The sequence below is a fragment of the Eurosta solidaginis genome, chromosome X (genome assembly GCF_040869045.1).
Source record: "Eurosta solidaginis isolate ZX-2024a chromosome X, ASM4086904v1, whole genome shotgun sequence".
Lineage (NCBI taxonomy): Eukaryota > Metazoa > Arthropoda > Insecta > Diptera > Tephritidae > Eurosta > Eurosta solidaginis.
In genome coordinates, this window is record NC_090324.1 from 118278968 (window position 1) to 118351056 (window position 72089).

Genomic DNA, 72089 nt, shown 5'->3' on the forward strand with positions numbered 1-72089 from the left:
TTGCAACCCAATTGTTTATAAACACTTCTGCTACTGTTTCCGCTTCTTGATTAGGGATTGGATATACCTCTGGAAATTTGCTGAAATAATCCATAACCACCAGTACATATTTGTTTCCGCAGTTGTTAGTAGGAAATTGACCTGCGACATCCATAGCGATCCTTTCAAATGGCGCACTTGACTTATATTGCTTCATCTGGCCATGACTTCGGGGCCCTTTAGCTCTGCTGCAAACCTCGCAGTTCGCAATCCACTCAGTGACCGACTGACGGCAACCAACCCAATAGAATCTCTGTTTAATCTTCTCGAGCGTATTTGTGATTCCAAGACGACCTCCGCTTGAACTCTCAGTTTCTTCTTACATTGACCATCCTCACTCTCCCATACTCGATGCAAGCAACCGGATATCAATTCTAAACTGTTCCACTGTGCCCAATATGACTTCGCAATGGGACTCTCTCGCAATTCTTAGTTATTTCTTGTCCCATTCATCCGTACATGTTATAGTCATTAGCCGGACATGTATAATGTCTTCTTTAGCCTCGGCCTTTGAACAGTGCTTGCATTCCAAACTACATGGTCTTCGTGACATTGCATCAGCATTTCCATGGGTACTACGTTTTCGATGCTCAATGGAAAAGTCATAGCTTTGCAGTCGCTCGATCCACCATGCCAATTGTCCTTCTGGGTTACGGACCTGCAGAAGCCACGCTGCTTGATCTGTCCTGACGCGGAATCGCTGGCATTAGAGGTATTTTTGAAAATGTTTAATGCACTCTACCAATGCCAACAGCTGTCTCCATGTAACGCAGTAGTTCCTCTCTGGTTTTCCAATTGAACGGCTGTAATATGCAACTACCTTCTCCTTCGACCAGTTGTGATAAAACGCCTCCGATAGCATATCCACTCGCATCTGTATCTAGAATAAATGCTGCTCCTGAAATCGGATATGCCAATATTGGGGTAGTTCACAAACGCTCCTTCAATGTTTGGAAAAGTTTGGTACAAATCGGCGGTAATATGTGCACAGCCCAAGAAAATTTCTCAATTCATGCAGGTTCTGTGGTCTTGGCCAATCCTTTACTGTCTCTATATTTTCATTCGCAGTACAGATGCCCTCTGTCGCTACCTTATGACCCAAATAATTTATTTCCTTTTTAAACAGCGCACACTTTTTGGGACTTAGTTTCAGACCATCGCCAACTATTCTCTGGAATACTTCCTCCAAATTCTTAAGATGTTCATCAAAGTTCTTGCCCAATACGATAATGTCGCCCAGGTACACCAAGCATATTTTCCAATGTAGTCCTTTCAGTACCTGGTCCATGAGTCTCTCAAAAGTAGCTGGTGTATTACAAAGCCCAAAGGGCATCACTGTAAATTGCCAAAGACCATCACCGACACTGAAGGCTGTTTTCTCTTTATCTTCCTCCTTCATTTCAACTTGCCAGTAGCCGCTTTTTAAGTCCAGTGTGGAAACCCATTTCGTACCAGATAGCGAGTCCAGAGTATCGTCAATTCTTGGCAATGGGTAGCTATCCTTTTTCGTGACGTCGTTCAACTTGCGGTAGTCCACGCAAAACCTCATTTTCCCATCCTTCTTCTTCACAAGTACCACCGGTGAGCTCCATGGACTAGCTGATGGTTCGATGACACCACTATCGCTCATTTCTTGTACGATTTGACTCACAACTTCCCGCTTCGCCAGTGGGACACTACGAGGAGCTTGACGTATCGGCCTCGCGTCTCCAGTATCAATTTGATGTTTCACAACATTGGTGCGGCCTGGTTTGGAACCATCTTGGTCAAATATGTTGGCGTACTTTAGGAGCAGTTGTTTTACCTTACTCTGATAGTCTTCCTCTAGTCTCTCCGTCCATGCCATGATGTCATCTGAAAGAACAATATTGCTAGTTGAAAACTCTTCCTGGAGCTGTTCACAATTGTATATTACTTCAGCCTCTTGTCATGTTCCAAAAATAGCTCCTCTGGCCAGTTTGAGTGATGACTTGAACTCACTGAGTTCTCTTATCGGGATACGTCCATCTAGTTTTTCCTACAAGTACGATCGGTGTTGATTTGTTTGCTGCTTCGACAACCCCAATTTGTTTGTCCCACAATCTCCATCAACCTTTGCCCAGATGACTGCTTCTGATTTTGGTGGTATTTGCTGACTCTCTTCCACCAGCACTCGTTTACTGCTGTAGTCTCGCTCGTAGCCGAAATAAATGGGCACATCCATGTTCTTATATCGCATCGTCTTGCTTTGCATATCGATCTTGATGCCTTGGTCGATTAAGAAGTCCACTCCAATTACGATTTCGTCAACAATCTCTGCCACTAAAAAATTGTGTAGTACCGTAACGTTCCCAATTGCTACTTCATATGCTACTTCTCCAATTACCTGGGTGTTCTCTCCCGTGGCTGTACGTAATCTTGCTCCAAGCATTGGTCTTATCTTCTTGTTGACTAAATCTGATCGAATGATGGAATGAAATGCACCCATATCTACTGTCAGTAAACGTTCCTTTCCATACACATGTTCTCCGACAGTCAATTGATGGAGCTAGCTGTCACCCCTTGCGACTGACTCGCTTTAGTTTAACGATTGAGTGGACTTGGAGATTTGCTCATCTCTTTCAGCGTTGCGTTTACGGCCACCCACATTGTTGGAGCTACTGGGATTGGTACTGCAATAACGTGCAATGTGCCCTGGCTTTCCACACTTAAAGCATTTGACGGCACCATCGTTTTTCTGCTGCGTTCCTTTTAATGCTTCTAAAATTGTGTCTACTCAGTCTGGCCTTTCCACTTCCACGCAATGAGCTTTTATGCGGGCTTACTGAAAAGTGAGGCAGTTTCCTGAGTTTGTGCATGGATACTGTTTCTGCAAATGTTGGCTTTGGGTTTGCGTATGTGGCTCGCTTTGTTTCGACGTCCCGTATGCCATTTATAAAGCTCTGTATCTTTACCCTTTCAGTGTATTCCACGGGTGCGTCCGCATTTGCCAAATGAGCCAACCTTTCAACATCCGAAGCAAACTCCTGCAATATCTTTTTGGTAACGGTTTTGCAACTCAATTTGGTATATCTGTTTTCTATGCTCGTTTCCATAACGTCTCTCGACAGCGGCCATCAACGCTTCATAACTGTTCCGTTCGCACTTTGGAATAGTCTGTAAGATTTTCTCTGCAGGCCCTTTCAATGCCACGAACAGTGCAGCAACTTTATCTTGCACATTCCAGTTGTTCACTGCTGACGTCTTCTCAAACCGAAGCTTGAATACCTGGAAAGGAACAGAACCGTCTAAGGATGTAGTTTTTACCTTCGGATTAGACGTTGAAGTGATTGGCCGGTTTAATTGTAACTCCTGGACTTATCTTTCAAAGCATCCATCTCTGCCTCTATTTTATCCTGTCGACCACTGAAGCCTTCATGAAACTGGGTTAGCTTTTCTTCCATATGGGCTTCCAGTTTAGATGAAATACGAACTTCCTGCTCTTCTGGTTGTGTGGAGATCTGAGATGATATCTGTGCTGTAATTTGTGCCGACATTTCGTAAATATACGTCTCCTGTGCTTCAATCTTAGATGTTATTCGTGTCTCTTGGGATTCCATCTGTGATGACATATACGTTTTCTGTTCTTCCAGTTGAGATGACATTTCTGCAATACGTGTCTCCTGTGTTTCCAATTGTGATGCCATATATGTCTTCTGTTCTGCCAGTTGAGTTGACACTGTCGATGTTTGAGCATATATTGCAGCCAAAATCGTGTTCAAGTCTGTGCTCGTACCTGTCTGCGATGTTTCGCTTTTCTCTTCAATTTTTGTTGTTGTCTCGTCGACATCAAGATGAAAGAAATACTCTTCCACGTTAATTCCTTCTGCTTCCATTGCCTCTCGTAGTCGTGCCTGAAGTCCAAGCTTAATGCCCGTTGTATTCAATCCACGGCTCTCCAACTCCTTCTTCAGTTGCTGGATCTTCAATTCACTTAACTTTGTCATGTCCTTGTTGTATTCAAAATCTTCGGAATTTATTCAACAATTCCTTTTCTGACACCAATTGTAACGAATTTTAGTGGTAATTCCTCTTATTTGCCCTCTTCTACTAACGTTCGAATCACTAAACTGTTGAATAAATAACTCTACTATTCAATAGTGCAAAATGGCCTTTATTAATAACACTTCTACTGCTCGACAGATAGCGTGCTTAAATCAAACTGAAACTGATTGTTCAGCTTGCGCCCTTTTATACTCTTCGATTTCCTCATTTGCATATTTCTAGGCAATTCAAGAATTTACTATTTGTTTACCAACTATAAAATTACCAGATATAACTATAGATGCGCGTGTATATGTGAGTGATACTTGCACAAATGATTGCCTACTTTTGGGAGTATCTCAGATATATGCATGTGTTTGTGCGTTTTCTCTCCGCTGCTTGTATGGACATATGGGTAGACATAATGATTGATTTGTTGATATAAGTCACTACTTAGTATCGGCTTAGTGTTGCTAATATTCGTCACAGTATTTTTTTATAATGGGTATGTTAAAACCTAGTTGTTCATTTACTTTTTTAATGGCTCGTTGCAACATGTTACCCATTAGAATTTCTACCAATATACAGCTTATGGGTGAGCCCATTGGACAACCATGCTTTTGGGAACAAAATTTCCCGTCGAATTGGAAGTACGCGGTCTTTGTACAGATGGATATCATTTCTATAAACTAGCTTTGTGACTTATTAGTACATGTTTGTATGTCACTCCAACGTTCGAGAAGTACCTTTAGAATGGAATCGATTGACGCATTGGTGAACAAGCTTTTTTAATCAAACGACACCTGTATTTGGCTGGTTGGTGTGTTTGTGCTGTGATGAAGGCCTTAAATTATATGAGTTGCGTAGGGGATACTGAGAGTTTCGTATATTTGCCAGAATTGTTACTGCATATTTTGATAATGTCGTTGTTGGTCCATCGCAATCAGCGAAGATTGGCATCAGTAACATTGGGGTTACATTTTTGTGATGCTTTGGTAAAAAGTACATTCTAGGTGGTGTTGCATTGTATGTTATGAGTTTTCTTTTGGTGAATACGTCTATCTTTCTTTTCACGAACAGCGCATTTGCAAAATTGTTGTTTTTCTTTTGTATTTTGTTTGTTGGATCGGGTATTACTTGATATGTATTAGCATCGTTGAGCATTTCATTAGCAACTTTTAAAAGTTCATTTTTTTCATAAAAACTGTTTTGTTGCCTTTGTCTGACCTGGTACAAATTATTTCGGGATTATTTTTGAAAAAATTTATGCAGCTTTTTTGCTTTTGTATTAGAAACTTTTCCAGACTAGATGATTTTGACGTCGTTTTTGAATGTGATATTGTTTGTGCTACTGTCTGTCTGATTTCATTTCTGTCTTGTGGTTCTATGCAGTTCTGCATGATATACTCTACTTCGGCTACGATTTCTTTGGATGGTAATTCTTTTAGCGTTATTGGTAAGCCAAACTTAGGTCCTAAGCCCATTAGAAGTACTACGTCGTTGGGTATATTTACGTATGTTGCGCTGTAGGTAAAGTTTGTTGTGTCGGATGTGATATAGGTTTGTATTTGGGTTGATTCTAAACGGGCGTATTTTGCGTTTAAGTTCTGGACGGTGGTTGCGTGTTGTTGTTGTTGTTGTAGCAGTGCTTCGCCCCATCCATTGGGTGCGACCAATCACAAATTGTCATCAATGTCCTCTAACGGGAGTCCAAGGAATCTTGCAGTTTCAACAGGGGTGGACCATAATGAGAGGGGTGTTAGAGGCGTTGGTTCCACATTACAGTTAAAGAGATGGTTGGTGTCATGTGGGGACACATTGCAAGTGGGGCATACATTTTGTACGTCGGGGTTCATTCTGGATATGTAATAGTTTATCCTGTTACAGTATCCAGATCGAAGTTGAGCTAGAGTGACTCGCGTTTCCCTGGGGAATATGTGTTCCACTTCCGCAAGTTTTGGGTACTGTTCTTTGAGTACTGTATTCACCGGGCAATTCCTGGCATAAAGGTCCGCCGCCTGTTTGTGGAGTTCGCTGAGGACCTGCTTGTGTTTTTTGGTTTCATACGGCTGAATTCTCAGGTGCCGTATTTCCCCATAATGCTTATGGAGATGACTCCTTAAGCCACTGGGCGGTGTTGGCTCATCAATCAGATGTCTGTTCGGATGCCCGGGTTTCTGGGTATTCAACAGGAACTGTTTGGTTAGCATCTCATTTCTCTCCCTGATGGGGAGTATTCTCGTCTCATTATGTAGATGGTGTTATGGGGACATAAGAAGACAACCCGTGGCGGTTCTGAGGGCTGTATTTTGGTAGGCCTGTAGCTTCTTCCAGTGAGTGGTCTTTGGGCTTGGCAACCATATGGGTGACGCGTAGCACGTAATCGGCTGGCTAATTGCTTTGTATGTAGTCATGAGCGTTCCTTTATCTTTTCCCCAGGTACTGCCAGCAAGGGATTTGAGGATTTTGTTACGGCTCTGAATTCTCGGAACAATTGCGGCTGCGTGCTCACCAAAATGTAGATCATGATCAAACGTCACACCCAAGATTTTGGGGTGTAGGACAGTCGGTAGCGTAGTGCCATTGACTTGGATGTTCAAAATGGTCGACATTTGGGACGTCCATGTTGTAAATAGGGTCGCGGAGGATTTAGTCGGTGATAATGCCAGGTTTTGCGAGGCAAAAAAACTGGAGAGATCAGGGAGGTAGTCGTTTATTCTGTTGCAAAGCTCATCTATCTGTGGGCCTGAGCCTGTGGCCATTATTGTGCAGTCATCGGCGTAGGAAACGATAGTAACTTCTTCTGGTGGCGAAGGTAGCTTTGATATGTAGAAGTTAAACAAAAGTGGGGATAGGACACCACCTGTGGCACCCCTTCTTCTTGGTTTAGATGATTCATTTCTAAATTGCACCGATGCCTGCCGACCACCCAGATAATTTGCGGCCCACCTTTTATGACATGGGGGAAAGGTAGACCCTTCCAGGTCTTGCAGTAACGTGCCATGGTTGACCGTATCAAAAGCTTTTGATAGGTCTATCGCATCGAGTACTGTTCTATGGTGGGGGTTTTGATTTGAACCGTAATTTATTAAGCTGCTAATGGAATTTAGCTCGGGGGTGGTGCTATGGAGTTTTCTAAAGCCATGCTGATGACAGGCTAGCTGCAAATTTGCTTTGATTTAGGGGAGCAAAATGGCTTCAAGTGTCTTGGCTACTGGCGATAGGAGAGATATCGGGCGATATGACTCTCCTATGTTAGCTGGTTTCCCAGGATTTAGTAGCGGGACCACATTGACCATTTTCCATTTTTCGGGATTGACAAAGAGGGAAAGAGACAGGTTGAAGACATGAGCTAAATATTTGAAACCCTCTTTCCCTAGGCTTTTAGGCATCGGCATGGCTATGCCGTCTGGGCCCACTGCTTTGGATGGTTTAGCATGATCGATGGCGTCCTCAACCTCTTTGGCGGTCACGGTAAATGGAGACGCGCTGAATTTATGTTTATGTGCGCGTCTGTTGGCCCTCCGTCTATCTTTGTCGACCGTAGAGTGCATTATATATTGTCGGCAGAAAGCGCTCGTGCATTTTTTCGCATCCGACAGCACTTTATTGCCAAAGGAAATTTTGTCATTGTGCTTAGACAGATTCGATAGGGAGTTTACGGTGGACCAAAGTTTACCTACAACGGCAGAGAGGTTACAACCGGTTAGGTGCTCCTCCCATTTCGCCCGCTTGTGTTCATCCACAAGCATTCTGATGCGTTTATTTATATCCCTTATTTGGGGGTCGCCGGGATCGAGCTGTCTTATAAGGTCACGTTCTCTCGCTAAGTTTGCGGCCTCCACCGGAAAATGTGGCCGATTTTCGGGAATTCTACCGGCAGAAATGAAACGAGCCGAGACAGATTCAATGACCTTGCGGAAAGCACGCTCCCATTGGCGAGCATCAGTCGGGATAGGGAGGGCCGCAAAGCGGTTGTCTGTAAAGGATTGGAATTCGTCCCACTTTCCTTTTTTGAAGTTTATGAAAGTGCGTTTTTCTGTGACGATGAAGTCGGCGGTACGCTCGAGCGAAATAGGTATAGGCAGGTGGTCTGATGTCAATATTACCATCGGCTGCCAGTTGACGCAGTTTACGAGTCCTGCGCTCACGATTGATATATCCGGCAAACTGTGACAGCTTCCTACCATACGTGTGGGGCGTCTCCGTTTATTGTGCAGAACGTCGTTTCTTCTATTTTATCCGCCAGCATCTCACCCCTACTGTCTGCCTGCAAGTTTGAATGCCATAGATCGTCATGGGCATTGAAATCGCCCGAAATAATGCGATAATTGCCAGTGAGTAAGGCGCTGATATTAGGGCGGTATCCACTGGGGCAACAGTTGGCAAGAGGGATGTAGATGTTCATGATTTCTAGGTTTGCATCGCCTGACCGGGATCAAATATATGATATTACACAGAGTGATGTATGATAAACGCGAGGCCGCCTCCATTTCCGCTCTCGCGATCTTTTCTGTGGACATTATACCCAGAACAGGTCTGCAGAGCAGATCTTACTGTGAGTTTACAGTTTAACTGCAGAATTCTGAAGTGCAACGGGGGAGACGTCGTCACTCTGGGAGTAAGTGACGGGTTGTGAAAGGCTAGGACGCAACTGTTGTTGTGGCCCTGGGACTGGCCGTCCTTGGGTAAGCATAGGGGTACCCGGTGTATTTGGGTATGCGGCCTGGCAACATGGCGCAATCAAACCCGTCGGGGGTTGCCGCCGCGGAGACCATAACATCTAGGAGAGTGGCAAGGCAGGAGCTGCATTGGGCGGATATCGCAAACATATATATTCAGTGCTGGCAAACGGTGCAAAAGGAGGTGGGGACTAAGGGTCTGTTTCCCTGACCTACACGATTGCTGCCGGAAAAGAGGGGGAACAGACGGGGGCAGGGGCTGCTGCTCGGCATTGCTTCCGACTCTACTACGGAGATTGTAGGTGTGAGTGGGAGCAGCCGTATGAGTTGTTGGCGCCGTGGGGCGCAAGCAGCAGCGGGTACTTGTTGTGGCTTGCTGAGCAGCGGGGCTGCTGGAGGGTAGTGGGGCGCACAAAGGCATAGACTACGGGACGCCTTTGGGCGTAAACAGCAAGGAGCCACAAAAGATTTATAGAAGTTACGTGGACGTCTGGTTTGCGGATCTTGCCCAGAACAACCTGTCCGATGCAACCATCCCTTACACGAGACCGTCCTAAAAAGATTCTTTTCCGGCAGGCGCAGCAAATCCATTTCTCAGGACCGGGGCTAGGAGACGGTCCCGGATTGTATTCGATACCTTCCCGGAGCAAGAGAATATGGAGCAGACCTGCTGCAAGGAGCTGCTGGGAGGATGACAATTTGTGGGAGGGACGCAACAAATTAAGTGGCGTTACACTGAAATGACAGTCCTTGGTCGGAAAAAATTCCGAGTCGCTCCGGTACATAGAACCGACTGCCTTGGGTTGCGTGCCTGTTGTGGAAGCTTGTTTCTTGAGTTTGGAAGATCTCGTTGGTGTTCGGCACACCACCGTATTGGATGTTTGATTTCAGCTTACTTATTTCTTCTTCGAGTTGGTTGGTTTTCCAGAAGGAGATTTTGATTTCAACGTTTAGTATTTTTCTTCGGAAGTCTGAGATCAATTTACCAATTTCTCTCTTGTATGGTGTGTTTTCTTCCAAACTTTGGAAAAGGCAGTTGGCATTGTTTAGAATGTGTTTTGGTATTATGTTATTTTTCAGACATTTCAATAGAAAGAATATCCGTGCTCGTAATTTTGCTAGATTAATGTTGTTAGTAGCGAAAGCTTTCAAAGCTGTTTTAATTTCTTCGCCATACTTTATACCTAGGTTGTGAAAAAATGCATTTCGCTGTGTTACCCGCGCATTATTCATGTTGATACTACCAACTGTTTTGTTTTTATGTAAAATTTTCTATAATCGGGTGTTGTGTAACCGCTGTTCGTGGGTGAGAAGTCATGCTCGGCTAAGCTCGTCGTCTTAGTCCGCAACCCGCGAAATACCTTTGATTGCAACTGTGCTCCGACAATTGAAGTAGCATTCCCTAGTACTGACAGTAGTCCGTCAGTCTTAGCATCAAGCCATGTCCGTCAGTCAGTCTATGGATCAAACACCTAGAAACCAACCATTATCCTGGAGAACAACACCCACTCCAAAATAAGGTGTATTTAGCCTTCCATTTCAAAGAACTACTAGCCCGCTAAATTTAATTTCACTCACATCAGTTTATTAACAAATTCTGTAACAAATAAAAAATCCTTGGATTTAATAATAAAAAGATTAAGAATAAAAAAGGAATATGCGTAAAAAAATTCAATGCGATACAATATTTGGGTTTTCTTTTCACTCTTTTTTTTCTTGTTGTAAATAAAAAAATTAAAACAAAAAAATAAATCAATGTAAAAAAATTTAAAGATGGAATAATATAAACCTCAATTCAATGAAGAAAAACGACAATAAATATATAAAGAAAATTTTCAATTCGATACAATATTTGGGTTTTCTTTTCCTCTTTTTTTTGTTGTAAAAAAAAGTTAAAACAAAAAATTAATCAATGTAAAAAAATTTAAATATATATAATAATATAAACCTCAATTCAATGAAAAAAAAAACGACAATAAATATATAAAGAAAAATTTCAATTCAATAAAATATTTGGGTTTCCCCCTTTTTTTCCTTTTTTTTTCTTTGTTGTAAATTAAAAATATAACAAAAATAAGTCAACGTAAAAAAAATAAAACATGGGATAATATAAATTTCAATTCAATTTAGAATAAATCTTAATACAAAATCATAAAAGGATTAAAAAAAAAGTATTTTACTAACTTTGATCTCAAAAAAAAAAAAATTATTTGATTCCGTAAGGTATTTAGCCAAAGCAGAAAAAAATCGCATGCTATAATAGAATTAAGACCGAACGCATGTACGTGTATACAAATATACGTGGATATGTTTATTAATTAACATTCACTCACCTGTGGGCTTCATCGGTGATGTTGGCTCCAGCATACAATTGGGAAACCTAGGGTGGGGTGGAGAAATAAGCCTAAAAATAATCTCATACATATTTGTGTGCCCGTCCGCCTTCCTTCTTGGCGATACCAAACGGAAACAACAAAAACCCTAACTAACATTCAAAATCTAATGTTCACGAAACTTACTTAAATCATTTACATATGTAGGCCGGTATGCATATACGTATGTACATATGTACATATATATATAGTATGCAATCATACAAGCATATGCACACAGCTTAGTGCAGTTTGTCAAAACAAAACAATAAGATCGCAAAAAAATGAGAAAGGAACGCGAAATAAACGCAAACGAAACGCAAAACAGTGCAAACTAAATAATTATGCAAAATGCGTAAGAAACAAAGCGACTTAGGCAAGTTGAGAAAACAATAAAAAAATATGTAGTAATAAGAGAAAAAAAAAATCTTAATCTTTATAGAGTAGTTAATGCTAGTTGGTGAACATATTGAACAAAAAGACACGATGTGATCGCCTGCGTTGTCTTTCTCAGCTGCTGCTCTCGGTCATATCCACTCTCGCACAGCAGCACTCTCTCTACGAATTTCTCTCCGTATTTGTTACTTGGTCAGCTCTGTCTAAGCGATCCAAATGTTCCGCCGTTCCTGCCTTATTATGTATTTTCTATTTCTTTGCTTCCTTTAATGCAATTTAGGTCACTGACCTCTTTCCGGTTCCACCACGGAAACAGCTGTTGACGGTAGCTTATATGGCCAGCTAATACCCTACGCCGGTAGACCGTTGGCCTACATAAAAAAATCTACAGTTTGGCTGTTGTTGCTGGATACAACACGGTTCTTTTGCATGTCTATTGGTTGTGGGCGCCGCACAGTGTTTCGTGTAGAACAAGCTAGCTGGACAAAATTATTTTATGAGATTTTCCGTTTCATATGCAGTCATTTATTACAACTACGTCATTTTTTTCAGCCATATATTCTTTTTTTTTATTTTTTCCAAAATTTTACTTCATATGCATACATTTGCTTATTTCATATACAGTAACTCATGTGAATAAGTGACATAGATCCAAAAAAATTTAAAGGAGTCAAGAATATTACTTTATTGTACTTAAATTGAATGGACTACAAATCTCAATACTCCAAAAAATTCTAAAAATTCGGAAAAAAATTAAAATTTTTTATGAAAATTCGTCGAATTCTTCAAACATTTTTTAAATATAATTTAGTTTTTGTTATAGATCGTGACAAATTTTCTTATGGAAAATAAGTTAAAATATGAAAATTCGTCGAATTTTTCAAACATTTTTTAAATATATTTTAGTTTTTGTTATAGATCGTGACAAAATTTCTTATGGGAAATTAGTTAAAATAAATTTGCGAAAGCGAAAATTTTAAGAATTGTCCAAAAAGGGGTGTCTACTTATTTATGTGAGTGACTGAACATATGTCCACACATGTTTTGTATTTATTTGAGTATTTATCCTGGCACTACAATTTTTACAAAATAATTTTAAAGTACCAGTCAGGAATGTAAAAGTGATTTACAATAATAATAATGTAGATATTTAAATTAATTATGTGAAAATTACTTATTACAAAAACTTAAAAGTAAAGTATCATACAAAGTAGAAAAGACAATAGATTTAAATTAAATAAAACCTGACCCAACAAAAAGTTATAGGGTAGGTTATCTTTTGTTTGTTTAGAAAAAATAAATTTAATTGGACGACAATACATGGTAGAGGAAGGTCGAGGATTCTGCCAAACAATGTTACCTTTTTCATCAATTGAAGAGGAACGAAAGAAAATATAAACAAAAACTCATCAGTGTCAGAACTGCATAAAATCTTTTGCTTTTATGTACTATGGTCAGAGATTCCATCGCAACCCCACTTGCTGATTAAAGTATACGTCAAGTTTGTAGGTAATAAACTAACAAAAACTTCTTGATTTGCTAAAACTAAACGCTCAACGGACATCAATTTCATTTGGATAGCATTCTGCCTTAGCTTTTCTTAGATTATAAAATGATGGATAAACCTTATGGCCTGCCTTGATGCTCCACTTCCGAGTCGTTTTGTACCTATGAGTCGTCGACTTGCTATCTACGTAGTATGCTAAAGCTTCTACATTGCTCAAGCATATTGCATCTGGCTCACATGTCATCTTTTTTCCGGATATTTGAGTGGTTTCCTGTAATTTTTTTATAATGTTAGCAACATTTCTGTTGCCGGACATACGCGTTGATACTTCTGCCGCATAAAGTAATTCACCAGGACTTCTAGATTGCAAGAGGTCCTCCACTCGACGCCGTTTGGTTTTTTCACTGCAGCTAACAAAGTCCTTCTTTCGTCTTCCGGGGCCGAGGTTACCTGAAGAAGTGGTTGGCTGGTCTGATAGCAACTTTGAATCCACCGTTATTGTAAATGTGAAGTCTGGACCTGAAAGTCACTCCGAGTTTTTATTCAAAAATCGCTCCTTATGTCTTCCAGAAGTGTTCCACTTTTGATCCAGCTTCGACGAATATGCCGATATTTGTAAGCTTAAACTTTCTATCGAATACTCGGCTGCTTCGCTTAAATCGTACTTAAGTACAACAAAACTCAACAATTCTTTATATCTGGTTTCCTTCGAATGTTGAACCCAAATGTGAAAAAACTCCGTTCTTGTTTGTGTTGTTGATTTTCCGACAGGGTGAATAGTTGATGATTGTTGTGCTTAATCTTAAATGTCGTTGATCGTTCTGATTTGTTATCAGTTGCGCAGTATTTATATTACATTCAGGTATTGGCGTAGATGCTACCAAATGGGGTTGTTTTGTGTAGCGTTCCTGTGTGGTTATAACTGCATTAGGATTGCTTTGTATGTACCTGTTTTTATGCCTTGGTGACTGGTGCGGTAGGTTGTGGCAGGTTGAAGTCAGTGATCTTCGCCTTTTTTCTTTGGTGTGCTCTTGTTGACCTTGCGCGTTTATTTTTGTGTGTTTTATGGCTACGTGTTTGTTCCCTGTACCTGGGAATTGGTTTTGCCGTTTGTAGATCAGCTTTAAAGGTTCAAATATCTCGTCGGAGCTGGTACGTACATACATCCTATTTTATATGTAGAGATAACTCAATCTACAAAAAAAAAAAAATTTAAAATAGATGTGCAAAGAATTCGCAATGGTTTTTTCTTTCAGCTATTAGAGAATACTTGCGGCTATAATATATGTAAAATTTAGCCCGGATGTCCGCGGATGTATGTAACTTTGTTGTCCCTAAATTTAAAAATATAGAGAAAAAATACCTTTTCTTATTAATAACGGAATGTTAAATATATTGAAAATACTCTAATTGTGAAAGAATTACTATTAGAAAATTTTACTTACCTTCGAGCTTAGAATCCATCAAAAAAATTATATAAAAGTGTTCACTTAAAAGAAATATGAAGCTTAATATTCAACAAGAATTTTGCAAATTAATCAATGCATTTTACGGCCACTCCTGCCTTCTTACTTCAATTACTCAATATATATGAGCAGAAATATCAAAAAAAAGCAAAAATCCCGTTATTTTGTTTGTTTTCTTTCATTTCTCATTACACTTTTCTTGGAGTAAGAACTTTGTTTTTGTCCAGCTAGCTTGTTCTACACCAAACACTGTGCGCCGCTATGTATGCTGGGGTTGTTGTTGTTATTCTCGGATTGCTGGTAAATCCAAGTTTTTAAACAAACCGAGATTCAGTCTTTTTGCCTCCCGCTGACAGGAATCTGCGAAATAAACAAATGCACAAACAATGCAAGTTAAGTAATGTGAAATACATATGCGTATGTACATATATCTACAGGTATAGCTTAAACACATTCGAATACATACCTATGTACATATGTATGTCTATTTCATGCATTTTCAAGTGTGGTTAGATTTTATTTAAAATTTGTGATATTTTTGAATTTGAAAATAAATTTCGATTTAGCTAATTTTCACTAACTAAAATTTCACCTCTATGCTATCTTGCCAAAACCGCGTATGTTTAAAATTTGTGATATTTTCGAATTCGCAAATAAATTTCGATTTGGCTAATTTTCACTAACTTAAATTTCACCTCTGTGCTATCTTGCCAGAACCGCGTATGTTTGAAATTTGTGATATTTTTGACTTCGCAAATAAATTTCGATTTGGCCAATTTTCACTAACTTAAATTTCACCTCTATGCTATCTTGCCAGAACCGCGTATATTTGAAAATTTTGTGTTTATTTTTTTTTTACAATTACCTACACTTGAATTTACACTTTATTTTTAAATAGCAGGAAGTCACTTTATAGAAAAAAACTTACCTTGGTTTTTCTTTGGCGGGATATTGCTGGACAAAAATATATGTTGTTGAAAGTTCTTCTGGTTCCAGTAAGCTGTTGACCCTTTGTTGGTTTTAACGTATCGGTCCGTTCTCCGTTTACTTGTTGCACTGTAAGAATTTCTTTTTCTAGAAAATATATAATTTTTTCTTTTTGCTTATTGTCACTTTACATCTCTAATTTTTTTTGTTAATTTTTTTTCCTACTGTAAATCTTATTACAGTTTTTTTTCTCTTTCACTACACTTTTGCTTATCTTTAATTTTGTTTGCGACGCGCACACCGAACCGCATTAAATTGTGGACACCTTGACACTAAATTCTTTTTGCTTCCGATGGCTATCGGCGATCACACCGCCTGGTGTCGCCATGCAGTTCACTCAAACTGCCAGCTAATATCGTAACTACGCCTGCGCGTCGAGCTACCATCCACGCTTACACATACACCTATACACACGCTTTCACTCAGACGGTTGATTTGGGAATAACATAAACACACACAACATACATACAGATAATAAGGCTGTCGTTATAGGCTCGCATCCGCCGATGGTGCTTGGACCATGGAGCGTGTGCGGAAGAAATTCGGACGCAGCCTTCCTAGTTCTTACTTTTTCAGCCCAATGTGTGGCTTCGTCCCACGACCCAAAGCCGGGCCTGTACTTTGGACCTTTCCCTCGAACATGACTGGGCGCCTCGTGTATATTCTCTGTTTTAATGCCTATATCACAGGAAGAAGGAAAACTACGCCTATCACTGGGTGCCTAGATCTATCACTGGGGCATGGTATAAGATCTAAATACATGCAAGACAGTCAATATGTAAACACAATTGTCAAGTTGATAAAACAGTAATAAATAAATAGATGTGTAATTACAATGTTAGTCAAGTAATAAAAAAAATAACAGAAAGACAAAAGTTGCATGAATCCATAAATTACAAAAAAAATGTATAAATAAAAAAATAAATTAATTAATAAATAAGGTCAAATATGATCTATTAGAACTAGTTTTGTAGTCAAGTTTACGGACGTTCACAAACATATACTAACATGGATACATTCTAACAAACCTATGCTACAAAAATATCCTTAGCGTGGTATACCCCTACTCTTCTCCCAGAACTATCACCAAGTTCATATAAAGAATTGCCTATGGTCCTAAGGACGACACATTGGACATGTTTCGGCCCGAGCTTGGCATTGTAGCTGTCAATCTGTGAACTCTGTTTAAAATTTCGGCGGTATACCACTTGTCCAATTTTGAACTTAATGTCTTTTGCCCTGGTGTTATATACCTTTTCTCTACTTTGTATGCTCGCTTTAGCTCGTCAAATATCTTATTCCTCAATGCTTGTTGCCTATCTCCTAGTTCAACTTCGCAGTCCACATCCTTTAAAGAAGCTATTCTTCGTAAAATGTCATACGAGGCGCCATGCTGTATCATGGGCATACCGAATACGGCATAATACGGCGACTCGCCTATGGTGGTGTGTACCACACTTCGCAAGGCAAAGGCAGAATCACTCACGTGTTGATCCCACGTCTTTTGGTTCTGGCCGATATACGCTCGTATCATTTGCAATACTGACCTATTAACTCGTTCAGCTGCGTTTGCCTGAGGGGAGTAAAACGCCGTCCTAATTTGTTTGGTCTCGTATTTTTCTAAAAAGGAGGTGAAGATCTCCGAGACGAACTGTTTTCCGTTGTCTGTGTGTACGAACTCGGAGAATCCAAAGATGTGGAAAACTTCCTTCTCCAGAAATTGAACCACTTTGGCAGCTGTTACTCGCTGCATAGGTTTAAAAAACACAAATTTACTAAAATGATGAAGACACACCAACATAAAAACATTTCCATCTTTAGAACGAGGATATGGTCCCATAAAATCAACATAAAGACGTTGGAAAGGTCGCTCCGTTATTTGTTGTTTGCCCATTGGTGGCTTAAGAAAACTATTTTGGGTCTTTGTTTCTTTACATATGACGCAATCTTTGACGCACTGTTGCACATCGGACACCATGCCTGGCAAAAAGCATTTCTCTCGTACTCGGGAAAGGGTTTTATGGATTCCCCCATGACCCGTAGACGGAGAGTAGTGCGTGGCTTCCACCAAACCTGACCGCAGCTCAAACGGTACCCAGAGCTTCCAGGTGTGGTCCTCTTGAAGTTCTCCCCCTCTATTAAGTTGTGTCCGTTTATAGATATATCCGTCTGATACGCAAAGATCAGGTAATTTGTCTTGGTCTTTCGTTATGGATTCTCTCAATCCACAGTATTCGTCAGTGTGAAAGTAAGGCGAGTCAAGGCTAATGTCTAATACTCTGTCCATCAGTGCCACTTCGTCCATGTCCATGCGCGATAATGTATCAAGCACAACGTTTTGAGCTCCTTTGCGATGTCGAATGTTGAAGTTGAAGTTTTCACTTCAGGCTCCATCTAGCCAGTCTACCGCTGAGGTCCTTCTTACCCATAAGCCACTTGAGACTTGCGTGGTCCGTGATGATTGTGAAGGGGAGGCCCTCCACATAAGGCCGGAACTTCTTCACGCTCAGCACTGCTGCATAGCACTCCAACTCCGTCACGCTGCAATTGCGTTGTGCCTTATTCAATTTCGCCGACATATACGCGATGGGTCTTTCGTTGCCGTCCTCGTCTTTTTGGAATAAAACTCCATCCAATCCGTCCGTCGAAGCGTCTCACTGTATAAAAAAGTGTTTATTGAAGTCCGGGTGAACAACCACCGGGGCTGATATGAGGCTTTGCTTCAGCTGTTCAAAAGCTTTTCCCGCTTCGTCAGTAATCTCAAATTTCATTTTTCTGTCCTTAGTGAGGCAGTCGTGCAGCGGCGCTGTAATGGTTGCGTAATCTCTAATGAAACGGCGGTACCACCCCGACATGCCCAGGAATCGTCGAAGCTGTTTTGGGCTTTTCGGCTGAGGGAAATCTCGCACTACTGCTATTTTATTGGCATCTGTACGTATACAACCGTCGCCTACCACATACCTTAAATACCGTACTTCATTGAAGCAAAACTTGATCTTTTCTACATTTATCGTCAATTTGGCTTCACGTAAACACTTAGCGACCTTTTCCAATAAAGACATGTGTGACTCAAAATCTACGGAACAAACTAACAGGTCGTCAATATACACAAACACACATTCACGTAAAGCGGCCGGAATGACCTCGTCCATAAGACGACACATCCGCTGAGCGGCATTACACAAACCAAAAGGCATCACCATGAACTGATACAGTGGTTTACCAGGAACGGTGAATGCTGTTTTTTCTCTAGAACATTTTTCCAAAGGAATTTGCCAAAAGGCATCTTTAAGATCAATAGCTGATATAAAATGGGTGTTTTGTAATCTACTTAATATACCGTCAATATGTGGCAACGGATAGGCATCTTTAATAGTTCTAGCATTCACCTTCCTGGTATCCAAACATAACCTGTTTTTGGTGCCTTTAATTACTAGCGAGATGGGAGAGCTCCAGCTGCTATTACTCTCCTCAATAACACCCATTAATAACATTCTATCTAACTCCTCGTATACTAATTTTTGGATCGCGGGCGAGATAGGGTAGTGCCTTTGCTTAATCGGTATATTTTCTTCTACTACCTCTATACTGTGTTCTTCCACATCTGTTGTGCCCAATCCTAGTACAGCAAAGGATGGGAATTGGGCTTTAACCCTGTCTAATATGCGGCTTTGTGCCGTTGTTAGGGAATGTTGTACTGCGGCGAAAGAGAGGTCACCCTCGGCGGGTACGAACTCTGAGATAGCCCTATCATGCACACACTCGTTCACACTTTTTCGGACAACATTTAATTGAAAAACACGCCAGAAGTCGATCTCTAAGTACACTTCTTGAGTAAGCTCGGGTACAATTAGAAATTTCAGATCCCTGGTTTCCCCTTCCCAAGTCACAGGTAGAGAAACCACTCCCTCCACCGGGGTTTCTCCTCCATTCACGGTGCGAAGCTTTTGCCCTAATAATCCGGTTATTTTCTTTTCTTTCCCCTCTAGGAATTTCATGGCTCCTTTGCTCAGGCAACTGGAACAGGCACCTGAATCTAACAAGGCGATAGTGTCGTGCCCTCCAATCACTGCACGCGCGAAGAATCGATTATCTCCCTTCAATGTTACGATGGTTGCGACTATTTTTTGTTGTATTCTCTTTAGAATACGATGATTTTCCCGCATTTTCAAAATCTTCTTATATTTACTATCTTTCTTTCTCGTTTCAATCTCTTCCATGAAAATCCTTCTCCTAACTTCTTCGTACCTCCTTTTCCTTTCGTGTAAACTCTTTATTAAAACTTCATTGTTATTGGTGGCTCCCATTCCCTGTCTACCTACACGTTTTAAAATTTGTACTCCCACTCTGATCTCTTAAACCTAATTCCCCGGGGACTCCTGGCTCTGCACAGAGTGCCCGGACATCTCTGCGAGCTCCCTGTTTTCCGTACTGGGCTTAAACACACAGTAGGACGCATCACTACCATACATAAAATACTTCATACAATGGAAGGACGATTTACAAGGACTATGTTTTGCCGCTGCTTGTGGGTCTTTCGTAAAGAAATCCACGGGCATTCCGCAAACAAAAACATAAGATGGAATGGTGACGGACAAAATACTTCACTTTGGACGTTACTATTGGGGGTTGACGTATTACAATTATAAGGGCTGGGATTAAAGGATTTGGGATTGGATTTTGAAGGATCACTTGGTTTTACGTTATGAGGACCGGGCCTGGAAGACGTTATTTTGCTCCTATCATCTTTGCCTATCGCGTCTATCCCTATACTAATCGCCTCTTCCACTTCTCTAGCGCTAACATCTATTTCGCTAACGGTCTTGTTTCATGACCTATTCTCTATTATTATTTTTTCGGCTCGCTTGCATTCTATCTTCAGATCGGCTAGCGTATCAATTTTAGATGCGAACGTAGGATTCGCCAAGTACGGCTTTAAATTACCCTTTATAATCTTAACAAGTTCTGCTTCGGGTATTTTCTTTTTAAGCCTAAAAGTAAGATCGTGTTTTTCTGCATAAAAATCTTCGAAATTATCTTGGCCTCCCTGCTTCCTCTCCATTATCTCACGGATTACCTCATAATCGGACTCCGCACTTCTAAATTGGTTTAGCAACTCCGCTTTCAGCTGGAGGAAATTGAAGTCTCGGTCCTCGGCGTGATCCTCCAGGACTTGCCAATACCATTTCAGCGCGGCACCGGTTACGAGGTGTTATGTAGCTTTGTGTTTAGGGACAAAACGGGGAGGCATGCTTGCTGACCCCAGCTAGCTCGTCGGATGGGGGGGTCATGACCACCCGCCCTGTTTCCTATCACACAACAAAATGACAGGAGAAAATCATGCCTAAAATAGAAAAGGTAAAGAATTATTCTTCCTCGCGACCTTCCTGTGCATCCATACACGACCGCGACAAAAATCGTAAAATTTGCAAAAAAGTTCCAAAAAAATTCAAAAACTCAAAAACGTTGGTTGTTTACAAAATATGGGAATTACTTATAAGTTTACAAAACGGCATATATTAATAAATAATTATTGAATAAAATTCAAATTCATAAATATATAGGCTTAGAAAATTTAAAAGCAATATAGGGTTAATTCAGTGTAAGAATTCCTTAGATTTTCTACGGAGATAATGCTGCAGTTTTATACCTATCCACACTTACGTACAGAATATTTACTTCGGTTAAAAAATTCATGTGTATGTACGAGTTGGGTTTTTTTAATTTCAATATTTTGCACCAAACGAAAATTCCGGCAAAAAAAAAATAATAATAATACCAAGGTAAAAAAATTGTTGTACTTAATGAATTTACCTTGCCTAAATTTCAGTAGTAAGCAAAATTCTAAATTCCATAAAAGAAATCATAAAATATAAAAAAAAATAATAAAATATAAAATGATAAAATAGAACCCGTCTGTCTTCGATAAGCAACCGAAAGAAATCGAGAAAAAAAAATCAAAATATGAACAAAAAAAAAACATGAAAGCAATCCAATATATTATTTCATTCTTTGTTTTCTGTTTTCTTTTTGTGTTTTTTTTTTTTTTTTGAATTGTTTTCAAAAACTTGTTTCAAAAAAAACAGAACAGAGTTCTGAGTCCTGTTTTTTTCCAGAGAATAAAAAAAGGAAAATTAATTTGAAAAAGACGCTTATGATTACAAAAAAGTGATATGATAAGGGTTAATCAATATACAAATTATATGAATATTATTAAAAAAACTTTCTTTATCAAAATTACTATATTGTTGTTGGTGTGGTATAGGAGTTGGATCAGATGTTCAGCGGTGTGAGAGCCGATCAAGCGTTGTCCGTCCGGCTGTCCTTGTCTAAGTCAACGTTTGCTAATCTCCTATTTGGTTTGATGGACGACTTCAGCCTACCCTATCTGAATGTCAGTAGCTGGACGCACATCCGTTGTATACAAAAGCACCTATTCATTGAAATCCTCCCGCTAACCTCACATGTGCAGATTGCGAACACCCGCAAATGGTAGCTAACCTTGATAGACTCCATTAGGCCAATCTGGCTGCGTTTCTAAATATATACGGCTCTGTACTGAGATCCCACTTTCCACATATTCGAGAATCTGTGAAAGGCACTCCCAATACAAGCCCCGTATCCCCCCTAACTCATTCACTGACCACATTCGCCTCAAGTCTAAACTAGTGCAAAGTAGCTCAGCAAATCTTTAACGTCCGAAGAAGGAAACATAAGATCATGAAAAATTAAAAGAAGACAGAAGAAAACAAGTAAGAACGGGACTGTCTTGGGCTGTGCCCAAGACTTCATACCTTTCATGAATGGGGCTGAACAATAATCTTATCCCGTTCGTAATCTCCGAATAATCTGATGTATACGATAAGGAATATATAGTGAACAGATCTACCTACTTTAACGATTTTTAAGATAAATATAAAATAAAAAACAGGTAAGTATTTTGTGTGAGGATGCAAAGTTTCAGGTTTTTTGTGGTCTGCGTGTAAAAACTATGACTACGAATCACGTATTTAACAATATATGACGTAAACGTAACTATTTGATGAATTTTGAAGCTTCTAGCCGTAAAAAAGGGGCAAAAATTACATTTTATGTATACCCCACATATATATACCACCGATCTCTATGATTTTTTCAGACAAAAATATATGCTATATACGTAAGCATTTGGTGAAATTTGAAGCTTCTAGCTGTTAAAATGGGGCAGAAATTGCGCAAAGTTTCTTATCTGAACAATCGGTTGTATGAGATATATTCTAATATACCACCGATCTCAATGATTTTTTCAGACAACAATATATGCTATACACGTAAGCATTTGGTGAAATTTGAACATATCTAAACGATTTTTAAGATAAATAAAAATAAAAAATAGGTAGGTACTTTGTGTGAGGATGCAAAGCTACACGTTTTTTGTGGTCTGCATGTAAAAACTATGACTACGAATCACGTATTTCAAAAGTATATGACGTAAACGTAACTATTTGATGAAATTTGATGAATTTTGAAGCTTCTAGCCGTAAAAAGGGGCAAAAATGACAGTTTATATGAAGTATATAATATATATACCACCGATCTCTATGATTTTTTCAGACAACAATATATGCTATATACGTAACCATTTGGTGAAATTTGAAGCTTCTAGCTGTTAAAACGGGGCAGAAATTGCGCAAAGTTTCTTATCTGAACAATCGGTAGTATGAGATATATACTATGTATACCACCGAACTCAATGATTTTTTCAGACATCAATATATGCTATACACGAAAGCATTTGGTGAAATTTGAAGCTTCTAGCTGTTAAAATGGGACCGAAATCGCAAAAAAATATATATATATACTATATATATATACTATATATACCATCATATATATATTATATGTATCACCGATCTCTATGATTTTTTGACACAAACAATATATACTATATACGTAAGCAATCGGTGAAATTTGAAGCTTATAGCTGTTAAAATGGGGTAGAAATTGCGAAAAGTTTCTTATCTGAACAATCGGTTGTATGAGATATATACTATATATACAAACCATTTCTATGATTTTTTCAGAAAACAATATATGCTATATACGTAAGCATTCGTTGAAATTTGAAGCCTCTAGCTCTTAAAATAGGGCAGTAATTACGAAAAGTTTCTTATCTGAACAATCGGTTGTTGGGGATATATACTATATATACGACCGATCTCATAAATTTTTTCAGGCAACAATATGTGCAATATACGAAATTATATGGTGAAGTTTGAAGCTTCAATCTGTTAAATTGAGTAAGTTATGACAAACATCCTATTTTTCTGAAAAATCGGTTGTATGGAGGATATATGCTATAGAGGTCCGATCCGCCCGGTTCCGACAAATGTCTAATCGGACACCCAACTACACCCGCTCACCAAATTGTATCAAGATATCTCAAAAGTTGAGGGACTAGTATGCATACAAACAGACAGATGGACAGACGGACAGCCGGGCATGGCTAAATCAACTCAGCTCTTCATCCTGATTATTTCGGTATATTTAATGGTGGGTCTATCTATTTTCCTTTAAGGACTTACAATTTTGGGTTTCGTGACGAAATTAATATACCATTTCATTTTCATGAAAGGTATAAAAATAGGTAGGTACTTTGTGTGAGGATGCAAAGCTTCACGTTTTTGTGGTCTGCATGTAAAAACTATGACTACGAATCACCTATTTCAAAAGTATATGACGTAAACGTAACTATTTGATGAATTTTGAAGCTTCTAGCCGTAAAAAGGGGGCAAAAATGACGGGTTATATGAAGTATATAATATATATATCACCGATCTCTATGATTTTTTCAGACAACAATATATGCTATATACGTAAGCATTTGGTGAAATTCGAAGCTTCTAGCTGTTAAAACGGGGCAGAAATTGCACAAAGTTTCTTATCTGAACAATCGGTTGTATGAGATATATACTATGTATACCACCGATCTCAATGATTTTTTCAGACTTCAAAATATGCTATACTCGTAAGCATTTGGTGAAATTTGAAGCCTATAGCTGTTAAAATGGGGCAGAAATCGCAAAAAAAATATATATATACAATATATATATACTATATATATATGCCATCATATATATATTATATATATCACCGATCTCTATGATTTTTTGACACAACAATATATACTATATACGTAAGCAATCGGTGAAATTTGAAGCTTATAGCTGTTAAAATAAGGTAGAAATTGCGAAAAATTTCTTATCTGAACATTCTGTTGTATGAGATATATACTATATATACAACCGATCTCTATGATTTTTCCAGACAACAATATATGCTATATACGTAAGCATTCGGTGAAATTTGAAGCTTCTAGCTGTTAAAATGGGGCTAAAATTGCGAAAATATATATATATACTATATATATATACCAACATATATATACTGTATATACCACCGATCTTTATGATTTTTTAGACAAAAATATATGCTATATACGTAAGCATTTGTTAAAATTTGAAGCCTTTAGCTCTTAAAATAGGGCAATAAATTCAAATTCTTATCTGAACAATCGGTTGTGGGCGATATATACTATATATACGACCGTTCTCATCAATTTTTTCAGGCAAGAATATGTGCAATATACGAAATTATATGGTGAAGTTTGAAGCTTCAATCTGTTAAATTGAGTAAGATATGACAAAAATTCTCTTTTTCTGAAAAATCGGTTGTATGGAGGATATATGCTATAGTGGTCCGATCCGGCCGGTTCCGACAAATGTCTAATCGGACACTTAAATACACCCGCTCACCAAATTTTATCAAGATATCTCAAAAATTGAGGGACTAGTTTGCATACAAACAGACAGACGGACAGAAGGACAGACGGACAGACGGACATGGCTAAATCAGCTCAGCTCTTCATCTTGATTATTTCGGTATACTTAATGGTGGGTCTATCTATTTTCCTTTAAGGACTTACAATTTTGGGTTACGTGACGAAATTAATGTATCATTTCATTTTCATGAAAGGTATAAAAATAGAATACTTGATAGGATGAACATTACTAAAGGTAAAGCAAAAAAAGTTGGCTAGAGAATGCAAAGAAATGCAAAAAGAGTACAACTAAAAGAAAGGTAAAACAGGTGAATAATGTTAAAATAAAGAAGTAACTGGGCTATTTCGTTGGGCGCCATTTTTGTTATGTAGCTTTGTGTTTAGGGACAGAACGGTGAGGCATGCTTGCTGGACCCGCCCTGTTTCCTATCAGACAACAAAAAGAAAGGAGAAAATCATGCCTAAAATAGAAAAGGTAAAGAATTATAACTAGAGCGGAAGAGGACCGTCCTGTCGGGTGGAGCCGCCCACCCCATTTCTTGCAAACCGCAAAGAATCCATGAGAGCTACTAGGCTCCGTTAATTTAGGTAGCACTCCCTATCATGTTAAGCGTCCGTCAAAGCGTTATCACAGCCCTCACCGCCACCTCATCCTCCAAAACCAATACCTACCACCAACTCTAATGGAATGACTTTGGCTAACCAAGTTCCCATCTTCAACCCACCCTAATAAATAAATCGACCCAACTAATATTCATTTACAATTTAATCAATCATTAAAATGCTTAATACGCTAATCAAAGTCTTATCATAACTCTACAGAACAAAATTTCAAAGTTGTAAAATTTCGAGACACCCTAACTTATCTTTGCTAATATAGCTAAACTATATCGTTAATAAGAAAAATGATATGATGTACACAAATATGTGTGTTTGAGTTTAGCTAACCACACTCCTACGAGTTGCTCAACTTTGACTTTGTTGACGATCAAAGCAAAAAGAATTGCAAGAGAAAACAAGTAAGGAAGGCTAAATTCGGATGTAACCGAACATTACATACTCAGTTGAGAGTTATGGAGACAAAATAAGGGGAAATCATCATGTAGGAAAACGAACCTAGGGTAACCCTGGAATGTGTTTGTACGACATGTGTATCAAATGGAAGGTGTTAATGAGTATTTTAAAAGGGCGCGGGTAATAGTTCTATAGGTGAACGCCATTTAGGGATATCGCCATAAAGGTGGACCAGGGCTGACCCTAGAATTTGTTTGTACGATATGGGTATCAAATGAAAGGTTTTAATGAGTATTTTAAAAGGGAGTGGGCCTTACTTCTATTGTTGGACGCCTTTTCGAGATATCGCCATAAAGGTGGACCAGGGGTGACCCTTGAATTTGTTTGTACGATATGGGTATCAAATGAAAGGTGTTAATAAGTATTTTAAAAGGGCGTGGGTATCAAATGAAAGGTGTTAATGAGTATTTTAAAAGGGAGTGGGCCTTAGTTCTATAGGTGGACGTCTTTGCGAGATATCGCCATAAAGGTTGACCAGGGGTGACTCTATAATGTGTTTGTACGATATGGGTATCAAATTTTAATCTGGGTAATGTTAAATGGTCACAGACTCTATCAAACTCGGCTTTAATAGCATGTGAGGTCATTGGCTCCAGTGAAATATATTTAATAGATAGTTTTTTAAGTATTGATATTAAACAAATTAATCGTTTTTCAAACAGACTAGGTCGTACTTTGGATTTGATATTTTTATTTAATAATCTAAATTTTTCAATTTTTGAATGTATTTCTCCTATTAAACAATCCGATTTGCATCATGTTCCATTAGTTCTTGAACTTGAGTTTTATAAATTTGCCGAAGCGAGTACTACCAGCTCTAATTTTTCTTTTAATTTTAAGAGATGTGATTTTTCGAGCTTGAACAATCTTTTGCTGGAAATAAATTGGGATAATTTCTTTTGCAGTCTTGATACCACTAAAAGGTTTGAGATATTTAAGTCTACTGTTCTGCAAATATATAGAAATGTCATTCCCTTGGCTTCCAAAAAGAAGTACAATGGTGCCCTGGCATAATAGAGCCTTGATGAAACTCCGGAATTTGAAAAATAAATTTTTCCGTAAATTTAAAAGAACTCAAAATCCAACGTTTTTCAACCTGTATAAAGAGTGTGATAAGAAATTCGCGTGTCTGGATAAATTCTTACACAGAAATTATATTTTAAATTTTGAGGAAAATCTTAAATCTAACCCAAAATCATCTTGGAACTTTGTCAACTCGAAGAAATCAGTTTCGAATATTCCGTCCTCTCTTTTTCTTGCTGAAGAAGCTGTCGATACTCCGGAGGGCGGCTGCAAATCTTTTTGCTGAATACTTTATGAACAATTTCACTTCTGACTCTGTCAATCATGATAATATTACTTTTAATATTCAGGCTTCTATTGACTTCGGTAATGTAGTACTGTCTATGGAAGATGTTCTTAATGGGCTTATTCGGCTTAAGACGTCGACGAGTAACGATATCGATGGGTTCTCTGCAATTTTGTTTAAGCAATGTGATTCCCTAGTCTATCCACTGTTGTTAATTTTTAATAATTCGTTATCTACAGGTACCTTTATTGATGCGTGGAAAGTAGCGTTCATTACACCTATTTTCAAGAGCGGCAATAAAAATGATATTACTAATTATAGGCCTATTTCAAAACTTTCCACCATTGCGAAGCTCTTTGAATGTATAATCCAAGATAAATTACGTTTCTGTGTAAAGAATTTTGTGTGTCCAGAGCAGCATGGATTTTTTCCAGGACGTTCAACTGTGTCTAATCTGACTATTTTTTCGGATGACTTCCTCGCAGCTTTTCAGGCAGGATATCAGGTTGACGCTGTGTATACTGACTTTTCCAAGGCATTCAATCGGGTCTCCCATGTTATTTTGATAAAAAAGTTAGCCTGTTTGGGCTTTCACTCAGTATTTTTGAGTTGGATTGAATCCTACTTATTTAATCGTCGTTGCATGGTTGTAGTTGATGTTGTTGGGTCTCGTCCATTCGTTGTTTCCTCCGGTGTTCCACAAGGTAGTATCCTGGGTCCACTGTTTTTTGTCATCTTTATTAATGATATTCGCTCTTGCTTCTCTAAAGTAAGATTCTTGCTGTATGCAGATGACCTTAAGATATACTTGCCTATTCATAGCCTTCATGATGCGGTATTGTTGCAAGAAGCTTTGGATAAACTTAGTAACTGGTGTAATAATAATCGTTTATCGCTTAACCTAAAAAATTGCTTTCAAATAACTTTTTCGAAGCGTGTCAACTTGATTGATACCGTGTATTAAATATCAAACTCGCTCCTGTTGCGGGTTAGTGAAATTAAGGACTTGGGAGTAATATTTGACTCGAAGTTTTCGTTTTCAAGTCATATTAATGTGTGCATTGCTAAGTCGTATGTTACGGTCTGCTGCTACGGTCTACGGCTACGATCCACTTGGGAGCGTGTTCACGCGAACACACCTAGTGATGTGGCGAAAGTTGCGATAAACAGTATCAAAAAAGAAAAGAACAGACAGACCGGCCATCACTAGGAAAAAAAGATCGCACGAGTTTCCGGCACTAAGTCGAGGACGAAAAAAATAAAAGGGAGGAAAAAAAAAAAGAATCGCACGTTTTCCGGCCGTAGACACACCAAAAAAAGACGGAAAAAATTGGAAGAAATAAAAGAAAAAGGCCACGTGTTGATGTACATAAGATATACATAGATGTGACCCGACTGCAAATCCTGGGAGTCGAACAATTTCATAGCAGAGGTTATGAGCTGCTATTTGGCCACACAAAAACGTGTTTATATACTAAATACATTTGGCTTCGAAAACAGGACTTTTCGCAATAAGTAGTGAAATTAAGTCGACTAAGCTTGTCCAGACTGTTTTAATAAATCATCACCGACTAAAACGAAGAAGATTTTATTTTGCACCCAAAGAAACGTATATATATATATATATACATTTATGTGCGCAGATATGTCTATTAACTTGCATTTACGTTAATAAATAAAACGAGAAGACGCAGCAACAGCAAAGGAAGCGGTCTTTCAAAGATCCTCCTAGGATCCTTCAAACGAGAGGGGGTGAGAAGGGAATACGCCCAAATCAACAGTATCAACAAGAACAGCCACCACCAGTACACCTCGGACCAGAGCGCAACAACCATCAACAGTACCAGCACAGCGCGCCCAAGACCGCGCACCACAACCAACATCAGCGTCAACTTCACCAGAAAAATCAACATCACCAGTAACCACGCCGGCAGAGGCCCATGGTACGTACTCTGGCGGCCATGTAAGTAACAGCCTTGTATAGACTTAAAACTAATTACCCTACAAAAAATTCTGGTCACGAAACTTACCCACGCCCATGCAAATGTGACGAAGCATATAACCTATGACTGTATAATAACTAGTCAAACGGCGTGGAATGACGAGTGCATTTTTGCAGGGTAGTTAAAGGAACTTCCAAGTGGTACTTAGAGGGTTTTATATTCCCCGGGTAAACCATTCGACAAGGATCGATCTTTTTGTGAAAATTACGACATTTTTTTTTTGAATTATCAACATAAAAGATGAAAGGATAGTTTAACGTATTATAGAAAAAAAGTTACACATCAATGATTGCCACTATTTAAGTTTAGCTTGTATTAATTATCTAACCAAAAGAATTACTATGTGAACACTCAGGTTTTGCAACCTGACAAGATGGTAAAGAATGCAACAACAGTTTAATATGCAAAATTATTTACACATTTTAAAGGTTTGTTCACAAATAAACAGGCATTTTTGTCTCAGTTGGGTCAAGCAACATTTACCTGTTAGAACGCTCAACACTAATTCCAACATACTCCGTTTATTTGTGAATGCATCTTATATATAATATATCAAACAAAACTCTTTAAATATAACTAAAATTGTATTCAGCAATTTACTAGTATAATTCCATTTACCTAATACCTACCTAAGCATTAGCTTTACATAAAAAAAAAAAGCATACATCTTTTTTTGATCATTTTAAGAATATATTTTGTCGCCGTAAAACGTTTGAAGTTAGCTCTATGAATTTTATTGATAATAAGCCGTCGCTATCACGCGAAACATTTTAGCGATTCATTTTGGAAGCTTAACCATAAATCTAATGAAAATTATTTTTTGCTACAGCAGCCATTCGTCGATTGTCGAGTATGCACGAATTGGCAAAAGGATTTTGAATTCAATTTTTTTTATATCTTACAAATGCAAAATATATATATATATATATATATATATATACGTATGAATCCCTATTGCGGGCAATATCTTTCGAACAACAAGACGAAAGTGATTTACGTGCACGTAATACATATTGCTATCGAAATTTCATCTTTATTGCTTTTGGTAAACACTCTTTTAGTACATATTAGATATTATTATCATTATACTATGCGCATTAGCATTATACCGATTCGATATTAGGTTACACTCAAAAATGAGTTCTACTATAACATCATAATAATTTTTGTAAGTGGAGAAAAAAACAGATAACAAGTGATTATCGTAATGATGTACTTTAAGGGCAACCCTTTATGATAATAACCAAAACAGAACTTTATATATATTTTTTTGTTAACCAAACATAAGCAAATTAATTTAAATACCTTTGTTGTTAGAGAGCATAGTTTATATTTGGAATTTAGCTAATGCTCCAATAATTTTTCAAAGACAAGCTCTAAAATATTAATAATGAATGATAAATAAATTGTAATTAAAATGGGAATGCTGACTTCCTTGTTCATTTGGAAGGCATAGGGTAAGGCAAGTAAGGGGCCACCGAAAAATAGGTGCGTCGGTGGCCATGGATTTGAGGGTGGGATAAGCACCGGGCGTCGCAACAACACCCGCGGCGCCCCTCCATATATTCGGCCCTTTTTGTTTATTTTCCTTTTGGTTCTTTTATTTTATTTTCAGCAGTTTTTTTTTGAATTTTGATTTCAGAGTAGTAACCGGTCATGTCCGGTTCGGTAATTTTTTTTTTGCGTCAGTTTTTTTTTTTAATTTTTTGAATTTAGATTTTGAATGCCAACGGTCTGTCCGTGACATCCGGTTCGGCCGGATGTTGTTTTATTTTGAATTTCAAGCGTTTTGAGTCGGTCTCTGTGCTTTTTGACAGCTAGTTTTGATAGGCATGATAGGAATTTTTTTCTGTTTATGGCGCAGGAACAGTAAGGTTGGCGCTTCCCAAGGCAGTCGGTTCTATGTACCGGAGCGACTCGGGATTTTTCCCGACCAAGGACTGTCATTTCAGTGTGACCCCATTTAATATGTTTCGTCCCTCCCACAAATTGTCATCCTCCCAGCAGCTCCTTGCAGCAGGACTGCTACATATTCTCTTACTCCGGGAAGGTATCGAACACAATCCGGGTTCGTCTCCTGACCCCGGTCCTGAGAAATGGTTTTGCTGCATTTGCCAGAAAAGAATCTTTTTAGGACGGTCATACTCTGTTCAGTGTGTCTCGTGCAAGGGATGGTTGCATCGGACAGGTTGTTCTGGGCTTGATCCCAAAACCCGACGTCCACGTAACTTTTATAAATATTTTGTGGCTCCTTGCTGCTCACGCCCAAGGGCGTCCCGTAGTCTACGCCTAAGCGTATCCCCACTACCTACCAAAGCCACAACAAGTACCCGCTGCTACTCGCGCCCCACGGCGCCAACAACTCAAACAGCTGATACCACTCATAACTACTACCTTCGTAGTAGAGCTGGTAGCAATGCTGAGCATCAGCCCCTGCCCCCGTCTTCTTCTCCCCCCCTCTTTTCTGGCAGCAATCGTGCAGGTCAGGGAAACAGACTCTTAGTCCCTGCCTCCGTTTGCACCGTCTGCCAGCACAGAATATACAGGTTTGCGACATCCGCTCAATGCAGCTCCTGCCTTGGGTGGTGGCACTTTCCTAGATGTTCTGGTCTCCGCGACGGCAACCCCTCGACGGGTTTCATCGCGCCATGTTGCCACGTCGCAAACCCAAATCATCCGGGTACCCCAATGCTTGCCCAAGGGCGCCCAGTCCCAAGGCCACAACAGCAATTGCGTCCTGGCCTTCCACAACCTAGGCGTAGTCACCCCTCACTTACCCCTAGAGTGGCGGCGTCACCCCTCATGCACTTCAGAATTCTGCAGTTCAACTGTAATGGACTAACTGGGAAGATTACGGAGATAGTCGATTTCATGAAGCGGCACAACATCCGCATTGCTGCGATTCAAGAGACTAAACTCACAGCAAGATCTGCATTGCAGACCTGCTCTGGTTATAATGTCCACAGGAAAGACCGCGAGAGCGGAAATGGAGGCGGGTTCGCGTCTATTATACACCACTCTGTGCAATATCATATATTTGATCCTGGCATCGACCGGAGTGACAATGTCTTAGAACGTCAAGGCCTATCTGTCCGGTCAGGCGATGCAAATCTAGAAATCATCAACATCTACATAGTCCTGTCACCTGTTGCCCCAGTGGATACCGCCCTAATATCGAGGCCTTACTCACTGGCAACAATCGCATTATCTTAGGCGATTTCAATGCCCATCACGTCCTATGGCATTCAAACTTGCGGGCGGACAGTAGGGGTGAGATGTTGGCGGATCAAATAGACGAAACGACGTTCTGCACAATAAACGGAGACGCCCCCACACGTATGGTAGGAAGCTGTCATAGCTCGCCAGATATCTCAATCGTGAGCGCAGAACTCGTAAACTGCGTCAACTGGCAGCCGATGGTAACATTGGCATCCGACCACCTGCCCATACTTATTTCGTTCGAGCATACCGCCGACTTCATCGTCACCGAAAAACGCACTTTCATAAACTTCAAAAAAGGAAAGTGGGAAGAATACAAATCTGTAACAGACAACAGCTTTGCTGCCCTCCCTATCCCGACTGATGCCCGCCAAGGGGAGCGTGCCTTCCGTAAGGTCATTGAATCCGCCTCGGCACATTTCATTCCCGCCGGGAGAATTCCCGAAATCCGGCCCCACTTCCCGGCGGAGGCCGCGAGCTTAGCGAGGGAACGCGACCTTATAAGACAGCTTGATCCAGGCGACCCCCAAATAAGGGATATAAACCAACGCATCAGATTGCTTGTGGACGAACACAAGCGGGCGAAATGGGAAGAGCACCTAAGAGGTTGTAACCTCTCTACCGGTGTAGGTAAACTTTGGTCCACCGTAAAGTCCCTATCGAATCCGACTAAGCACAAAGACAAAGTTTCCATCACCTTTGGCGATAAGGTGCTGTCGGATGCGAAAAAATGCGCGAGCGCTTTCTGCCGACAATATATAATGCATCCTACGGTCGACAAAGATAGAAGGAGAGCCAATAGACACGCACATAAACACAAACTCAGCGCGTCACCAATTACCATCACCGCTAGAGAGGTTGAGGACGCCATCGGTCGCGCTAAACCATCCAAAGCAGTGGGCCCAGACGGCATAGCCATGCCGATGCTTAAAAACCTAGGGAAAGAGGGTTTCAAATATTTAGCGCATGTCTTCAACCTGTCTCTTTCCACCTTTTTCATACCCGAGAAATGGAAAATGGCCAAGGTGGTCCCGCTACTAAAGCCTGGGAAACCAGCTAACGTAGGTGAGTCATATCGTCCGATATCTCTCCTATCGCCAGTGGCAAAGACGCTTGAAGCCATTTTGCTCCCTTATTTCCAAGCACATTTGCAGCTAGCCCCTCATCAGCATGGCTTCAGAAAACTCCATAGCACTACCTCCGCGCTAAATGTCATTAGCACCCAGATAAATTGCGGTTTGAATCAATATCCCCACAATAGAACAGTACTCGTAGCGTTAGACCTATCAAAAGCTTTTGATACGGTCAACCATGGCTCGTTACTGCAAGACCTGGAAGGGTCTACCCTTCCCCCATGTCTTAAAAGGTGGACCGCAAATTATCTGGGTGGTCGGCAGGCATCGGTGCAATACAGAAACGAAACATCAAAACAAAGGAGAATTAAACAAGGTGTGCCACAGGGTGGTGTCCTATCCCCGGCTATCTCCCTGATCTCTCCAGTTTTTTCACCTCGCGAAACCTGGCATTGTCACCGACTAAATCTTCCGCGACCTTATTTACAACATGGACGCCCCAAATGTCGACCATATTGAACATCCACGTCGATGGCACTACGCTACCGACTGTCCTTCACCCCAAAATCTTGGGTGTGACGTTTGATCAGGATCTACATTTTGGTGCGCACGCAACCGCAATTGTTCCAAGAATTCAGAGCCGTAATAAAATCCTCAAATCCCTTGCTGGCAGTACCTGGGGAAAAGATAAAGAAACGCTCTTGACCACATACAAAGCAATTAGCCAGCCGATTACGTGCTACGCGTCACCCATATGGTCGCCAAGCCTAAAAACCACCCACTGGGAGAAACTACAGGCCTGCCAAAATACTGCTCTAAGAATCGCCACGGGCTGTCTTCTTATGTCCCCAGAACACCATCTGCATAATGAGGCGAGAATACTCCCCATCAGGGAGAGAAATGAGATGCTGACCAAACAGTTTCTGTTGAACACCCAGAAACCTGGGCATCCCAACAGACATCTGATTGACGAACGAGCACCGCCTAGGGGCCTAAGGAGTCATCTCCGTAAGCATTTTGAGGAAATACGGCACCTGAGAACCCAGCCGTATGAAGCGGAAAAACACAAGCAGGTCCTTGGTGAACTCCATAGACAGGCGTCGGACCTTTATGTCGGGAATTGCCCGGTGAATCCAGTACTTGAAGAAAAATATCCAGAACTCGCAGAAGAGGAACGCATACTCCCCAGGGAAACGCGTGTCACTCTTGCTCAACTTCGTTCTGGATACTGTAACAGGTTAAACTCTTACCTATCCAGAATCAACCCCGACATACGAAATGTATGCCCTGCTTGCAATGTGTCCCCACATGACACCAACCATCTCTTTAATTGTAATGTGGAACCAACGCCTCTAACACCCCTTTCCTTATGGTCCACCCCTGTTGAAACGGCAAGTTTCCTTGGACTCCCGTTAGAGGATATTGATGACAATTTGTGATCGGTCGCGGCTATTAGGTGGGGCGAGCATTGCTACAACAACAACAACAACAGTAAGGTTGGCAAGGACCCGCCCCAGCCGACAATGACTAGCCACTGTGCACCACAAAATCATGCCGACCGCCTTCCTTACTGCTTCCATCGTAAATGCGATACCATAACAGATGGCGCCCAACGTTTTGGTGTCCGAGGCACTGTCGCGATGACAGTTGCTGAGGGCGCCATAACAGATGGCGTCCAACGGGATTTGGTGCCTGAGGCGCTGTCGCGCTGATCATTCCGGGTCAACTTGTGAAGTTGACCATCCCACCAGTCCGAGGTGAGCAGCCACAGGAGCAGCCACCTGCGTTGCGGTGGGATGGTTGGACGGATCAAGTTGTCCGAATTATCATCGATGACAGTTGCTGACGGCGCCATAACAGATGGCGCCCAACGCCATTTGGTGCCTGAGGCGCTGTCGCGTTGATCATTCCGGGTCAACTTGTGAAGTTGACCATCCCACCAGTCCAAAGGTGAGCAGCCGCAGGAGCAGCCACCTGCGTTGCGGTGGGATGGTTGGACGGATCAAGTTGTCCGAAGTGATCATCGTTGACAGTTGCTGAGGGCGCCATAACAGATGGCGCCCAACGTGGTTCCTGAGGCGCCGGGTACGAGGGTCACTCCTGGTCAAACTGTGAAGTTGACCATCCCACCAGTCCGGGGTGAGCAGCCGCAGGAGCAGCCACCTGCGTTGCGGTGGGATGGTTGGACGGATCAGGATGTCCGGAATGATCATCGTCTCCGGTAGCTGAGGGATCCACGAGACTTAACGTCGTGCCATCCGGACTTTTGTATTCACCCGGTGAGGCAGTGCTGCACGCACTTTATTTTTTTTTGTAAGTGGGTTTTTTTTTCTTCCGGAATGTTGTCCGTTAGTCGGCTTAGGAAATATTTTGTCCGCTAAATTGGGTTTTTTTTGTAAAGTAATTTTTTTTAGTTTACCTGCCGAATTTGTGTCGGTGTGAGTGCGTGTGTGTATGTATTGAAAGAACCCCAGCTCATCCCACGTCCCAGGTGGTAGTTTAGAATACCACCTGGACTGTGACGGGTTGAGCTGGGATTCAAAGCGGCACCCTTCTCTGCCCTACCAGACTGGGGGAGCGGCTCCGAAACCGCTCCACCATTGCGGCGGAGGCGGGAGGGGTGTCCGGTAAGAATGGACGAGCGGCCTCAACACCCCCAACCAGTCCCAGGGGCGAGCCCCTGGAGACTGCCCCTGCGTTGCGGCTGGGCGTGTTGAGACCGACCCGTGTGTGCCTGGAGCGGACCCTAGTGACCCCAACCAGTCTCGGAGGGGGGCCTTAAGATCCCCTCGCATTGCGGTTGGGAGCACTAGGGACATGTATGAATGTATCTGTGTTTTTTTTTTTATTCTGTAGCCCTGCTGCCCTCTAATGATTGGATGTCAGCATTCCCATTACCACCTATATTGTATATTTTACTAACTACTTTTTTCCCAGCTTTGATCGCTCTTTGTCGATACGATAGTCGAACAAAGGACAATAATACGTGTTCGCGCGATTTTTTTTTCCGCACAAAATTTTTTTTTCTCGCATATGTATATATATACACATTTGACAAATCCTCGCCTAAAATATAGGGTGGAAGGGGGGTGAGTTCAGACCTTTTACCTAACCCCTAACGGCCTTACGTTTGGCAGTAAATAAAAGCCTTTTTCCGAATACTAGGATTTAACAAACTACGACCTAACCAATAAAAGTTTTTTTTAATTATTATGTCACGCGAGCAGTCGTACGGCCAACCGGGCCGAACTACTCCGGTTGGGAGTGCGGGAAGCTTCCGTGGGAGCCAGAACCGGGGCGGTAGTAATAGGGGGGCTTTCCCCAAGGCTAGGCGTCCCTTGGTGGTGCACACCCCAGTAGGTGGACCATATGTAGATCCCGCGGGGCCGAATATGGGCCCGGACCTGACTGACCCTCGCGAAAAATTGGACAGACCGGGAAGCAACAGTCAACTGAACGCGCCCCTATTAAACGCGCATGATATCTCGGGGCTAATAACCAATGCATCGATCTATGCACTCGAAGGAGCTGGTGCTTTACCACCAAATCAGGAGACGGGAAATTTTGAGGACGCTACAAGTGATCGGGCGAATACCCTAGGAATGCAGGGAGAAGCCACTCGTGGAGGCTCGTGGGTGGACGTGCTACACCAGCTGTTCCAGGCTTCGCAGGAGGAAATGCGGAGAGAGATGGGGTCAATTAGAACCAATATGGACCAGCTCAACGCCGCTATCGAATCCGCGCAGCAATCAAATCAGCAAAACAGGAACGCAAGTAGGATGGACCGCAACCCATTTCCAACGGGGGTACCGGCAATATACCCTGCTCCGAGCAATATAGTAGTGAAGCCGCAGGAGTGGAAAATCTCGTTCGACGGCACTGGGAGCGTAGCCGATTTCCTTTTTAAACTGAACACCTTGTGTGAGCGCACACAATGCACGGACGATCAAATAATGGCTTCGGGCGGGCCGAAGAATGGTACTGGCTTTTCACGAAACAAAACCCAAACGCGACTTATGCCTTTTTGTGCTACTCTTTGAAAAGAGAGTTTGGCACTTTGAAAACTGACCACGAGATCATGATGGAGATCTCCATGCGGAAGCAAAAAGCAAGTGAGTGTTATGACGTGTTCCACACGCACATAATCTCCTTGAACGCGCGCTTAAGAGAGCCAATGTCGGAGCTTTTACTGATTGACATAATAAAAAGGAACGTCAACAGTAGCCTTAAGCTAATGCTTTTTAATGCGGACGTAAGGACCCTTCATGATCTACGCGATGTGGCACGCAGAGGTGAACAAGTGCTGAAAGAAATCAAGCTGCTGGGAGCCACTTACCCAGGACGGCATGTAAACGAAGCACGCGCGACAACCCCAGACATGAGGAGGGAAAGCGAGGACGGCGAAATGGATGCACAAATAGAGGCGCTGGAATATCGACGCAACAGGAGACCGGACTATTCGGGAATCCAATGCTGGAATTGCCAGGCAATGGGGCACTCCTATATATATTGTGAGGAACCCATAAAAAATTCTTTTTGTTTTAAATGTGTGTACAAGGGTGTATTTACTCCTAAATGCCCTAGGGACCATCGCAGGTAGGGAAATCAGTACCCGAGCGAGAAGGCGGGGGAACCTCGTTCGGCTTCATAGCTCCCACATCAGCCAGTGCTCGAGGCGTCGTCCCGTGCGCTGAACCAGAGGGTGAATCTCTGCATGGAGGTGATACGCTTCCGAGGTGCAGTAGTACCCTGGCAGAAGAGCCCTCAAAAGTGATAATAACTTACCCTGACAGTACGGACAGTTCGAATAGTTCTGAAGCCGAGAGTCAAACGTCTTCCTCCGCGATGGGCGGGCCGACTAAAATTCTGCGACGCCGGCATAGGGATGTCGCTTGCCAGACGCAACTTTCACCAAACCTAGAAGAAAGGGAACATAGGTATGAACAATTAAGACATACCATTTTTGAACACTACCCGGTATCGGAAAATATTTTGAAGTGTAGGAAGAAATACCACAGGAGAGTACAGGAGCGTAGACTGCTGCAAGCCACCACGTTAACGCTTACAGAGGACGAAAGGCCTTTAGTAAAGGCTAAAATTAAAGATAGTTTTCTTGTAGAGTTGTTGGACTCGGGAGCCAACGTCTCCATCTTAGGGAAAAATGGAGTAGAATTCCTAGAGGATAACGGCTTCGAATATCAGCCCTTACACGCGTTCGTATATACCGCGGGCGGCAACAAGCAAAAAATTTTAGGCTCAGTATCCCTACCAGTCACCTTCAAAAATATCACAAAGGTTATTCGTTTTTACCTTGTTCCCTCATTGCTCCAAGAAGCATACTTCGGGGTAGATTTTTGGAGAGCATTTGCGTTAGCTCCCGAAATATTCCCAAGCGTAGAGTGTTTAGAGGTTAGACTCGAGAAGGAAGAAGAACTTAACCTGCACGAATTGTCACCAACGCAAAAATTAGAATTGCAAAAGGTCATCGAGACGTTTCCTTCATACGAGAAATTAGGCCTAGGGCAAACGAAATTAGTGGAGCATCACATCGACACCGTTGATGCTGTACCTATAAAAAGCAAACATTTCCCTCTTTCGCCACCGAGGCAAGCCGAAGCTTTTAGAGAACTAGACAGGTTACACGAATTAGGAGTTATAGAAGAATCCAACTCCCCGTGGTGTAGTCCTGTAGTACTGGTCCGGAAACCAGGTAAAGTTAGGCTGTGCCTAGATTCGAGGAAGGTCAACGCGGTGACTAAGAAGGACTCATACCCCCTGCCTCATATCAACGGCTTATTGAGCAGACTCAAGGACACGCATTTTATTAGTGGCATTGATCTGAAAGACGCGTTCTTCCAGATCAAACTGACAGAGTCCTCCAAGGAAAAAACAGCATTCGCAGTTCCGGGGAGGCTTCTGTACCACTTCAAGGTGATGCCATTTGGTCTGTGCAATGGACCGCAGACTATGAGTAGGCTGATGGACAAGGCAATCCCTTCGCGTCTGCGAGAGAATGTCTTCGTCTACCTAGATGATCTAATGGTGTGTAGTACAAATTTTGAAGACCACCTGGAATTGCTGGCGGAAGTGGCTAACTGTTTGAGAGACGCAGGTTTGACAATGAACGTCGAGAAAAGTAAATTTTGCCAGAAAGAAATATGGTATTTAGGGTACCTGATAGGCAGCGGGTGTTTGAAGGTGGATCCGGGAAAAATAGAAGCAATGCAAAACTTCCCGATCCCTAAATCCCCTCGGCAAGTGCGTAGGTTTGTGGGCATGGCGAATTGGTACCGAGCGTTTATTACCAATTTTGCTGACTTGGCAGGTCCCTTGACCAACTGTCTCCGCAAGTCAGCAGGCCCGTTTAAGCTTACTCCTGAAGCTATAGAGGCATTCGAAAAACTAATAGTAGCCTTGAGTTCGGCGCCTGTCTTGGCCCAACCAGACTTTTCCAAAAAGAATTCGTAATACAATGCGACGCTTCCAAAATAGGTGTTGGCGGAGTGTTGTTCCAGGTCGATGATGAGGGCGCTGAGCATCCAATCGTGTTCGTGTCGAAAAAGCTGAATAATGCTCAACGCAAATATACAGTAACCGAGCTGGAATGTCTTGCCGCCATAATCAGCGTGAAGCGTTTCCGACCCTATGTCGAAGGATTACCTTTTCGGATTATTACGGACCACTCCAGTCTCAAGTGGTTGATGACACAAAAAGACTTGAGCGGGAGGTTAGCGAGATGGTCACTCCTACTGCAACGATACGACTTTAGAATGGAACATCGTAAGGGCACCCTGAATGTAGTACCAGACGCGCTGTCGCGTTTTGATGCCGATGAGTTGACTTTCACTACCACACCCGGGGAAATAGATTTAGTCTCTCCCGAATTTAGCAGCAACGAATATTTAGACTTAATTCGGACCGTCACCAAAAACGAGGAATCACTTCCGGATTTACGAGTTGCGGACGGTGTAATTTTCAAAAGAGTTAAGTTTCGTAAGGGGATGGAAAGGGAAGAAGACTCGCTGTGGCGTTTATGGTTGCCAAAAGGGTTGACTGAGGAAGCAGTGAGATTAGCACATGACGCTAACCGGAGTTACCATGGCGGATGGCAGAAAACCTTAGAACGTGTTAGGCAGAAGTACTTCTGGCCGCAGCAGGCTAAGGACGTCAGGGACTACGTCCAGCGTTGTGACACCTGCAAAACGGTAAAACCCACCAATCAGCAGTCGAGACCACCTATAGGGAGTACCTTTGAATCCGAAAGGCCATTTCAGCGGTTATATTGCGACTTTCTAGGGCCGTATCCAAGATCTAAGCGGCGTAATCAATTTCTTTTTATAGTATTAGACCATCTTTCAAAATACGTTTGGCTAAAGCCCATGCAAAGAGCCACCACTGTTAACGTTATAAATTACTTCGCCTCCGAAATTTTTCCGACTGTAGGGGTTCCCGAAATTATCCATAGTGACAATGGTAAACAGTTTATCTCGAAGGAAATGAACCAATTTTTAGTAAATTATGGGGGGACGCACGTGAGGACGGGGCTATATTCTCCCCAAGCGAACGCATCCGAACGCGTCAATAGAGAAATTGTTTCTAAGATTAGGATTTTCCTGAAGGATAAGCCTGACCACACCGATTGGGATAAGCATATACCCGAAATTTTATCAGTTTTGAGAAGTGATTTTCATACGGTGATTCAGTGTTCTCCATACTTTGCATTATATGGCCAAAATATGGTCCAACATGCCGCAACGTACAAAATTTTAGCGAAGCTCGGCAGCCTTCGGGAAGACCAAGTTACGATAGTAAGCAGAACTGACATGTTGACTAATATTCGTGAGCAAATCCGTAAAAATTTAGATCAGGCTAAGGATAGGGGAGTAACCAGCTATAACAAGCGCCCTAGGCAAGTCAACTATAAGGAAGGTCAGGAAGTTTTTCGGAAAAACTTTGCCTTAAGTAACTTCAAACAGGGTATTAACGCCAAATTCCTGCCGAAATACCTTAAGTGTCGCGTGCTCCGAAAAATAGGCAATGCACTGTATGATCTCGAAGACCTAAACGGGAAATTGATAGGCCGCTTCCATGCTTCGGACATTCGTCCGCAATGAACCAACAAGGGCGTTTCTTTGCTAAATTAAAATTTGATCTTTTTTTATATCTACCAATCGGACTTTTTTTTGTCTGGGCGTTTTGGCGGTCGGGGACATCTCGCCCAGTATTCTCCCCGAGCACTGACCTCATAGGATGTTCACGCGCGTACTCACCGAGGACCGTGAACACCCTGGCAGTCCACACTTAGGTCGGACTAGCCTTTCGGAGTTTTGACGAGTTCTCCAGATCAAAATGTCTACGCCTTTTTTTTGATTTTGCATTCCTGTGGGAGCGTTACCCACTAGAAATCATCTTTCGGAGTTTTGACGAGTTCTCCATAACAAATGTCTAATTGCCGCAAAGCCCTTTTAACTAGGAAACAGAAATTATTCCCAACTTGACTTAAATTTTTTTTTTGATAGACCTATGTTGCCCGGCTAGCTTCGTAGTAGGACTTTGAGACTCTTATCTCAGGGGAGAGTCGTGCCCCACGTTGCTTGTCGTCGGAGATCCCTGGCAGTGGTTTCCCACAGATGACCCGGTTTCCTGTTCGCTTCATCGCCAGGTCTTCAAAGCGAAGCAGGTTTGTTACGGTCTGCTGCTACGGTCTACGGCTACGATCCACTTGGGAGCGTGTTCACGCGAACACACCTAATGATGTGGCGAAATTTGCGATAAAAAGTATCAAAAAATAAGGAAACAGACAGACCGGCCATCACTAGGAAAAAAAGATCGCACGAGTTTCCGGCACTAAGTCGAGGACGAAAAAAATAAAAGGGAGGAAAAAAAAAAGAATCGCACGTTTTCCGGCCGTAGACACACCAAAAAAAGACGGAAAAAATTGGAAGAAATAAAAGAAAAAGGCCACGTGTTGATGTACATAAGATATACATAGATGTGACCCGACTGCAAATCCTGGGAGTCGAACAATTTCATAGCAGAGGTTATGAGCTGCTATCTGGCCACACAAAAACGTTTTTATATACTAAATACATTTGGCTTCGAAAACAGGACTTTTCGCAATAAGTAGTGAAATTAAGTCGACTAAGCTTGTCCAGACTGTTTTAATAAATCATCACTGACTAGAACGAAGAAGATTTTATTTTGCACCCAAAGAAACGTATATATATATACATTTATGTGCGCAGATATGTCTATTAACTTGCATTTACGTTAATAAATAAAACGAGAAGACGCAGCAACAGCAAAGGAAGCGGTCTTTCAAAGATCCTCCTAGGATCCTTCAAACGAGAGGGGGTGAGAAGGGAATACGCCCAAATCAACAGTATCAACAAGAACAGCCACCACCAGTACACCCCGGAACAGAGCGCAACAACCATCAACAGTATCAGCACAGCGCACCCAAGACCGCGCACCACAACCAACATCAGCGTCAACTTCACCGGCAAAATCAACATCACCAGTAACCACGCCGGCAGAGGCCCATGGTACGTACTCTGGCGGCCATGTAAGTAACAGCCTTGTATAGACTTAAAACTAATTACCCTACAAAAAATTCTGGTCACGAAACTTACCCACGCCCATGCAAATGTGACGAAGCATATAACCTATGACTGTAGAATAACTAGTCAAACGGCGTGGAATGACGAGAGCATTTTTGCAGGGTAGTTAAAGGAACTTCCAAGTGGTACTTAGAGGGTTTTATATACCCCGGGTAAACCATTCGACAAAGATCGATCTTTTTGTCAAAATTACGACATTTTTTTTTTAATTATCAACATAAAAGATGAAAGGATAGTTTAACGTATTATAGAAAAAAAAAGTTACACATCAATGATTGCCACTATTTAAGTTTAGCTTGTATTAATTATCTAACCAAAAGAATTACTATGTGAACACTCAGGTTATGCAACCTGACAAGATGTTAAAGAATGCAACAAGAGTTTAATATGCAAAATTATTTACACATTTTAAAGGTTTGTTCACAAATAAACAGGCAGTTTTGTCTCAGTCGGGTCAAGCAGCATTTACCTGTTAGAACGCTCAACACTAATTCCAACATACTCCGTTTATTTGTGAATGCATCTTATATATAATATATCAAACAAAACTCTTTAAATATAACTAAAATTGTATTCAGCAATTTACTAGTATAATTCCATTTACCTAATACCTACCTAAACATTAGCTTTACATAAAAAAAAAAGCATACATCTTTTTTTGATCATTTTAAGAATATATTTTGTCGCCTTAAAACGTTTGAAGTTAGCACTATGAATTTTATTGATAATAAGCCGTCGCTATAACGCTAAACATTTTAGCGATTCATTTTGGAAGCTTAACCATAAATCTAATGACAATTTTTTTTTGCGACAGCAGCCATTCGTCGATTGTCGAGTATGCACGAATTGGCAAAAGGATTTTGAATTCAATTTTTTTTTATATCTTACAAATGCAAAATATATATATATATATATATACGTATGAATCCCTATTGCGGGCAATATCTTTCGAACAACAAGACGAAAGTGATTTACGTGCACGTAATACATATTGCTATCGCAATTTCATCTTTATTGCTTTTGGTAAACACTCTTTTAGTACATATTAGATATTATTATCATTATACTATGCGCATTAGCATTATACCGATTCGATATTAGGTTACACTCAAAAATGAGTTCTACTATAACATCATAATAATTTTTGTAAGTGGAGAAAAAAACAGATAACAAGTGATTATCGTAATGATGTACTTTAAGGGCAACCCTTTATGATAATAACCAAAACAGAAATTTATATATATTTTTTTGTTAACAAAACATAAGCAAATAGCATAGTTTATATTTGGAATTTAGCTAATGCTCCAATAATTTTTCAAAGACAAGCTCTAAAATATTAATAATGAATGATAAATAAATTGTAATTAAAATGGGAATGCTGACTTCCTTGTTCATTTGGAAGGCATAGGGTAAGGAAGGTAAGGGGCCACCGAAAAATAGGTGCGTCGGTGGCCATGGATTTGAGGGTGGGATAAGCACCGGGCGTCGCAACAACACCAGCGGCGCCCCTCCATATATTCGGCCCTTTTTGTTTATTTTCCTTTTGGTCCTTTATTTAATTTTCAGCAGTTTTTTTTTGAATTTTGATTTCAGAGTAGTAACCGGTCATGTCCGGTTCGGTAATTTTTTTTTTGCGTCAGTTTTTTTTTTAATTTTTTGAATTTAGATTTTGAATGACAACGGTCTGTCCGTGACATCCGGTTCGGCCGGATGTTGTTTTATTTTGAATTTCAAGCGTTTTGAGTCGGTCTCTGCGCTTTTTGACAGCTAGTTTTGATAGGCATGATAGGAATAGGCGTCATAGCTTGGATTTCAGTGACCCGTATACGCTAAAGCTTTTATATTCTGCGTTTGTGCGATCCAAACTTGAGTACGCTTGTTTCATCTGGTCTCCGTATTATTCCTGCCATGTTGCAAGAATTGAACGAATCCAAAAAGTATTCGTACGCTTTGCATTACGCAGTCTGCGCTTCTCGGATCCTATCCTGACTTATAAAGCTCGTTGCTTATTGATTAACTTAAAATCATTGCAGGACAGGAGGACAATTTTATCGCTGTAATGAGTATTTTAAAATATGGGTGTGAAACGAAAGGTGCTAATGAGTATTATAAAAGGGAGTGGGCCTTAGTTCCATGGGTGGACGCCTTTTCGAGATATCGCCATAAAGGTGGACCAGGGGTGATTCTAGAATTTGTTTGTACGATATGGGTATCAAATTAAAGGTGTTAGTGAGTTAAAAGGGAGTGGGCTTTAGTTCTATAGGTGGACGCCTTTTCGAGATATCGTTATAAAGGTGGACCAGGGTTGACTCTAGAATGCGTTTGTACAATATGGGTATCAAAAGAAAGGTGATAATGAGTATTTTAAAAGTGAGTGGGCCTTAGTTCTATAGGTGGACGCGTTTTCGAGACATCGCAATAAAGGTGGACCAGGGGTGACTCTATAATGTGCTTGTACGATATGGGCATCAAAATAAAGGTATAAATGAGGGTTTTAAAAGGGAGTTGTGGTAGTTGTATATGTGGAGGCGTTTTCGAGATATCGACCAAAATGTGGACCAGGGTGACCCAGAACATCATCTGTCGGGTACCGCTACTTTATTTATATATGTAATACCTCGAAGAGTATTCCTGCTAAGATTCCAAGGGCTTTTGATTTCGCCCTGCAGAACTTTTCCATTTTCTTTTACTTAATATGGTAGGTGTCACACGCATTTTACAAAGTTATTTTCTAAAGTTATATTTTGCGTCAATATACCAATCCAATTACCATGTTCCATCCCTTTTTTCGTATTTGGTATAGAATGAAGAGAAATGCCATATTTTTCTTTTTTCGGAATTTTCGATATCGAAAAAGTGGGAGTGGTCATAGTCGTATTTCGGCCATTTTTTATACCAATACAAAGTGAGTTTAGATAAGTACGCGAACTGAGTTTAGTAAAGATATATCGATTTTTCCTCAAGTTATCGTGTTATCGGCCGAGCGGAAGGACAGACGGTCGACTGTGTATAAAAACTGGGCTTGGCTTTAAGCGATTTCGCCCTTTTTCACAGAAAAAAGTTACCGTCCTAGAGTCTAAGCCCCTACCAAATTTCACAAGGATCGGTAAATTTTTGTTCGATTTATGACATTAAAAGTATCCTAGACAAATTAATTGAAAAAGGGCGGAGCCACGCCAATTTTGAAATTTCCTTGTATTTTTGTATTTTGTTGCACCATATCATTACTGGAGTTGAATGTTGGCATAATTTACTTATATACTGTAAAGATATTAAATTTTTTGTTAAAATTTGACTTTAAAATTTTTTTTTTAAAGTGGGCGTGATAGTTCTCCTATTTTGCTAATTTTTTTTAAGCATACATATATTAAAAGGAGTAACGTTCCTGCCAAATTTCATCATTATATCTTCATCGACTGCCAAATTACAGCTTGCAAAACTTTTAAATTACCTTCATTTAAAAGTGGGCGGTGCCACGCCCATTGTCCAAAATTTTATTAATTTTCTATTCTCCGTCATAAGTACAACTGTAGCATTATTCGCCATGTCCACCTATGCAATACAATTGCGGCATTACGCACCATGAACTTCTATGCCAATACATTTTAGTAATAGCATAATCATATTAGAATATTGTGCGACATAAATTACATTGACCTAACACAGCGGTTAGCTAACATCAATGGAATGCCGAATATGAAACCTTTGTCAGTTTACACATAACAAATTCTGCTTAGTCACACACTCCGGTCAATACACTGCCGATCGTCAATGTTAGTTTGTCACCAAAATATTTACATACAACCAATAATGTGAATTAACCAAATATTCATATACTAACATTTTACATGAATATCTATCTGCTGACTTTGCATACAAATCTACATGTATGCATACCATTAATACAAATCTACATGTATACATACCACTATTACAAATGTACATATTTTTAGTTTGTTAGTAATTATGAATGTGTAGGTTAACAAATTATTTATAAAAGAGAAAGAATTTCTTTAATAAATTCAATGATTGACAGACACTCAAAGTGTTGTTTTCTTTCTGTGTGTTTAGAACCTTTCATGGCGATCCTGCCAGTTCAGATCAAATCAGCACAACTGCTAAAAGCGATCTGACTGGAAAAGATCCTGCCAGTCCGATCCTAAATAAGCATAAAAATTTGCTGAGCAAGCAAATATTGCTAAAACGATCCGACTGGAGGAGAATAAATAAATCCTGCCAAATTGGAAAAATTTATACGTTGAAAAGAAAGAATCGATAACGCATCTGCAAATGGTGCAGGTAAACACACTCGGCTAATGACGCATACGCTGAAAATTTACTTAATTACATACATATATGGCTACATATTTCATCGCAAAACACTATAACGCATAAAAGGGTGGAATAAATTGGGACCGGAAGATAAATTATCAATTGACGGGGTACCGTTTTAGGCGACAACAAAACTGGCAGCAATATAAAATATAAGTAGGTATAAAATTTAGAAACAAATTGGGCGGCCTTTATGGACGCTAAACTATGAGCAAAAACGAAAGTTTTTTGCTTAGGATTTTTTTTCTAAGTAGGATCTTTTTTTAACTACAGTAGGATGAACAAATTTCTTTTCACAAAAAGTTTGATGTCAGAGTTGAACATGACACAAACTAATCCTAAAAATAGGGAAAAAGATTAAAGCCCAATGTGGCGTAGAAAAAAAAAATTTATAATAAAATTTAATACTTTGAACAAATTTATTTGCAATTTAAAGAAAAATACGAATGTTAAAAATATTTACTTTATAAATATTTTTTTAAGAAAATCAAAAAAAAATTTTGATACGAATTTTATACAATAATGTTAATAAGAAAAAATAAATCAGCGAAATAGCAAAAAAATTAATTTTTAAAATATTTTATAAAAAAAAAAACAAAAAAACACATAAATAAAAATGCTAAAATTTATTAAGTTAAACAAATTTTTCCAATTAAGAATACAAATTTTTTTATACGTTAATAACAAGTAAAATGGAATGCATAGGAAAAATAATAAAATCAAAAATTTTATTAAAAATTAAATTTAGTTCATTTCTCAGAAAGATTATTATAGAAAATTTTCAGCATGGCTTGGTGGACAAAGATTGTGCAAGGCATTATGATAGTGATAGCCGGATACGAACTAGGGAAAGAAAGCTCTGAAACAACAGATAACAAGATAATCAAGTATGAGCCATCAACTAAGGTAGATACAGAAAATACTCCAAACATTCCAGATGTTTGGTTAGCAGTTATAGGTTGTGTATTCATGCTATTGATCATCACAATAGCTATGATGCTCAAAAACTATATGAAGCACAAATTTAGGCAGGTAAAACCCGCCACAAATCGTATCTAAGTAACACCAGTTTTTGCAACCCATTACCTAAACCAAACCCAAAGCTGAGGAAGAGCAATAAACAATTCAAGTAAATCTCAAATAGTAAACCTAAAAATGTCACAGTCGACAGTAAAGGCAGCCCTGCCTAAAGCGAACAGCAAATTAAAAAAAAAAACTGTTTGCATAAATTCATGTGAATGCTCCTGACAAACATGGTCATGAAGCAATAGGAAATTCTAGGACAGTGGAAGTAGGCAAAAACTAAGAACTAAAAAATGCAAAACCTTTAAAACCAGCCCATAACAACAAAAGAAAATATGAAGAAAAAGTCACAAAGAGAACCTATATAACTATAGAAATATTAAAGCGCTATATAAATTTGCAATAGAAGACTAGTCGCGCTCATTTCCATCTTAGGATAGAAAAATGTTAGCGTAGAAAAATTTTCAAGCAACCAGATTGTTGAGGAAGTTATTGACTTAGGACAATATTCGACCAGGCATACAAGAAATGTCGGCAATCCAGGACTTGAAATTTATGAGGAAAAACGCAGTTGTCCTGAGGGACAAATTGGTGATTAAGAATTGAATATTTACTGCAGTAGGCGAATATATAATTGGAACCCAAGTTCTCAAAGATCAAATAATTGCACTAACCAAAGAGGTTGTGCATTTGACAATCTCGATATAAAAATAAAAATAAATTCTTCATAAAAGTCACGACGATTCTGTCTTGGTGGCCGCCGCAGAAATCGCATGACGAAAAAGACCAAACATATTTTGCTGGAAAATACGAAGAAAACATAAAAAGAACACTTAAAGATATGAAACAGTTTTGCATCCACTGTAACTTTTGTTTACCCGTTAATTAAAACTATTATGCTCTTCCATCAATCACAACCCCAAATATTTTTTTTTTCGCACAAAGAGTGACATACTTCTTACTTTATGTGTCCAAACAATGAAAGTCGTTGTTAATACAAAAATCAATCATCTTTAGTTATTAGAAATAAACATAAAAATATTTAGGCACCTGGGTCCTCTTTAAGAAAACCTCACAATTCAAGAGGTCATAAGCACTACATAGTAGAAAAATTATTTTTACTTTAGCCACAGGTAGAATATAAAAACTTCGATAGGAAAATAGTTTTTTATAATTTAGAAAATACTGATAGGAATAATAAAGATAAGGAAATAATAGTCCATAAGAATAGGCTTAAACACATTTAAAACATCCTTTGATAGTTTAGAGCAAATAATGGTAAAATAATCATTCCAATTTACTTGGTTATTTAATAAAAACTTCTAAAGACAAGGGGATTTTAAATAGGTGCACACATTCAAAATCCGGCAGAGTAATAAGTAGAATAAGTAAAATAAGTAAAATAATTGTTTAATTTAAAAAAATTTTATACGTAAAATAATCGTTAAATTTAAAATTTTGAAAAAAAAAGATTTGTACAAAATATTGAAAAAAAATATATATATATATAAAATGTGAAAATAATAAAAGTATCAAGGTCAGCAAATTATAAACAAAGTACACAAACTCTTTCACTACAATATCAAGTTACAGTAAAATTCCAAAATCATTTAAAATACGCCAAAGAGTCTTATACAATTGTTCACAAAACAATTATATAATCCTCTTGTTCTAAGGCGGATGGTGTAGCATTATGCGTCATGCCCACCTATGCAATACATTTGCGGCATTACGCACCATGAACTTGTATGCCAATACATTTTAGTAATAGCATAATCATATTACAATATTATGCGACATAAATTACATTGACCTTTGTCAGTTCACACATAACAAATTCTGCTTAGTCACACACTCCGGTCAATACACTGCCGATCGTCAATGTTAGTTTGTCACCAAAATATTTACATACAACCAATAATGTGAATTAACCAAATATTCACATACAAACATTTTACACGAATATCAATCTGCTGACTTTGCATACAAATCTACATGTATGCATACAATTAATAAAAATCTACATGTATGCATACCACTATTACAAATGTACATATTTTTAGTTTGTTAGTATTAGGATAACTATGAATGTGTAGGTTAAGAAATTATTTATAAAAGAGAAAGAATTTCTTTAATAAATTCAATGATTGACAGACACTCAAAGTGTTGTTTTTCTTTCTGCGTGTTTAGAACCTTTCACAACTCACCTACCAAGTTTCATCGCTTTATCCGTCTTTGGTAATGAATTATGGCACTTTTTGGGTTTTTCGATATCGAAAAAGTGGGCGTGGTTATAGTCCGATATCGGTCATTTTAAATAGCGATCTGAGATGAGTGCCCAGGAACTTACATACCAAATTTCATCAAGATACCTCACAATTTACTCAAGTTATCGTGTTAACGGTCAGACGGACGGACGGACGGACGGATATGGCTCAATCAAATTTTTTTTGATACTGATGATTTTGATATATGGAAGTCTATATCTATCTCGATTCCTTTATACCTGTGCAACCAACCGTTATCCAATCAAAATTAATATACTCTGTGAGCTCTGCTCAACTGAGTATAAAAAAGGGCAGGGTTATTAACGAAATTTTCCAACTTTTACTAGAAATAGCTTATTATCTGCATCTACGCACTTTTACAAAAACCATCCATTTTACTGAAAATATTTCCTGTTAAAAGGCATACATGTGCACCAAATTTTTCGTCGAGTTATGGCTCCCGAAACATAGAAAATTTCTTAGTCATAAAAGGGGCGGTGCCACACCCATTTTTTTAAATTTAAAGTTTTTCCTGGTTACTGTTATAAATCCACTTGGGAAATGAAATACCATTGATATAAAGCCCTTTTTTGCAGAGCTATAGCTTATTTTATCCGTCCACGACCCTTTTAACATTTTTTTATATAAGAGTGGCCGTGGTCCTTAACCGATTTCGTAATTTTTCTACAAAGCATTCCTTATAGTAAGGGCAACCTCTCTGCCGACGTTTGTTGCGATAGGTTTAACGATTTTTGATTTATGATTAATAATATTTGTAAAATTGATTTTATCACTATTGGGCTGTGCCACGCCCATTTTGAATTTTTTTTTTTCAAATTTTGATCGGGAGTCTCAATATCAGTCCACACGTAAAATTTCAATATTCTATTTACTAATAATCAGCTTTTTGTGTTTTCCAAAATGTTATATATTGTAACGAATTTACTGCAAATCCTCTTATTTGCCCTTTTGCTAAGTTCGTATCGCTAAACTTTTGAATAAATAACTCCAATATTGAATAATGGAAAAATGGCCTTTATTAAAGTACTTCACAATAACACTTATACTTTGCAACTAGCTGGCTTAATAACCAAACTGATTGATAGCTCAAATGAAACTCTACTATTCAAAATAATACTGCTCTTGCTCGCTAGATAGCGTCTTAATCGAAATCTCAAATCAAACTGAATTCCAGCGCCTCTACAATTGCCGCCTTTTATACTCTTTGATTTCAACATTCGCATCTTCTAGGCGCTTCCAGAATCTACTAGTCCAGCAGCTCTCAAATTTCTCAGCTGTAACTACAATTGCACGATGTTATAGTTTATCTCATTGCATACTTTCAGGAGTATCTCAGATGTATGCATGTGTTTGTGCATTGACTCTCCGCTGCTCGTATACGTACATGGTACATATGTGTAGACGCAATTATTGTTTCGTTTATGTAGATACATAATGATTGATCTATGGATGTGAATTCACGTCACTGCTTAGCATCGGCTTAGAGACGATAGCATCGCTTAGTGCTGCTAACATTCGTTACACCGCCCTCCACCTAAGTCTGATCGTCCCGATCAGACAAATCTCTCGATCTATACGCTGCCAGCCTTTCCAAATGAACCACTCTTCTAATCCGTGGTTTCCCAGTGGTTTGTATGAGATATATGGTATCACTGATCTTCTTCACAACTTTGTACGGGCCTTCCCAACTGCACCGAATCTTGGATGGAACACCTTTCCGCCGGTGAGGGTTGTATAACAGTGCCAAATCTCCCTCCAAGAAACCTTCCGAATTTTTGTTCTCATTGTACCTGCGTTTCATCTTACTACTCATTATTCTTGATCGTTTCCTCGCACCCTGTTGTTTGACCAATGAACTTCTTCGCAGAGCTTACACTTGACGGATTGACTTTGCATCATCATTATCGTCTGGACGTTTCACAAGAGTAGTGTGCGCTGGCTTGAAACCACTCTTGCATTCTTTCTGAAGAATTCTTTTAGTCGTTTTAGTGCGTCCATTAGGGTTTGTCGATGACGGTCTTTTTCTCGCAGGTACTTTTAATTTCGCTTTATTTGTCCCATTCGATCCATCAACCTTTTCTTTTGACTTTCGTGGCCTTTGTCGAGTCTTCTCCACCATTACTCGATTACTACTGAACCCTTTCTCCAACTTGAAGTTAAGTGGTATATCCTGGTTCTCATAACGCATCACCCTTCTCTGCATATCGATCTTGATGTCATGATCAACCAAGAAGTCCACTCCCAATATGACTTCATAAACGATCTCCGCCACGACGAATTTGTGTAAAACCATGACCTTCCCAATTAAGACTTCACAGATCACTTCTCCCCGGACTTGGTTATACTCGCCAGTGACCGAACGCAACCTCGCTCCAGGTAATGACTTTACTCTCCTGTAGACCAAATCAGATCTGATCAAGGAATGAGATGCGCCCGTATCTACAGCCAGTACACGTTCTTTGCCATCCACATTCCCTCTGACGGTAAGACTGCTCGATTTTCTACCAATTTTCAACACAGATATCACAGGGCATTCAATAGCTGAATCTGGCTCTCGATCTCTACATCTTACTCGCTCTTGCTCATCTCCTCCAGCTTTGCGTTTACGGCAAACTATTAGGACCAAGATCGCAATGACGTGCTATGTGACCGGACTTCCCGCATTTGAAGCATTTGATAACTTTTTCACTCCGCTTTTGCGATCCTTTCAGTGCCTCCAATATTGCGTCTACCCACTCTGGCCTTTCTACTTCCACACGGCGTGCTTTGAAAACTGGCTTACACAGAAGCGACGCTGTTTCCTGAATCAGTGCATGCGATACCGTCTCAGCAAATGTTAGTTTTGGATTCGCATATGTAGCCCGCTTCGTTTCTACATCTCGTATGCCATTTATGAAACTCTGTATTTTTACCATTTCAGTGTATTCCACGGTTGCGTCCGCATTTGCAAGAGGAGCCAGTCTTTCAATATCTGAAGAAAACTTCTGCAATGTCTCATTTGCCTTTTGGTAGCGGTTTCGCAACTCAATTTGGAATATCTGTTTTCTATGCTCGCTTCCATACTGTCGTTCTACAGCAGCCATTAATGCTTCATAGTTGTTCCGCTCTCCTTCGGCAATCGTCTGTAGGATTTCGGCTGCTGGTCCCTTCAATGCAACGAACAGTTCAGCAACTTTATCTTCCGCATTCCAGTTGTTCACTACCGCGGTCTTCTCAAACTGTAGCTTGAAAACCTGGAAAGAAACAGAACCGTCAAACGATGGTGTTTTTACCTTTGGATTGCTCGTTGAAACTGCTGGGCGATTTAGTTGCAACTTCTCGATACGTCCCCTCAAAGCATCCACCTCGGCCTCGATTTTTTCTTCAAACTGTAAAATTTTTGTATCTTGCGCCTCCAACTTCGATGAAATACGTCCTTCTTGCTCTTCCAGTTGAGCAGAGATCTGCGATGATATGTGTGCTGAAATTTTCGCCGACATTTCGGATATCCGTGCCTCCTGTGCTTCAATCTTCGCTGCTATACGGTTCTCCTGCGATTCCAGCTGAGATGACATTTGCGACGACATTTCGGATATACGCGTTTCTTGTGCTTCCATCTTGGATATTCTGTACCCCAGCGGGTTAGGGGATCAGAATATACCCGCGGTAGGTATGCCTGTCGTAAGAGGCGACTAAAATACCAGATTCAAGGGGCTGTGTAGCGCAACCTTTCAGGTTGCCAGCGCAATATATAGCTCCTCCAAACCCAATTGTCAACCTCACCTATCCGCGGCGAATCCTGTTTCACTAACAGACGAGGCTCTGGCGACCCCAAGCTCCTCATGGAACTTGGAGGTAGGGAGGGAGGGAATGGCCTGAAGGTTTAATGTGGCCACATAAATCGTTCCCGAGATGGTCGGGCTAGCACCTTAATGGTGCTATGGCACCGGAGCGTACCGGATTTGTATCCGGCAAAGGACCATCACATCGATAACACTCCCCAAAGCCTTCGGGGAGCAACCTTATCGCTTCAACAACAACAACAACATGTTAAACTTGTCTCCTGCGATTACAGCTGGGATGTCAATTGCGACGACATGGATGCTACTGCCGATGTTTTTGCAGATATTGCAGCCGATATCATGTTCAATTCTGTGCTGGTAACCGTCTGCGATGTTTCGTTTTTCTCAATTTTTGTTGCCTCCTCGCCATCAAGATGAAAGACATACTCTTCCACATCAATTCCTTCTGCTTCCATTGCCTCTCGTAGCCGTGCCTGAAGTTCGAGTGTAACGCCGCTTGTATTCAATCCACGGCTCTCCAACTCTTTCTTTAGTTGCTGGATCTTCAATTCACTGAACTTTGCCATGTCCTTGTTGTCCTCTGGAATTTATTCAGCAATTCCTCTTCTGACACCAATTGTAACGAATTTACTGTAAATCTTCTTATTTGCAACCCTCTGCTAAGTTCGAATCACTAAACTGTTGAATAAATAACTCCAATATGTAATAATGCAAAATGGCCTTTATTAAAGGACTTCACAATAACACTCAAACTGTGCAACGAATAACTTGCTTAATAACCAAAGTGATTGATAGCTCAAATGAAACTCTACTATTCAAAATAATACTGCTCTTGCTCGCTAGATAGCGTCTTAATCGAAATCTCAAATCAAACTGAATTCCAGCGCCTCTACAATTGCCGCCTTTTATACTCTTTGATTTCAACGTTCGCATCTTCTAGGCGCTTCCAGAATCTACTAATCTAGCAGCTCTCAAACTTCTCAGCTGTAACTACAATTGCACGATTTTATAGTTTTTCTCATTGCATACTTTCAGGAGTATCTCAGATATATGCACGTGTTTGTGCATTTAATCTCCGCTGCTCGTATACGTACATGGTACATATGTGTAGACGCAATTATTGTTTCGTTTATGTAGATACATAATGATTGATCTATGGATGTGAATTCACGTCACTGCTTAGCATTGGCTTAGAGACGATAGCATCGCTCAGTGCTGCTAACATTCGTTACAATATATAAAAAGTGGGCTTGGTTATCATCTGATTTCGCTGGTTTTCAACACCAATCTATTCTGGGTCTAGATAAGTTCGTGTACCAAATTTGGTGAAGATATCTCAATATTTACCCAACTATCGGACAGACGGACATAGCTCAACCAATTTTTGTTCGATACTGATGATTTTGATATATGGAAGTCTATATCTATCTCGATTCCTTTATACCTGTACAACCAACCGTTATCCAATCAAAGTTAATATACTATGTGTGCAAAGCACTCTGAGTATAAAAACGGTGTACATATAATACTAAAACAACGGCTAAATTCAATATCGAGAAGCTCACGAGCTTAACGAGTATTTCGAGATTCGATAATCTCGCAAGATTTACGAGTATTTCAAGATTCGAGAGTCTCGTAGATTCGAGAATCTTGGGGCTTTACGAGTATTTCGAGAATCTCGCGAGAAGCCGAGGCTCGAAATTCTCGCATGTGTTCGAAAAGAAATTGTAAGCTGTAGTTTATACTGATAATGGCTAGGAGACTTTCGCGGAAGGTGTTCCACTTGCAAAAGGGTTCTGGTTTGACTTCTTCATCGCAGTCGGTTCCGTCTAACCAGAGCTTTTCGAGGAGCATTTTGGCGAAAATCATTACTGGCTATAGGCCGGCAGGATGGGTCAAAAAGTTTCACTACGGCTGAAGACCAATATTCGTCGGTTTTCATACCGAGCTTTGTTCCATGCTAGCTGGAAGCTGTCATCAGTATTGGGGTATTGTTTAACAAGTTGGCCTGCCTGACCTCTAGGTCACATATATGTACTTACCCATTTCGGCTTTTGCTGAAATTTTGTGAATTCTTTGAATATGCAGCATAATTCCTGTTGTTCTACTTCTTTTACAGGCAATGACTGCATTGCAGAGACAGCAATTAGCCCAATATTCGTTTTTGTTGAATACTGCTTCTTTGTGGATGCATTGTAAAAATTAAACATTATACGCGTTGTTTTAAAAAATTTATATGTTCAAATTATGTCTTCGATTGGAAAATAAAAATATTATAAAAAAGTTTTACACATATGAGTTGATTGAAATATCATTGCAAACGCAAAATTATGAAGAAAAAAAAATCTCACAAAGAAGAAAAAATTCATAATTAGTGAAATGCAACTTTCATAGCCTCTTTGATATTTCTGCTCTATTGAGTCTGTGGGTTTCTTGTGGCATGTGGAAAGCGATTCATTTTTCCATAGTCGTTCGAGCTGTTGCAGTTTTACCTTAAGTAGAGATTCGGTTTGGTAACCTATCAGGACTGCTGACCATTTAGAGTAATAATCATCCATTCTATTACTTTCGGAAATGAAAGTATCAACCTTCGTGTATGATCCGCTTGCGGAGGGAGATTCATTTTTATTTTCCAATCCCTTTTTTGGCTTTGAGTTGTGGACAAAATGTACTTTATTGAAATGAGAGAAGATATTAATTTTAGTACTGGGTGAGGATACTAGAAATAATTTTTTGATATTTTGTATTTATATATCTTATTTTGTCCAACTGTGAATAATGTCCTTTTTGCTAAACTGAACTGTATTACCGCTTAATTATCTAGCATTGTAAATTCATAAGAGTGTTCACAATAGTAAACAGGTTGGATCACCTGTTAAATCGCTGTTCGATTACTTAAATCATTTTCTCAATACAGACCTGTTAAATTTGAATAAGCATTAGTAATCAATTAATTATATGCCTATTTTAATGGCCAATGATTATTTAAATTTTTTTCCGAAACAAGCAAATACTAATTGATTACCATTAGAAAAAAATCATGATCTTTTCAATTATTGAAAAAAATCCAAAAAAAAAATCAAAAATAATCAAAAGTAATCAAAATAATTACTTTTGATTTTTTTAATTTTTTTGATTTATTTTGATTTTATTTTTTAATTTTTTTGGATTATTTTTCCGCTTTGTTGAAAGAAAAATTCTCGTTTGTTGCATCACGGGATAATTTCTACATACAAGTACATTTTAGGATGCAATAGTAAATCGTAAGCGCTTATCGAGGCAAAAATATACATGCAACATATAGGGCGAATGGTATATGAGCGTTGATCTAAGCATATTCTCCGCTAAGTATACACAGATGTGCATATTTTACTAAATAATGTCGGATCGAAAACGGTGGTTTTTCTAATTGCCCAGACAATATGTAAAAAAATGTTGGATTCATAGGTTGGCGTCCAAAAGCTTTCATTTAACAACGATCTTTTATGGTTTCATCCTTAAGTCTAGCCAATTTTGTTATCTATAAATCTTATAAAATAAAGTCGCTAAATGCTATGTATGCACATAACTTCACACAGAATGCTCCGATTTTAAAACGGTTTTTTGTATTTGGAAGCTGGTACAGTTAATATAATTTGAAGGTATATATTATAGAGGCGTGGCAAATTGCCAAAATTTTTTAAAAAATCATAACTTCGGGCGTAGGTTTATAGGTATGTATGGATGTACATCACTTCATAGTATAAAACAAAGTCGCTTTTTCTGCCCCTATGTCCCTTTGAATGCTTAAACCTTTAAAAATACGCAACGGATTTTGATGCGCTTTTTTTAATAGATAAAGAGTGAATGAAGAGGAAGTAACGAATGAACATATTTGGCTGAAAATTGGTGGAGGGGTAGCTTATAACTAGGAGACAGACATAGGCTAACTTTTATCTCGTTCTGGATAGGGTCTTGAGATCAAAACGTGGACCTGGGTAATCCTGGGATATCTTTGTACACAGTGGCGTATCCAGGATTTTGCAAAGGGGTGGAGGGGGGATGAGCAATAATTTATTTTAAGTTAAATAGAAATGAAGACAGACTCTAACTAGATATACCATCTGTGCGTATTTATTTATAAATAAGCAATACTTACATTCATATACATATATACACATGCATATACCTATGCAAAATCGTTTACTTCAAGGGAAATGGAAATACTTGCATTATTTCAATTAAATTGCGTTATTATTCATTTATTTCAATTAAATTGAAAAGCTTTATTTAAAACTTTAATTATGTTCGTTATAAAACGAAATTTAGTCTTCGCTCCTTAACACTCAATTTCTCAATAATTTCTTCCGGTGTTATTGGTACATCGCGATGAATCGCCAACATTGTCAAACCATTCAGCCGCTCCTTACATGGAAATGAAAAAAAAACTAAAATATTTATCTATATAAAACAATGTAGTGATATTTCAAATACCTGTCCAGTAGAATTGCGAAGATAAGTCTTTAATCTTTTAAGGGTTGGAAATGTACGCTCTGATGTGGGAGTGGAAACGGGGAGTGTTGCAAAAATTTTAAGCAATTGAAACAAGTTATTAAATGTATTTTTGTCGCAGCTTTGAAGTGCGTCGAGCGCAGCTTGCGGTGAAAGATTTTGTCGCTTTAAAAACGCCCTCCATATATTGGTTTCTGCTACAATATTTTTACTTTAAATATACGGCTCATAGGACTAACCTAGTTTCAATAAATTCGCGTCATTAACATCAGTACGGTTAGCCGAAAAAATTGAAGCAAATCCTTTGAAGATTGTTTTATGTTCATTGAATCGAGTACCAATTTCCATTATTATATGGTCAATAAATGGGTAAAAGACCGATACCTTGAAATAATCAGCTAGATCTTGCGGAACTTCGTTAGATTTCAATCGTTTCTTTTTGATTTCTATTCCTATGTCATTTGCACACTTTTCACAATTTTTGAACAAGTTTTTAAAGTGATACTCGTCGGAGCGAATACGTTGCAGCTCTGCAACTAAGGCATCTGCCAAATCTACAACACATGCCAAATCTATGTTTATTTGTTGAAGTTTATTATATAGTTACAACAAATTCGAAGTCCATACATCGTTGGTATATTATTGCGTCAGTTGAGGATGCATCGTCCCATTCACTTATGTCAGACAATGCCGCATGTACAAATGGAAATAATGAAATGAAGTCAGCTACAGCCTTATATTTTGAAGTCCATCTAGTAACGCCTAATCGCTTAAGGCTTTTGACGCTTGGTGCTATATCTGCGGCCTCTATGCAATTTAAAATAGATGAATTTCTCTTTGGCGTATTAAAAAATGTGTACAACTTTTCCACGATGCCTAAAGTATGTCATATTGGTGGTATTACGCTGGCTTTTGATATGGCTAAATTAAGCACATGTGCTGAGCAATGCACATAACAAGCCAAAGGACACTGCTCCTGAACAAATTTTTGAACACCGCTGAATTGACCTGACATATTCTTTGCGCCATCATATCCTTGACCAAAAAGATATTGACAATCAATATTGCATTCTTTAAGGGTGTTTAGAATGAGCATTGCTAAATCCTTTCCACGGAGGGATTTCGCTTCAACAAAACGCAAGAAATCTTCTCTTAATCTGATTTCTCCATCATCATCTTCATCAACATATCGGACACAGGTCGAAACCTTAAATTTTAAAATTGTATTACTAAATAAAAAATAAATGAAAGGCGCGATAACCTCCGAAGAGATCTAAGGCCGAGCTTCTCTTCCAATTTGCGTCGTGCTCCTCTTGATTTTCCCTACAAATTGGCCGGACGGGACCTACATGTTTTATGCCGACCCCGAACGGCATCTGCAAAGCAGATGAGTTTTCACTGAGAGCTTTTCATGGCAGAAATACACCCGGAGTGCTTGCAAACACTGCCGAGGGGCGACCCCGCTTAGAAAAATTTTCTTCTAATTGAAAAGTCTTATTTCTAAAATTTTGATGTTGCTCTGCCCGGGAGTTGAACCCAGGGCATACGGTGTGATAGGCGGAGCACGCTACCATCACACCACGGTGGCCGCCAAAATTGTATTACTACGACTATCAAAAAAATTAGATTCAGAAAAAATGAAGCTTGTAGCGTTGGAGCGCAATAAGTGAATGCGAAGTGTGAGTAGGTATGCTTTTATGTGCACTAAGCTGGGTCGATTTATTAACCTATATCGCGCCATCGATTTTTCGATAGGTTTTGGGCTCAGGAAACAAAAGTTCCACTAAGCATACCCAAAAAAATAATTTTCGAGCCTGCAAAATTTGAGTTTTTTTACTTTTTTTTGTTTGATTTTTAAGGTTTTTTCATGACCTACTTACAAAATTTTCATTTGATTTTAAAATTTTCATATATACCCTGTCCGACTCAAAATTGTCCGCTAAAAATTTGGCGATAACAGTTAATATTTTTCGGGTTTTGAGGAGTGTTTTGGTGAAAAAATTTATTTTTTCGCAATTTTTTTTAAGGGTTTTTTCAGAAACGTGCAAAAGTGTTACCGATGAAAACGAATTTGTCTCATAGTTCCTATCCCACTTAAAATAATGCGATAAAAACGTTGGCATTAACAGTTTAAAAAAAAAATTTTTGGTTTTTGGGACTTGTTTTAGTCGAAATCGATTTTTTTCATTTTCAAGGCTCCAAATCATTTTTTATGTATATGTTTCCGTTAGACCCACCAATAAGTATACCAAAATGATCAGGGGACGAGCTGAGTTGATTAAGCCATGTCCGTCCGTCCGTCTTTCCGTCTGTCCGTTTGTTTGAACGCAAACTAATCCCTCAATTTTTGAGATATCTTGATGAAATTTGGTAAGCGGGCATATTTTGATGGGGGATTTGACATTTGTCGGAATCGACCGGATCGGACCACTATAGCATATATCCTTCATACAACCGATTTTTCAGAAAAAGATGATTTTTGCATTTCTGCCCCATTTCTGCCTCATTTTAACAGCTAGCAACACCAAATTTTACCACAAGCTTACGAGTTGGGCATAGATTGTTGTCTGAAAAAGTCAATTATGGCCTCTATCATGGGTATTATCCTTAGCCGATTTTCCATTATTTGTTGTTTTCTAGACAAATCGATTTTTTTCACAATAGAATTGGAAGGATTTGACGTTTGCACTCTGAATAAATTTGCATCGATTATTGCATTTTGGTAGTATTTGTTTCCCTCATGTTCTTTAAAAACGCCTAAAATCACTTGACATTTAGTATTTTACGTTTAGTATATCAACAAACTGTCCTTACTGCCGTGACTACCATCAGATTTTGCAAAAGCCACACATATTTTGCGGAAAACACCTTTTTCCACTCCTGAGTAAGCCAGCCAACGATATTGATTTAACCAGTTGAACTGAAACTTTAAGCCACGTTGGGCATGCTTTTCCAAAATTGGGAACACTGTTCGACGATCGGGAGTCCATAAATTGTCCAATACTTCCAATTTTTCCATAGTCGACAGATAAGACCGTTTAACAGCAAACTCACTGACATCATTTTTAGTTGCTTGCCTGCTTGTTGAGGGTTCACAACGTTCACAATTGGCATCTGTTCTCTCTGCTTCACTGCAATGCAGCGAACAATTTTCAGTTTGAATCTTCACACTCTTTTTTGGATCAGGTTCACTTTCAGATGGGCTTTTGCACCACTTAAGAAACTTTCTAATATCCATTTTTAATTATTTTTCTCACTTTCACACGTTTTGATTATTTTAATGAGCAGCTCTATAAACATGCAATAACTGAAAACATCACATTTGAATTTTTCAAGATTTGACAGCAGCTACAGGGTTGTATTTCAAAATATGAGGATACCAGATGTACTTGGTAATTTTTGAAAAGTGAGGTATCGTTATGTATCAAAAATCACGTATCTTAATTCATTACCAGTATTTACATACAATAATCTTTTTTTGCTAAAATCATGTGTACTTTTGATTTAAATATTTTAAAATTGTTGAAGTGATTATACCGTTGGTTCCACGGAAGATTATCTCAGTTCAAATTGCGTCGAAGACTATCTCAGTTCGTTTTGTTTTTAAAAACTAACACATTTTGCTTGTTTGCTAATTTTGTATTATTTAGTTTGTTTATTTTTGTGTTAATTACTTAGGTATTTTTTTTATTAATTTTATAATTAAAAATAAATAAAATAAGATAAATTAACAAAAAATAAAATAAAGTAAAATAATACAAAAATAAGCAAAATTAAACAAAAAAATACAAAATTAGCAAACAAGCGAAAGGTGTCAGTTTTTCATAAATCAAAACGAACTGAGATAGTCTTCGACGCAAATAAGCGAACTGAGCTAGTCTTCGACGCAAATAACGAACTGAAATAGTCTTCGGGACCGCCGATATGGAATTTCATGACTACTGTATACTCCATGACAAAATTGAACATTAATATTACCTCCCCACGTACGTACTTATATAGGGATTTTGATTTTCTCTCCCCCCTGGATACGCCACTGTTTGTACAATATGGGTATCGAATGTAAGCTGTTTATGAGTACTTTGATACGGGGTATTTTTCGTACCCGCGGGTAGCTAGGGTCTCGAGATATAAGCGAAAACGTGGACGCGGGTACCCCTAGAATGTGTATATAGAATATGGATAACGAATGAAAGCTGTTGATAAGTGCTTTAGTACAAGGTAGTTTTCATACCTATTGGTGACTAGGGTCTCGAGATTGAGACCAAAACGTAGACCCGGGAACCCTTAAAAGTGTTTATACAATATGGATAACAAATGAAAGCTGTTGATGAGTGCTTTATTTTATACAATATGGATAACAAATGAACGCTGTTGATGAGTGCTTTAGTACAGGGTAGTTTTCATACCTATTTGTGAAGGGTCTCGAGATATAGGCCAAAACGGGCAGAATTAGACGGAAAAAGCTTATTAAAATGTATGGATATAGACTAAATTTAGGGCAGAACAACGTCTGACGGGTCTGCTAGTCTATATATAAAAGAAAGTGGTGTTAGTTACACTATTTATAACTCAAGAATGGATGAACCGATTTGGCTGAAAATTGGTGCAGCGGTAGCTTTGAACCAGACGGGCGTAGGATACCTTTTATCCCGTTCTGGCTGGGGTCTTGAGATCAAAACGTGTACCTGGGTAATCCTGGGATGTGTTTGTACAATATGGGTGTCAAACGGAAGCTGTTTATGAGTGCTTTGACACGGTGTATTTTTCGTGCCCCTGGGTGACTAAGGTCTCGAGATATAGGCCAAAACGTGGTTCAGGGTAACACTAGGATGTGTTTTTACATTATGGGTATCAAATTGAAGCTGTTGATGTGTGCTTTAGTACAGAGTATTTTTTATACCGGTGGGTGACTGCGGTCTCGATATATAGGCCAAATTGTGTACCCGTATACCCCAGAATGTGTGTGTAATATGAATGTCGAATAAAAGCTGTTGCTGAGAGCTTTAAAGTAATTTTCATTGTGATATTCGATTTAGTCGCATCAACCTGGAAAAACTGGTAAATATGCATGCGAAGCCGAAATAAAGACATGAATTAATAAAACCCACATACCTCTTTACATACGTCCTATTCGATTTGCCCGAAATTAGGTATATAAATTTGCATATATTAGTATTTAAGATCCTTTTTTCCGGGAAGTGGACCAGAGACGGACTGAGACTGGGATTAGGACTAGGAAAATAAATAAATGTAAGGCGCGATAACTCCGAAGAGATCTAATGCCGAGCTTCTCTTCCAATTTGCTTCGTGCTCCTCTTGATTTTCCCTACAAATTGGCCGGACGGGACCTACATGATTTATACTGACTCCGAACGGCATCTGCAAGGCCGATGAGTTTTCACTGAGAGCTTTTCATGGCAGAAATACACTCGGAGCGCTTGCCAAACACTGCCGAGGTGCGACCCCGCTTTTCAATTTTCTTCTAATTGAAAATCCTCATTTCTAAAATTTTGATGTTGCTTTGCCCGGGCTGTGAACCCAGGGCATACGGTGTGTTAGGCGGAGCACGCTACCATTACACCACGGTGGCCGCCAATTTTGTTATATCCAAAATAAATATATCCACTATTTTGGATTACGTTATGGCTATGCACTCGTTATTTTGTACATACAATTACATTGGTGGATGTAACGGTATATCGTGAGCGCTTATCTAGGCATATGGGTACATACATACCCACCTAAAAATTATCGTGTCTATAGATGTATCCGACGAATACTTTGCGGGGGAGCGCGTATTGTTTTACGACAAAACAATATGCTCAAACAATATGTACGAGTAATACTACTTAGGTTGATAGCTTCACTTCCAACTGGAGCAATCCTCTAAGTTGTCATTCATCGTCATGATCAGTTGTCTAACCAAAGGTTGTTATATCCCAAATAAATTTATTAACATATGTCCATGTACATTAGATTGAAATCTGTTTATTTCCTTATGATTACATCTAGGATATTTCCTACAGAATTTAAAGTTTTGCATAGTGAGCCATATTTTTATTACCAACAATGTAAATTCCAAACAAATTTGTTTTTCGACGTGTTTGGATATTTTCCAAGAATATCTTCTATAAATCTTATAAAATAACGTCGCTAAATGCCTTGTATGCACATAACTTCACACAGAATAATCTGATTTTAAAACGGTATTTTGCATTTGAAAACTTCGCTACGTGAGATGATACAGTTAATATAGTTTGAAGATATATATTTTAGGGGCGTGGCAAATTGCCAAAATGTAGCAAAAAATCATAAAATTTTTGTTTACAAAGCTATAACTCATAAACGGATGGATGAATTTCAAAAATTCTACTTTTCAGTAAAACTTTGAAATATTTACCTTCGATCTGCATCAAAAAAATACTTGATTCCTTTCTTATATCAGCCAAATTCTTTAAACAAAAGTAACATTTTTATTAAAAAATGCGTATGTGTGTTTGTTCGCTGTGAACTGTCCGCGCTAATTGCTTTTGAGTGAGGCTTGATGCGACACATACATACGTACATATATAGTATTCGCTGCGTTATTTAACTTCGGGCGTAGGTTTATAGGTATGTATGGATGTACATCACTACATAGTCAGACCTATTCTAAATATTCTCGCGGAATTTTGTTCTCGCGGATTTTTTTATTCCCGCGGAAAAATTCCTCCAATTCTGTTCTCCTAGGGAGAACAATAATTGGGGAATAGGAATTTCGAATTTTCGAAGTCACCTGTTTTGTCAATTGAAATTTCGTTGCACATTTCTTATTTTGTTTAAAAACTTGAAAAGTTTAATTATTGTTGCAAATTTGTTGGAAATTAAGAAATAAAATATAAACATTGCACAGTATTTATTGCATTTCATGTGGTATTCACTGAAATGAGTAATGAATTGGTGCCACAGCAACATCAACAGCGGAACATAAGAAGAAGACGGCCGCATAACACAAATCTGCCGGAGTTGCCTGCTTTCATTCAGCAAAGCAATTTTCTGGCGGCCAAGTTGAGTTGAATTCGTCCTTCATCATATGCCAAAATCTATTTAAGCCTCATTAAAAAATCCTTGCGCAATTTCTGGATGGCTGCATCAAATTTGTATACCAAGAGCTCTACCGTTGCTTATGATATACTTTTCAACTTAAAATAAAGAATATTGTGGTTGCAGTTGTTGTTGTATTAGAAGTGAGAATATTGTGGTAGAATATAAATACATCTTTTAGCACAAATTTGTACAAATAAGTGTTCTTTCTTAAAATAACCAATTTCCTTTAACTATTTTGATGCATTCCCTTTCATTTAACAAGTGAAAAAACTCCTATGAAATGGCAGAGAAATCTCCCTCTCCCTCACATTCATAATACCTACTTTTCTCCCATAACCGGTTTCAGCTTTTTCGAACATTGTTCAGAATAGGAGGAAAGGGAGAAGTGAAAAAACTCACAAGGAATTTTTATTTAGAATACGAGGAATGGGAGAAGGGAGAAAACTCGCACGGAATTTTCGTTTAGAATTGGGCTGAGTATAAAACAAAGTCGCTTTTTCCGTCCCCATGTCCCTTTGAATGCTTAAACCTTTAAAAATACGCAACGGATTTTGATGCGCTTTTTTTTTAATAGAAAAGGAGTGATTGAAGAGGAAGTAACGGATGAACATATTTTGCTGAAAATTGGTGGAGGGGTAGCTTGGAACCAGGAGACAGGCATAGGCAAATTTTTATCCCGTTCTGGATAGGGTCTTGAGATCAAACCGTGGACGTGGGTAATCCTGGGATATGTTTGTACAATATGAGCATCGAATGAGTACTTTGAAACGGGGTATTTTTCGTACCCTCGGGTAACTATGGTCTCAAGATATAAGCGAAAACGTGGACGCGGGTACTCCTAGAATGTGTTTATAGAATATGGATAACGAATTAAAGCTGTTGATGAGTGCTTTAGTACAGGGTAGTTTTCATACCTATTGGTGACTAGGGTCTCGAGATTGAGGCCAAAACGTGGACGCGGGTACCCTTGAAAGTGTTTATACAATATGGATAACAAATGAAAGCTGTTGATGAGTGCTTTATTACAGGGTAGTTTTCATACCTATTTGTGAAGGGTCTCGAGATATAGGCCAAAACGTGCATCAGGGCAACACTAGGATGTGTTTCTACACTATGGGTATCAAATTGAAGCTGTTGATGAGTGCTTTAGTACAGAGTAATTTTTATACCGCTGGGTGACTAGGGTCTCAAGATATGGGCAAAACCTGGACCCGGATAACCCTAGAATGTGTGTGTAATATGGATATCAAATGAAAGTTGTTGCTGAGAGCTTTAAAGTAATTTTCATTGTGATATTCGATTTAGTGTCATTAACCTGGCAAAACTGATAAATGTGCATGCGAAGCCGAAATAAAGACATGAATTAATAATACCCACATAACTATTTACATACGTCCTATTCGATTTGCCTGGCAATAAGGGAAGAAGAAGAATGGGAAAAACTTTAGAGAAGAGAAAAGAGAGAAGGAGACTGAGAAAGAGATAGAGTGAGACGAAAATAGAAATAGATGAAGCGAAAATACAGAGGGAGGAGTGAATAAAAGAATTAAGAAAAAGTGTGGGTGGGCAGAGCTAGACGGAAAAAGCTTATTAAAATGTATGGAGATAGACCTAATTTAGGGCAGAACAACGTCTGAAGGGTCTGCTAGTATATATATATATATATATTAGGGTGGGTCGATTTGTATGGACGAAAGTTAACCGATATCGCGCCATCGATTTTTCGATATGATTTTGGCTGAAGAGAAAAAGTTCCACTACGCATACCCAAAAAAATAATTTTCGAGCCTGCGAAAAAACCCAAAACCCAAAAAATATTTTTTATTTTTCAAAAAACTGTTATCGACGTTTTTGGCGGACATTTTTGGTTCGGACCGGGTATACATAATTTTACAATCAAATGAAAATTGTTTTAGTAGGCCATGGAAAAAACCTTAAAAATCAAAGTCGAAAAAAAGTAAAAAAAATGAAATTTTGCAGGCTCGAAAATTATTTTTTCCATTCAGCAAAGCAATTTTCTAGCGGCCTAGTCGAGTTGAACTCGTATTTCGTCATATACCAAAATCTATTTAAGCCTTCTTAAGAAATCCTTGTGCAATTTCTGGATGGCTGCATCAAATATACCAAGAGCTCTTCCGTTGATTAGGTATGATATGCTTTTCGACTTAGAATAAAGAATATTGCGGTAGAATGTACATATTTTAGCCCAAATTTGTACAAGTAAGTGATCTTTCTTAAGAAAACCCATTTTCTTTAACTATTTTGATGCAGTCCCTTTAATTTAACAAGTCAAAAAACTCCTAAGAAATGGAAGAGAAATCTCCCTCCCACTCACATTCATAATACCTAGTTTTCTCCCATAACCGGCTACCACTTTTTCGAATATTGCTCAGAGGAGGAAAGGGAGAAGTGAAAAACTCACAAGGATTTTTTATTTAGAATCGAGGAATGCGAGAAGGGAAAAAACTCGCAAGGAATTTTTGTTTAGAATTGGGCTGTACATGTCCTGCGCTTTCCAATTCAGAAGACAGTGTGGACAGAAAGGATCCTCCTCTATCCCACCCACGCTTATTCCTTGAAGCCGCCGTGCCCGGTCAATATCTGTATGAAGTGGTAATTTAGTTCGCCGTGTTTTCGCTCGTACCATTGCGCTATATTCCGAACTAGCCTTTCATCTAGCTATTGTTCGTGACCTTGCGCTTTTCTTAGCATCTTCAGATGGCCGACTGTTTCCAATGCCATACAGGTCGGCCATTTCACCTGAGAGTGAATATACTGGGATTTTCTTTGATAAAACATGGACATGGTCCGACATGCTATTGGTATAGCAGTAATATGGTATGCTGCTAGTAAATCTTTTTGGGAACCATTTTAGATCCGTGCCATACTGGTGCTGCATATAATATTATCGAATAGCTGACGGGTAGCTTCGCCTTCGTTAGGGCTCCACAAACTATGGAAGCTTTCTCCCACACCGCCCTGAAGTGCTCCTTAAAAGTTAGTTTGGAGTCAGTGTTTACTATTTCAAGAAAGGCGTGATCCTATCTGTGTTTTAATTTAAAAGGGATACATAATAAATAAAACTCCACTATAGTCTATAAGTTTTCGTAATATGTTTGAGGTAAATCTTTGAAAAATAAGAACGCCGATAAAACTATTTTTAATAAAGAAATCTACTTTTTGTCCTTTTAAAGGACCCATGAAAGAAAGATGTAAACTCTACATTCCACACTGTCTGAGAATACCTTTTTCAACTTTTTGGCATGTGTTTTACACCGACTCCAAACGATATCTGGCAAATGAATTTTTGGAGGGAATATTTTCATAACACTTTCGGAACTGGCCACTCCAATGAGTGGCCCCCGGTTAAATAAGGTTTTGAAATAGGTTATTATGAATGGGAAACCAAGCAATTTTATATGTGTTAAAGCTAAGCGATTTATGTTTAATAATAAATTTAATGTTTACTTAGTTTGAAGAAAATACAGATTAATTTATTGAAAATGAAAAATTAATATTTAATGTTTGCGACCAAGTTCGCTGTTCTCGCTCAACTCCCTTCTCAGTAGTTCGCCTTGCCACACTTTCATCCGATGATAGGGTTGCCAACTGACGTTGACAGCTCGGCCACTCCTGATACATCGTCACTCTGGGACGATCCAGTGTTCGTATTCTGGTTATCATAACCGTTAACGCTGTTTGTTGTAATTTCAAAGTCGTACTCGTCATCATCTGTGCTCGTAACACACCATGGTTTCATGTTATCATTAGTAACTACTCCAGCGTAACGTTTTCCCTGTTTTGGCTTATCCGGTAAATCTTCTGCCACATAGCGATCGTTGGGTAATACCTTAGTTACCAAATATGGACCTTTGTACGCAGGATCTAGTTTGTGGGATGTACCGGGTGGTGAAGGTACGTAATCAACCACAACCAAATCGCCTTCGTTGTACTTCTTAGGGGTTTGATGCTTTGCGTCGAATCGCCTTTTCCATTTCGGTATTAGTGCGTTCTGCTACTGCGTCTAATCGGAAGTCTTCATATGGAACTTCGCCATCACTGCTGTCCTCAGTGATTGCTTGGATTAATCGATTTGATCGATCACGCAGTTTGTAATTGAAAACTAAATTGTTTGGAATTTGCTTGGTTGTTGCGTTGCTTTGAGAGTTTAAGCACCACTGAAGTTTCGGTAGTGCTTCGTCGCAATCTTTGTCGTTTTTGATAATACATTTTTGTTAATTTATTTTTAAATCTGGCAATATCAAAATAAGTCATTTGTATTAAATAACCACACGTCTATATATATATATACTAATTAATAAAAAGTCACTTGAAGTACGACTGTCAAAGCAGATTCACGTGTTCTAATTAATAGGTTATGGGCCTCACGTTTTTTACTTAAATAATTTAAAGAAAAATTAGTTAATCTTTAACTTTGTTTTACCAAACAATGGCTGCCAATTATATACGTACAAAGTCTGCCGCAATTGAAAGGGAGAGAAAACTACGATGAATGGTGTTTTACGGCTGAAAATATGTTGGTACTGGAAGGAAAGGTTCACTACATTAAATCTAACTCCGAACAAGAAAAAAAGTTGAGGAGGATGCAAAAACTAAGGCAAAGCTAGTATTGACCATAGACCCAAGTGTGTATGTGCATATTAAGGCAACTAACACCTCGGAAAAGTTAAGGGCAAAGCTGAAAGCAATATTTGATGACTCAGGTTTTTCGAGGAAAATAACATTGTTGCGGCACTTAATCTCGTTACGCCTAGAAAACTGTAATTCAATGACAACGTACATAACCCAAGTAGTTGAAACAGTACAGAGGTTGAATGGTACAGGTTTTCAGATACCGACGAATGGGTAGGTTCCTTACTATTAGCTGGTTTGCCAGAAAATTTTTCGCCAATGATAATGGCAATCGAACACGCTGGAATCAGTATAACTGCTGACGTCATCAAGTCTAAGTTGCTAGACATTGAAGTTTCTAAATTCGACAATGAGTCAGGTACTGCTGCATTTGTTGCGAACAAAGCACAAAGAAAATACGTGAAAAACAATAGCAAGCATACGTACGGAATGTCAAATAAAACGCAACTCAGTGCACAAAATAATATTACTTTTTATAAATGTAAGCAAGCTGGTCGTTATAGGAATCAGTGTCCTCTATTGAAAATTAAACAATCGAAAGTGTTCAGTGCCGTATTTCTGAGTGGTAGTTACGACAAAAATGAATGGTACGTGGACTCCGGCGCTAGTTCACACTTAACAGCAAATCGGCATTGGATTGAAAACGTTAATAATTCCCAAGGCATGGTAGATGAAACAAAATTACCAGTTGTGTGTTCCGGAGATGTAAATATTGTCTCTGGTTATAAATACGATATCACAGTAAAAAAATGTGCTGTGCGTGTCAGATTTAACGACGAACTTATTGTCTGTAAATGCCCTGATCGAAAGTGGAAATCATGTATCCTTTGAAGCCAACCACTGCTACATTCGCAACCAAAAA